General features: G+C 35.0%; 1 protein-coding gene across 1 annotated transcript; it reads left to right on the forward strand.

Annotated features, from left to right (window-relative positions):
• Window positions 1-24,660: 24,660 nt before the first annotated feature.
• LOC139075080 (ovomucoid-like) lies at window positions 24,661-47,038 on the forward strand. The gene is made up of 5 exons (XM_070569273.1): window positions 24,661-24,874; window positions 43,468-43,562; window positions 44,156-44,196; window positions 44,976-45,091; window positions 46,882-47,038. The coding sequence occupies exons 2-5, from the start codon at window positions 43,499-43,501 to the stop codon at window positions 46,925-46,927; spliced, it is 267 nt and encodes an 88-aa protein (XP_070425374.1). The 5' UTR covers window positions 24,661-24,874; window positions 43,468-43,498; the 3' UTR covers window positions 46,928-47,038.
• Window positions 47,039-52,413: the final 5,375 nt, after the last annotated feature.

A 52,413-nucleotide genomic window follows, 5' to 3' on the forward strand; every position in this document is an offset into this window, starting at 1 on the left:
CCTTCACTTTATGTTACTGATGTCACAAACTATATCTTTTTATATTGTCTACTAATTAACATATATTTAAAGTTACTCTTTATGCTCTAGCCTTTTGAATCCTATAGGAGAATAAAAAATGGATTTATGAACCCAAATTACAATAATACGCGATTTTATAATTGCACACGTATTTACATTTACTGGAGAAATTTTTTGGTGGGAGGATAACACTGATTTATGACATTATATAAATTTCAGGTGTACATCATTGTCTTTCCATTTCTGTGTTGACTACACCTTGTTCACCACCTAAAGACTAATTACCATCCATCACAGTACACCTGTGTCCTATAACCCCTTTCACCTTCCTCCCTCCCACCTTCCCCTCTGGTAACCACCAATCTAATCTCTGTGTCTACACGTTTGTTTGTTGTTGTTGTTTTCATCTTCTACTTATGAGTGAAATCACATAGTATCTGACTTTCTCTTTCTGACTTATTTTGCTTAGCTTAATACCCTCAAGGTCCACCCATGTTGTCACAAATGACAGATCTCATCTTTTTTTTTAATAACTGAGTAGTATTCCATGTGTATATATGCTACATCTTCTTTGTCAATTCATCCATTGATGGGCGCTTAGGTTGTTTCCAAGTCTTGGAAATTGTGAATGCTGCTGCAATGAACATGGGGGTGCAAATATCCTTACACATTTGTATTTTTTGTGTTCTTTGGATGAATACCCAGAAACAAAATTGCTGGATCACATAGTAGTTCTATTCTTAATTTTTTGAGGAATCTTCATACTGTAACCACTAGTTTATGCTCCCACCAGCAGTGTATGAGAGTTCCCTTTTCTCCACATCCTCTCCAACACTTGTTACTTCTTGTCTTCCCATTCTGATGGGCATGAGGTGATATCTCGTTGTAGTTTTAACTTGCATTTCCCTAATAACTGGTGATGTTGAAATCTTTTCATGTGCCTCTTGGCCATCTGTATATCTTCTTTGGCAAAATGGCTGTTCAGATCGTTTGCCCATTTTTTAATTGAATTGTTTGTTCCTTTGTGTTGAGTTGTGAGTTTTTTATATATTTTGCATATTAACCTCTTATCAGATATATGGTTTGCAAATATCTTCTCCCAATTGTTAAGCTGCCTTTTCATTTTGTTGATGATTTCCTTTGTTGTGCAGAACCTTTTTAGTTTTATGTAGTCCCATTTGTTTATTTTTTCTTTTGTTTTCCCTGCCTGAGTAGGCATGCTATTCGAAAATATGCTAAGACCAATGTTGAAGAGCATACAGCCTATGTTTTCCTCTAGGAGTGCTTTGGTTTCAGGTCTTACATTCAAGTTTTTAATCCATTTTGCATTGATTTTTGTGCATGGTGTAAGATAATGGTCTACTTTCATTCTTTTGCATGTGGTTGTCCAGTTTTCCCAACACCATTTATCGAAGAGACTTTCCTTTCTCCATTGTATGTTCTTGGCTCCTTCATCAAAAATTAGCTGTCCATAGATGTGTGGGTTTATTTCTAGGTTCTCAATTCTATTCCATTGATCTGTGTCTGTTTTTGTGCCAGTGCCATGCTGTTTTGATTACTAAACCTTGGGAGTATATTTTGAATTCAGGTAGTGTGATACCTCCAACTTTGTTCTTTTTTTCTCAGGATTGCTTTGGCTCTTTGGGGTCTTTTGTTGTTCTATATAAATTTTAGGACTCTTTGCTATATTTTGCGAAAAATGTCATTGGGACTTTGACAGGATTGCATTGAATCTGTAGATTGCTTTAGGAAGTATGGACATTTTAACTATGTTAATTCTTCCAATCCAAGAACACGGAATATCTTTCCATTTCTTGCGTCTTCTTCAATTTCTTTCAACAATGTTTTATAGTTTTCAATGTGCAAGTCTTTCATCTCTTTGGGTAAGTTTATTCCTAGGTATTTTATTCTTTTTGTTGCTATTGTAAATGGGTTATATTCTTAATTTCTCTTTCTGCTACTTTGTTATTAGTGTATAGAAATGCAACTGATTTTTGTATGTTGATTTTGTATCCTGCAACTTTACTGTATTCATTCATTATGTCTAATAGCTTTTTGGTGGATTCTTTAGGATTTTAAATGTACAAAATCATCTCATCTGCAAATGGTAATAGTTTTACTTCTTCCTTTACAATTTGGATCCCTTTTGTTTTTTCCTTGCTTAATTGCTCTGGCTAGGACTTCCAATACTATGTTAAACAAGAGCAGCAAAAGTGGCCATCCTTGTCTGGTTCCAGTTCCTAAAAGGATAGCTTTCAGTTTTTCACTGTTGAGTATGATATTATCTGTGGGTTTGTCATATATGGCTTTTATTATGTTGAGGTAATTTCCTTCTGTATCCATTTTATTCAGAGTTTTTATCATAAATGGATGCAGTATCTTGTCAAATGCTTTCTCTGCATCTATTAAGATGATCATGTGATTTTTATTCTTCATTTTGTTAATGTTTTTTATCACATTGATTAATTTGTACATGTTGAACCATTCTTGGAATAAACCCCACTTCATCATGGTGTATGATCTTTTAAATGTATTCTTGTATTCAATTTTCCAGTATTTTGTTAAGGATTTTTGCATCTATGTTCATCAATGATATTGGCTTGTAATTTTCATTTTTTGTGTCGTCCTTGTCTGGTTTTGGTATCAGGATAATGTTGGCCTTATAGAATGAGTTAGGAAGCTTCCCCTCTTCCCCAATATTTTGGAAAAGTTTGAGAAGGATAGATATTAAAAGTCTTCTCTGAGTGTTTAGTAAAATTCACCAGGGAAGCCATCTGGTCCAGAACTTTCGTTTTTTGATTACTGTTTCAATCTCCTTACTTGTGATTGGTCTACTCAGATTCTCTGTTTCTTCTTGACTCAGTTTTGGAAGATCTTATGATTCCAAGAATTGATTCATGTCTTCTAGATTAGCCAATTTGTTAGCATACAGCTTTTTGTAGCATTCTCTTATAAATTTTTGTCTTTATTTTTTTTAGAAGGTATGCTTTTGTGGCCAGCCCATTGGCACAGCAGTTAAGTGCACACGTTCCACTTTGGGGGCCCCGGGTTTGCCAGTTTGGATCCTGGGTGCAGACATGGCACCACTTGGCAAGCCATGCTGTGGTAGGCATCCTACATATAAAGTAGAGGAAGATGGGCATGGTCGTTAGCTCAGGGCCAGGCTTCCTCAGCAAAAAGAGGAGGATTGGCAGCAGTTAGCTCAGGACTAATCTTCCTCAAAAAATAAAAAATAAAAAAATAAAAGGTATGCTTTTTTGGTGAGGAAGATTGGCTCTGAGCTCACATCTGTTGCCAATCTTCCTCTTTTTTGTTTTTCTCTCCAAAGCCCCAGTTCATAGTCGTATATCACACTTGTAAGACCTTCTACTTCTTCTATGTGGGATGCTACCACAGCCTAGCTTGATGAGCAGTGTGTAGATCTGTGCCCGGGATCCACACTGGTGAACCCCAGGCTGCTGATGCAGAGTGCACAAAGTTAGCCACTATGCCACTGGGCTGACCCTTAATTCTTTGCATTTCTGAGGTGTCAGTTGTAATTTCTCCTCTTTCACTTTTGATTTTATTTGAGCTTTCTCTCTTTTTTCCTTGGTGAATCTGGCTCAAGGTTTGTCAAATTTGTTTATTTTTTTCAAGGAACCAGCTCTCAGTTTCATTGATTTTGTCTATTGTTTTTTAAGTCTCTATTTCATTTATTTCCACTCTTATTTTTATTATTTCCTCTCTTCTATTGATTGTAGGCTTTGTTTGTTCTTTTTTTTCCCTAGTTCCTTTAGGTGCATTGTTAGATTGTTTATGCGAGATTTTTGTTGTTTGTTGAGGTAGGCCTGTATTGTCATAAACTTCCCTTTTAGTACTGCTTTTGCTGTATCCCATAAATTTTGTCATGTTGTATTTTCATTTTCATTTATCTCCAGGTATTTTTTGATTTCTCCTTTGATTTCTTTTTTGACCCAGTAGCTGCTCAGTAGCATTTTGTTTAATATCCATATATATTTGTGGCTTTTCCAGTTTTCTTCTCATAGTTAATTTCTGTTTTCATTTTGTTTTGGTCAGAAAAGATGCTTGGTATTATCTCAATATTCTTAAATTTATTGAGACTGCTGTTGTTTATCTAGGAATGTCTTAATTTCTCCCTCATTTTTGAAAGACAGTTTTTGCCAGATTTAGAAATCTCACTTGATAGTTTTTTCTTTCACACGTTAAATTTATCATTCACTGTCTTCTGTACTGGAAGATTTCTACTGAGAAGTCCATAGATTGATTTTTGTTGTTGTTGAATTGAATGAGAGGAGATGTTTTCAGGTTTTTGTCATGGAAGATAATGTTAACTGTGAGTTTGTCATATAAGTGCTTTATTTTGTTCAGGTATGTTCCTTCTATACTCAAACTTTTGAAGGCTTTTATCATGAAGTGAAGTTGTATATTGTCAAATGCTTTTCATGACTCTATTGAAAAGATCATGTAATTTTTATGCTTCATTCATTTATTGATTTGTGTATGTTGAATTTCATATTCACCATCCTTGAATTCCAGGGATAAATCCCACTTGGTCATGCTGTATAATCCTTTCAATGTGTTCTTGAATTTGATTTGCTAATATTTTGCTGAGAATTCTTGCATTTATATTCATCAGAAATATTGGTTTATAGTTTTCTTTTCTTAAAATGTCCTTATCTGGCATTGGTATCAAGGAGTTGTTGGCCTTATAGAATGTTTTGATTTTTCTTAAAAAAGTATCCCAGTCTCATGATTTCTGTGATCAAATTTAGAAGTAGATACTGTTTTCTCTGATAAATATATGAGAATATTCAAAACTATATGAATTTATTACTTTTCACAGATCCAAGATTTTGATTAACTTTCCTTCATCCTCCTTTATTGTCATCACAAATTCTTCAGAGGCCCCTTATTAGTCCTTTATCTGGTACAAGAATATGAGGGTAAAAAGAGAGTATGATCATGTGAGTTAATCTCTGTCTATTCATGTAAGTTTAATATGAGAATGGGTCACAAGATTTCTTTTTAGTGGACTTTTTATCCCTCTGACAGAGCCTTATCTGGTTTGGACTTATATCTCACTCATCAACAAGAGCTTTCCTCTTTAGTCCAGAGGTTCTTTCTCCTCAACTAACTTCTGCGCCCCTCCCAATACATCTTTCTCTGTTGAGAGATAGATAGGCATGTGTCTTTACTCCCCTCTCAAATACCTTCCCCACATGCCAGCTTGTATGGGGCACTCCAATAAGCCTCTTCTATTCAGAAATATACCAGAAACAAGTGATTATCCACCCTGTACTCATGCGTCATCTGCAATTTTATTGGTTCCGTAGTAAACACCCACCTGCCTTCCCATGAAAGTGGATTCAAGCATACACTCTAATCTCCAGACACACTGTTGTACTCAGTGTTGAACCATCCCCACCACACCAGCCTTTATGTCTCCCAGGGGTAAATGCCACCAAATCACTTTGGCCTCTTTGAGACTCAGGAAGCAGATTCAAAATGTATGCTGTCTTTTAAAGTTTAGTAAATTTGGACTTCTGTAATTCTGTTTTCAAGGATATGTGGTCTCAAAACAACAATGAAACAAAAAAAAAAAACATGAACTGTCCAGTAATTAGGGCAGGGCCTAATGTGAATGAAACTCAGTTGGTGTTGACCTGCTTATGTTAAATTCTGGTAGCTCATCCCTCTTATTGCCTAAGTGGTGAGATTGTTTGTACATTATTTATGGGGGCAGCGACATTGGGAAGACTGGAGACTGCTCTTTGTTCATAGTCTCTCTCTCTCTTTAACACTTCTTTCATCTCAAAGTCATAGTCTTCTCTTTACCTTCCCCTTGCACAAGTTGAATAATATATTTATTGCTTTCTTCATGAAGCTATATTAAGTAGTTTATGGACCTAGCATTCCCTCTACTCCTTAATTTAAAATACTTGTAGCCTGCTGTGATTCATAGGAAGTCTCTTCTGCTCTTAATCTCTGCTGACAAATACGTGTAAGAGGAGAAGTCCAGTGCAGGGAACATAAGGAGCTGCCCCACAACTTCAGCTCAAAGCTTCAGTTTACTTTTTCTTCAAATGCTCTGTACCAGAAGGACTGGTCTGCCACAAGAATCTCTGATGGAGCCTACGTAAATAATTCAAAGAGGTAGTGTGGGGATAATATTCATTTTACTATAACAAAGGAACATTTTCCACACTTGTCAGATGTGCGTTCTTCAATTAAATTGGCATGAAACACTACTAGCCTCAAAGTTTCTTTCTAAATCTTGGGCTTCTCCATTGCTAAAAAGAGCAGGTAGGATTAGGGTAAACAAATATCCAACAAACACAAAAATTAAGTGCAGATACTTTAAATATTTCACCCCTATTTATCATAAATACGTAATTAGATACCATATTTCTCATATTTAAAGTAAGAAAATGATGGATTATAAAGTCTGAATATTGAATCAAGGTTACTCAGTGATAGATGAGATTTGTATTCAGGGTTTTCAACTCTCAAAGCTCTTTCTGCTGAGTCAGACTGAAGGAGATTATTAATCAGGGAGAAATCAACAGTGAATAAAGCTCACCCTTTCTTTAAAAGCCTCCAGTTTCCCTCAAAGATCTCTAATGTAAAGAACATATCTTTACCATATAATTTAAGGTATTGTCCCATCCAGTTTCAACTTTGGTCTCCAGCTTTCACTTTCTCCTGTTCCAAAAAATAAGTTCTGGAGAGCTAATGCACAGGATAGCGATCATAGTCAATAACACCAGATTATAAACTTCAAAGTTGCTAAGAGACTAGATCTGAATTGTTCTCACTACAAAAAAGAAATGATAATTAAGTGACATGATAGAGGTGTTAGCTAACACCACAGTATTAATCATATCACAATATATAAATGCATTGGTTGTACACCTTAAACTCACACAATGTTATATGTCAATTATATCTCAATAAAAAAATTATTGTGGGGCTGGCCTGGTGACATAGTGGTTAAGTTCACATGCTCCACTTTGGCAGCCTGGGGTTTGTGGGTTTGGATCCCAGGGGGGGACCTAGCACTGCTCATCAGGCGATGCTGTGGCGGCATCCCACGTAAAGTAGAGGAAGATTGGCATGGATGTTGCTAGCTCAGTGACAATCTCCCTCAAGCAAAAAGAGGAAGATTGGCGACAGATGTTAGCTCAGGGCCAATCTTCCTCACACACACACACACACATACACACAAATATTTGCAACCTGTCCTCTAGTCAAGCTTCCCCAAATCTGGCTGCACGTGAGACTCATCTGGGAGCTTTAACACCATATCAGTGCCCAGGCCTCATCTACTAACAACGAATTCACAATTTTGATGGCAGGACAGTGTATTCATAGTCTAAAAGTTTCCTAGGTAATTCTATTATGCCTGTGGTTTTACAGAATATTAAGGGCTTAGGCCTGTAATTATCTAATCATCATTCCCAAGCTCTTCTTTTTCCTACTTGATTCTCTTGTCCTTTTTCAACTCACTTGTTTGGAAAGCTTTTACATATTTTCTCTATCTTAGGATCTATGACCCTTCCTCATACTTCTGGGTATATCAGATAAGGTCTACTAAGAAGTATTTGGGAGGCAACTCTCATGACCTACTTTATAGTCCCCAGGGAGGACCCAGAATACCTCTGTGTCTTATCTGCCCTTGGACATCAGTCTTACCCCATCAAACTCCTCACCAGCAGACCAATAAAAGAGAGTCAGCTGGAAGAGGCTGGCTGAGGAAGAATAGTAAACAAGATAGCCACAGTGTCCAAAGCTGTTGACATCACTCCCCATTGTCTCTCTGTGTGACGTAGGTATTGGGGAATCTAGGGAGGTAGCCAAGAGGACTGCTCCAGGTCAGTTTTTCCACAAATAACTATTCCTATTCCCTGAAGGACATAACTGAAATTCAAATGTGCGTTTTTAAAAAATGCAACCAGGATAAGTGGCTTGTAAATATTTTTTCCCAATTAGTGAGCTGTTTTTTTGTTTCAATCCTGTTTTCCCTTGCCTTAAAGAAGCTCTTCAGTCTGACAAAGGGTTAATCTCCATAATATACAAAGAACTCACACAGCTTAACAACAAAAAAACAAACAACCCGATCAAAAAATGGGCAGAGGACATGAACAGACATTTCTCAAAAGAAGATATGAATATGGCCAATAGACACATGAAAAGATGTTCATCATCGCTAATCATCAGGGAAATGCAAATCAAAACTACACTAAGATATCACCTTACACTCGTTAGATTGGCAAAAACATCCAAAACCAAGAGCGACAAATGTTGGAGAGGTTGTGGAGAAAAAGGAACCCTCATACACTGTTGGTTGGAATGCAAACTGGTACAGCCACTATGGAAAACAGTATGGAGATTTCTCAAAAAGTTAAAAATAGAAATACCCTATGACCCAGCCATCCCATTACTGGGTATCTATCCTAAGAACCTGAAAGCAGAAATCCCAAGAGTTCCTTGCACCCCTATGTTCATGGCAGCATTATTTACAATAGCCAAGACGTGGAACCAACCTACATGCCCAGAAACTGATGATTGGATAAAGAAGATATGGTATATATACACAATGGAATACTACTCAGCCATAAAAAAAGACAAAATTGGCCCATTCGCAGCAACGTGGATGGACCTCGAGAGTATTATGTTAAGCGAAATAAGCCAGTCAGAGAAAGACGAACTCTATATGACTCCACTCATAGGTGAAAGTTAATATATTGACAAGGAAATCTGATCGGTGGTTACCAGGGAAAAGGTGGGGTGAGGGGAGAGCACAAAGAGGGAACTGGTGTACCCACAACATGACTAACAATAATGTACAACTGAAATCTCACAAGGTTGTAAACTATCATAACATTAATAAAAAAAAAAATGCAACCAGGCTCCTTCTAGGCTGACTGAACATTGGGAGAGTAATTAATTGCTTCCATTTTGTTAACAGATTTATTTTCCTGGGCTCTCTGAGACATCTCTGGGGGGTCTTCCAATGATGACACTGTATGTTTTACTGAATTCTAGGGTTGGGTGAAGGTAAAAATGAATAGTAATCTTGGAGACTGGAATAATTCCTTTAGAAGTAAGAAACTATTAAACTGGGCTCTGGATTCGTTTTGTTTATCCACTGTTGCATGTACCATTGTTACAAACATTTCCAAAGGTTTTTCCAAAAACGATAAAATGCCCCACTTTTTATCAAGGATCAAAGATATTTTCATCATTGTCTTCACATTTCCTCTTTATTCTGGTGAATAAATTTCAATTCCTGGGCAAAACACTTCAAATATGGTGGAGAATGCAGGATGCAAGTGCTATAATTTTGGAAAAGAGGAGCTGGTTTTATAGAGTTTGTAATCCTTAAGCTGGTACAATGAAACTGGGCATGTTCTAAATGCCTTTTTAAAATTACAGCCATGGATTGCTTTTTCTCATTTCCCACATTAGAGAAGTTGAAACAGAGTGGTAGGTTAAGAATGGGTAGTAGGTTTTACATCTCTGTTTGTACTCAAGAACTTGAAATTCTTTTTCCTTTTGGGGCCAGATTCCATGATTGTTAAACCCAAACTGTGGGGAGTAACGGTGTCTTCTAGATCTGGAGTTCCTCAACAACGTCATTTGTTATTTGACAGCTCTGAGTCCACTAAAGTCAAAGCTTTGAGGAAGAAGAGAACTCTGACCCCTCTTCTGAAACTTACCTTTCTTTGAAGCTCAAGGTTGTCCACGAATTTCAGAATAAGCTAGCTGTGAGATATTAGTTGGACCCATGAAAGTAAGTCAGAGTACTGATTAATTTTTCCTATTTAAGTAAATGCATACAAGGCATTTTCTTCCCTGATTCTAGGATGGCTCATTTAAAAATTTATACAAAAATATCTTCAAGCATAGTATGAGAGGTTATTAAAAAATAGCTTATGACATTATTTTTCCACAGAACTGGATTAATTTTGAAATTAAATTTTTTAAAGATTTGGCTCATCGTAAGAGTTTTGGGTTTTTTTTACTACTGCCACAAAATTCTCACTTACTGCTTGTAGTGAGTGGGCAACTTATATCAATTTCTGCTGCAAATAGATGTGGATACTTCTTACCAGAGACTGTGTTCTTTTTATATTTTAAAACTTTTTCATCTATGCTTTGGTTGCAGAAACTTTCTTTATAAAATCAGCAATTTATAGGTGTCTGGTAAATTATTACTCATTTATTTAGAAGTAGAAAAAGGTAAAATTTTAACCTTATTTTCTTGAAAATTTTAGCACAAAATTTACCAAACAAAATGTACAACAGAATTAGTCTTCAAAAGTAAAAATCTGTATTTTTATTGTACCAGTTTCAAGAAATAGGATCTACTCGATATACCCAGCAATACAAAACCATTTGCCATTACCTATATTATCATACAAGATGGTAAAAATGCATATTCCATTCATTGGCAATCAGATGTTGTGCATAAGAATATGAGAAAGAGAAAGGGTGTCAGAGTAGAATTATTTATCCTCATAAAACAAATGGAAAAAATGAATCACCCAATAATCAATTTAATGTTAAAAAATAATGATTTCCATATATTCATATAGTGGAATATTGCACTGAGATGAAAATAAATGAAGTACAGCTCTAAAAATCAGTATATAGAGAGGTCACATAGGAGTATAAAAAGCAAATCATCTAAGAAACATAATATTGTTTTCTTTGTGTAAATTACTAAGACATCCAAAACTAAACAAATATATATATATATATGTATAACAATACATGTATAAATGTGAAACATGAATGCTTACATATGTAGTGAGCATTTGTATTGATGTGCAGCGAAATTGTAGAGGAATGTGGAAAATAACGAACAAAAAATTCAGTTTGGTGATTTCATTTGATAAGGAGGGAGATGTGATCTGGTGGAAAAGATCATGGGTGTGAGTATGAATTGGCTACATTGTAAAAATATTTCAGGCCAATTACATGGCCTTTTTCTTAGTAGAGGGCTTATATCTAAAAACATATTGATAAGCTTTTAAATTTTTTACTGTGTTGTATGTACATAGGTGTTTGACTTTGTACATTTATATATATATAGTATATTTACCCTGTTCTGGATGTATGACATTTCATATAAGAATGAACATTTTATTCAAACGTTTATTATCTGGTAAACTTATGTTGTCTTTCTATGCTTACAGAGCCTCTGTAATCTGTACACTCATCCTCTAAAAGTTTGCACCAAAGAGTATGTTTCAGTCTGTGCAACCAAAGTCCGTACTTACTGCAACAAATGTATTTTCTGCCTCACCATGAAGTAAGACCAAGTGGTAAATATATGCTCTTTCTAAGTAATGAACAACTAATTACAAAATCTTAGTAAATCTATGTTGCTCAAACTCAAAGAACAGAATACACAGAAAATAACAATATTAATATAAAAGACAAAGGAACACATTTGTCCTTTTCCTTGAGATTCTCATTTCTGAAAGTCATTTTGTATTTGAGCTCTCAGAACATAACTATGCTGGGTATTCTGCAAACATATAAATCAATTAATTTAATTGCTTGTGAATTAGTAATGACAGACTAACAACCAACGTGATCTAGTTCCCAAGCCCTGGTGCTGAACAGTAGATCTCTGCTACCCTCTGAACTCTATCAAACAAGCCCACTCATGCCAGAAAGGAACTCCTCTGATTGTCAACTTTTCCCCCAAACTTCCTGACAACCTTCCAGACGTTCCTCAGATTGCAAGGCATTCTAGAATGCTTCCACCCCAACTCTCCTCCCTCTCTCCTTCACCCCGAAGGAAATTGTGTTCTAGTGGCTTTGCTGGGCTTTCCTGCCTTGTCCACATTTTTTTCTTAAAGATATTTCTTCCTGTAAAATCTTTGCACATATAATCTCAGGTTGCCATCTCTTTCTCAAGGACCACTCTCAAAATCCCTAATTCTCTTCTTTTTTCAGGCCTGGGCAGGTCCCAAGCCTGAGGCAGGGTTAAGCATGTGGCAAGGGTCAAGTATCTCTTCCAGGTATCCCTCTGTGGGAGACTGCCGGGCCTGGGCGCAGGCAGAGCCCGGCTCCCTAAAGAAGTGGAGCACAGCCTTTCCATTGTGTCCCAAGTTCTATTCTTCTTCACTAAGAAGCATTTTGTGCATTTCTAGTGAGTTTAGTGTGTTCTTTTAATAATTTCTTTGTCTTTCTCTATCTCTTTCTTTCTTTACAGAGAAAGTGCTGACAAATTTAATTTGGCTCATTATGACTTTTTGATGGGGTTATTACTGGGGATTTTATTGTAATTACATGTTCTCAGTGGATTCCACAGCCAATTAGAGTTTTTGCAATCAGGGTCTTCCATTCCCAGAAAACTAGGAGGAGCTTCCTATTGGACATAAGTTGAAATATTAGACATTTAAGATTTTTTCCATCCTAAAATCCTGAGATTTCAGGGCTTTTATTCTCTATGTTCAATTATTCAATGACAGTTTGAAAAACTAATGTCTTAATTGTATGGTTGATAATATATAAGCTAATGCAATTAAAATCCTAAACATTTTGCTTAATAAAATGTTAAATGGTATGTTATCTTTATTAAAATGCCCTTTATTTCTTTGGTTGAGTAGTAGCTTAACACAAATGCATACTTTTGGTAACTATAAGTAAAAAATTTTGGAAGTAAAGAATTAATGTCCAAATATTATATTTCTTGGATGTTTATAAAACAGTACAGATATTTAGGATCTTCTCTTTCTAAAGAATCAGAAACTCTGCTTGTTGAGTTTGAGGACTTGAATTTCTAACAAGCACCTCAGGTTAATGTTATGATCATGAATCTAGGCAACACTGACTTAGACTCTAAGATTTAAAGTATGTCTAAAATTGATGCATTGCACACCTATACAAAGATAAAGTAAGATTTATGAGGCTTCAGAGAAATCTATCATCTATTTTTTTCTCATTTACAAGTCAGTTGAGACGTAGAGGGGTGGTCCTGGAATGGCAGGCAACAATGCCTTCCTTGACTTAGGACTTCTTTTATTTTGTTCAAGGCAGATGCTTCTCCATTTATTGCTATTTTTCAGGCCAAGAAATAGGCTTTACCTGTCTGTCCAAAAGCTCATATAAAGCTTGAATTTAATTACAGAAATGTTGATTCAAAGATAACTAGAAATCTATGGTATATGCTATTCCAAGCAGGCTGTCCTTCTCAATAAATATTTTTACATTTAAAAGGTGAAGAATGTGGTGGCTATTTATTCATGTAGCATCTTCAATGTGACTTTTTAAGGGCTATGTCCATTAAAACATTAATTTGTAGAGCCACATTGTAAAAGCTATTCAACTAGTTGCATGGTCTTTTTCTTTATAGAAGACTTGTGTAAAAAATTGCTTCAGTGAACACTGGTATGTCCACTGATGTAACCTTCTATTCTACATATTAAATAAGGGTCTACTACACGTCAGGCACTATGGTAAACAAAAGCAGATGTAGTCATTGTCCTCTAGGAACTGTCAATGTACTGATTAAAGTTATCGTCAGAGAATGAGAATTCTTCACTGAGTGACTATTCTCCGCAAAAGCTCTGTCCAGCAGTTTTACATGTTACCTAACTTAGTTCTTATAAGAATATTTTTAGGTGTATATTGGCTCCATATTTTAGCCATCATGAAAGTGAGACACAGTGAATTTAACAATATTTAAAATGTGCCATTCAGTAATGAAAAAGCAATTTTAATAAAAAGGTTATTTTATTCTTTAATTTTAAATAGCTTTATTATGGTGTTTATATACCATGAAATTTAACATTGATAGGGTATAACTTGATGATTTTTTAGTAAATATACAAAGATATGCAACAATTACTGTAATCAATTATAGGACATTTACATCAATCCACAAAGCTTCCTTGTGCCTGTTGGCAGTCATCCCCCTGTCCACTCCAAGCCCTAGGCAATCATTAATCTACATTTTACCCCTATTTGTTTTCCTTTTCTGGACATTTCGAATAGATAGAATGAAACAATATATAATCTTTTGCATCTGTTTCTTTCACTTAGTGTAATGCTTTTGTGATTCATCCACATTGTAGATTTTATCAGTAGTTCATTATTTTTATTGACGAATGGTATTCCATTTTGTGTTGATACACCACATTTTAAAATCTGTTCCACAGTTGATGGACATTTGTATTGTTTCCACAATTTGACTATTATAACTAATGCTGCTGCGAACATTATTAAACAAGTCTCTTTATGGACTCGTGTTTTCATTTCTTCTGGGTAAATTCCCAGGAATGAGCAAATCATATGGCAGCTGTATGCTGAACTTGGTAAGAAAATTCAAACTATTTTCCAAAGTGTTGTACTTTTTTATATTTCTGCCAGTAATGTGTGAGTACACTGGTTTCTCCACATCCTCATCAATATTTGTTATTACCTGTCTTCACAGCCATTAGAGTGGTTGCACTTATTCTTTTTTGTAATAATTAAGATGTACTTTATTCAGAATATTGATTCTGTATATATATACTATGGTTTTAATTAAGAAAATAAAAACAAAAATTAACAGAAGACAATACATCAAACATTAAAGTGGTTGCCTCTTGGTGATGGAATTATGTTTGTTTTCCCCAACTTTCTTAATCTTTCATTTTAATAAGTAACATGTATTTACTATCATAAAGGTAGAAAAAACCCTCAATAAAGTAACAAGCTATCTCAAGGTTCTTAGTGCTAAATTATCTAATTTTACCCACCTTAACATTCCCAAACAGTGATAGACACCAAAATGTTCCCTCCATTTCTCAGATTGACGTTCTGAGTCATGCTTGGCTTTATTAAGATCCAGAGAAGAACAGACAGCTTTCTTGATGGTCTCTCAATCAGACAGGATGTTTGCATGCACAGCCATTACTGCTATCCATCTCACAATGCTTTCTGAACTACTGTATGGGCACACAGAACTTGGTTACTCTGAACCTACTTTCTCCTTTACAAACATCCTAATGTTACTTAGTTCCTCTGACACCTGTGCATAGGAGCTATTACAATGAACCCTACAGGGCATACATTACAAAGTAATTTTGTGTTTCAGTAATGATTATAAAAGCTTCCTCATCATTCAAAATTGTAAATGCCACTTGGTTAGCACATAACTGGAAATCTTGTCCAAATGTATATTTTCCATTCATCCAAGTACTAATGAATTAACTGTGCATATAGCACCATTCTGGGTACCCCCAAAGAGCTTACAATCTTAAAATGAACTATGTACCAAAAAACATAGGCAGCTAAGTGTCTTAATGGAGACATTCATGAAAGAGTCTAAAGGAGTTTGGAAAATGAACACTTCTTTTTCATCTGTGTGATAAAAGTTGTTTCATGGAGATGACTTTTATTGACTAGGAGGTGTTAGTTGATTATGGAACCCAGGTTCATGGAGGCACAGGATGTCTTAAGATAATTATCTAGAGGCCAACACCAAGGAAACAGTCTTCCCACCTTTCCCATACCTAGCTTCTATCTGGCCCTTTACTTTGTTTAACACCCAACTTCCTCTTGCCTTTAGTTACTTTCAGGATGCCTACACAAAGACCATATATCAGACTTTAAAAGACATCTCAGGCAACCATCAATACAAATGTATCCAGGCAAGGGCACTTTAACTCAATTTGTCCAAGTTGAGAAAAATCTAAATGTCACAATAGTGTTGTTTGTTCTACACCATAACATTGCACTTGTAAGCCTACAAGAAAATTTAAATACTAAATAGAGGGACATATAGCGTTCATGGCTGACAGAGTCAAAAAGTAAGATGTCATTTTTTCCTGAAGTGATCCACAGAGGCAATAAATTTCTGTTAAAATCCCAACAAGATTTTTTGTAAATAAAACCAAGTTTATCTTAAAATGTATACGGAATGCTAAAGAACTAGAATTGCTAAAAGAATCTGAAGAAATAATTTGGAAAAGTCAAATTACCATTACCTGATTTTGAGTCTTTGTATATACACCACTACATAGCTATAATAATCAAGACAGTGAGGTATTGGTGTTCAATATGTATATTCTGTACCATTAATATATTTATTTACGTACATTTTATATATATATATATATATACACACGCGCACACACACACACATACACACATTTTCCATTGGCTACTGATTCTGAACATCTTTCATGTACTTATTAGCCATTTACATATCTTCTTTGAATTAATTGCAATAATCTTACCACCCATCTCTGCATGGGAGATTTGGCTACTCTCCTTCATTTAAGAATTTTTAAATCATTTCATCTCACTAATTTGGGTTATAAGCCAATACTAATTTATTTATTTCGTTGTTCTTTATTTTGTTGTTGAACCTGTTCCACCTTTGGCCTTTGGGAGCTCTTTCAATTGGTTTATGTGTCCATTTGACACACAAACATCATTGAATTGCTTTGTTTCTAACACTTTCTTACTTTCTGGCACTACAAGATATTCAGGCTCATCATGTTTATTTTCTACCCTACAGAATCAGCCAGTTCTACAAGGAAATCTTCCACAAGGTTTCTTTTATTGGAGAACAATATGAGAAACCAAGCACTGGATGCTAGACATGTTTGTTGCTACTAAGGTGATGTTGACTCTAGACCAACTCAGTTGACAGAGCAAAGAAATATACATGTGCATACTAACCCATATGTATATACATATCTATAAATATTTCTCTATATAACCATCTTTATATTAAGGTGAACAAGAATTCTGAGTGACACCTTTAAGTCTGATCCACTACGACGTGGAACATTCTAGCTTCCTCTTCTTGTTTATCTATAATTTCCCATTTTAACACTGAGAAACCTGGCTTCCACCATTTATTTATTTATTGTCAAATTTCATTATACACCTATACTAGTATTAGAATTGTTAATCTGTACACTTTTGGGAAAAATTACTTTATCAACTGTAGTTCAGTGCTTATATGCAGTTCCTTCTGTCTTTAGTTTTACAGACTCCTTACTACCAAAGTTACTTAGGTTTGTGCCTCATTTCCTTGCCTCCTTCATTTAGATTGTTTCGTATTTCTGTGATACAGTTGCATTATTTTGTCACATCTGTATTCTGTCTAGGTAGCCTCCAACCTCTTATATAATTTTTAAAGTTTACATACATCAGGGTTGACTCTTTGTGCTGCAAAGGTCTGTGGTGTTGACAAATGCATATTTCATGAGTGCACCCTTACAGTACATTACATATAATATAGAACAGTTTTATAGCCTCAAAAATCCTCTGTGCTTCATCTATCCAATCCTTGTACCCTGAGCCTCTCACAACTGCTGATCTGTTTACCATCTTTATTGATGACTGAGATTAGTACCCTTATAAAAGAGACCCCAGACAGCTGTCTTGCCCGTTCTGCTATATGAAGTTACAGTGAAAAGGCAACCATCTATCAAGTGGTTTCTCAACAGACTCTGAATCTGCCAGCACCATGATCTTGGACTTCCCAGCCCTCAGAACTGTGTGAAATAAATGTTTGTTGTTTGTATACCACCCACTTTATAGTATTTTTGTTATAGCAGCCCAAACAAACTAATTGAACTTTCTGAACCAGTAAGTGGACACACAGAAATTAGCTTTTCTGAACCATCTTGTTCTTTTACAAGAATCCTCTTAACGTTGTGGCCCTCCAACTCCAATATGTTAGGGCTATTTCACCCAACTGTATAAAGCACACAGTGTCAAGTAGTTTTGTGCTTTGATGATCACTGCAAAAGTCACTTAATTGCACATAACTGTAAATGATAGTTAGTACAGAAACTGGGAAGCTTGTCTAAAATAATATTTCCCATTCATACAGCTATTAATTGTGTAACCTGAGATTATGGAGTAACAGTTGGATACGGAACCCAGAAGTCCAGGGAGAACAGAATGGCTTAAGAAAAGTATTTTGTGGCCGAGGCCAAGGACAGACCCTTGTGCTTCCCTGCACCTAGCATCCAACTCAAATGCATCTGCCTTGCTCTTTGCTCTGAGTTACCACCAAAAGTTCTCTTGCCTCCAGTTACCATCCAGACACATATACAACAAGCAGATACTCTGCATCAAATAAATGCTTCAAGACAACCATCAATCCACATGCTGTTAGAGAAGTGTACTTTGTCCAGTATGAAAAATCCAAAGATTAACCAGAGTTTTATTTATTCTATATCATGATATAGCACTTGAAATCCATACATCCTTTAAGGTAATAAAATTTAATAAAATATTCATTTGACTGCATGCAGAAGGCCATCATTTAATGTTACAGATTATAAGAATTGAATTATTTGAAATGGCTTTAGCATCAAGAGCCATGGCAAAACTTTCAAACACAGGTGTCAGTGGTATTTGTTTGATAAGTAATTTGCACTGTAATATAAGTCACTCAATCTACCAGGGGTGAATTAATCTTTATCAAGAAACAAAAACAATAAAGAAATCTCCATTTTTTAAAATGGGACATAATCTCACTCTAAGGAATCAGAAATGCTTGGGATACTGTAAAATTAGGAAGGACAATAACTCTGGGCCACCACATCCACATAATGTTATTCAATAAAATCCAGCGGGCCTAGAGTTTACTCATACCACGGTGCTAAGATTTTTTTCAAAAAACTCGTCTTCTAATACTAGTAAATGTAGGTAATCCTGCCAGAATTAGGTATAGAAGATACACCTATCAAAAAGTTCGACTGATTTTATTTAATTGTTCTAGGTTTATCGAAGTAAATTCACACTTAGTCAAATGCAACTCTTATAGGTATAAATTTGATAAATTTATACAATTACATAAGCAACTACACAAGCAAGTTATAGAATTTTTCTATCATCTCAAAAAATTATCTTGCGCCATTTTGTTGTCAGTTCCTTCTACCAACTTCAGTCCCTGAAAACCACTAATTTCTGTGTTTGTTAAATATATTTATGTTGACTTGAATTTAGATTCACAGAAGTTGCATAAGTAATAGTGAGTTCCTTTAACTAGCTTCATCCAGTGATAGCCCTTTACATAACCATAGTACACTGTCAAAACCAGAAAGTTGATGTGGTGTGTTACTATTAACTAAACTATTGACTGCTCTTGGTTCCCATTTTCTCCCTCTATTTTAATATCTCTATTTCAAAGTCATGGTATTCTTCTACCTCTTCCACGAGTTGAGTGATAAGTGCATTTCTTTCTCCATGAAACTATATTAAATAATTCATGTATCTAACATTAACTTTACTGGTTAATTTCAAAATCTTTTAGCCTTCTGTGCATAATAGGTAGTCTTTCCTGCTCTTCGTCTTTGCTGATAAATACATATAAAAGAAGTCCAGTGGATGGGACATAAGGGCTTCCCAATAACTTCAACTCTAGACTTCAGTTTACTTTTTCCAGAAATGTCTTATATCAGAAGAAGAATTAGTCTGCTGCAGAGTTCTCTGATGGTGTCCATGTAAGAAATTTAAAAACCTATCATAAGCTTGATTTTACTTCAGAATACTAAAGGAACATTTTATAGACATGAAAGAATCTGTGTTCTTCCATTAAATTGGCTTTGAATATCATGAGTCTCAAGCTTTCTTTCTAAATCCTAGATTTCTTCAGAGGTTAAAAATTATTGGTAGGTTTATAGGAACAAAATGAAAAGACAGCCCACCAACTGGGAGAAAATATTTGCAAATCACATATCCTATAAGGAATTAATCTCCAAAATATATAAAGAATTCACACACCCCTACAACAAAAAACCCAACAACCCGATCAAAAAATGGGCAGGGGATATGAATAGACATCTTTCTAAAGAAGATATACAGATGGTCAATAGGCACATGAAAAGATGTTCAACATTATTAATCAGCAGGGAAATGCAAATCAAAACTACACTAAGATATCACCTTATACCTCTTAGAATGCCTATAATCACCAAGACAAAAAATAACGAATGTTGGAGGGGATGTGTACAAAAGGGAACCCTCATACACTACTGGTGGGAATGCAAACTGGTACAGCCACTATGGAACAGTATGGAGATTTCTCAGAAAATTAAAAATAGAAATACCATGTGATCCAGCTATCCCACTACTTGGTTTAGGTCCAAAGAACTTAAAATCAACAATTCAAAGAGACTTATGTACCCCTATGTTCATTGCAGCATTATTCACAACAGCCAAGATGGGGAAGGAACCCAAGTGCCCATCGACTGATGATTGGATAAAGAAGATGTGGTGTATATATATACAATGGAATACTACTCACCCATAAAGAAAGACAATATTGTTCCATTCACAACGTGGGTGGACATTAAGGGTATTATGTCAAGCAAAATAAGATAGACAGAGAAAGGCAAACACTCAATAAAACAAAATTTTAAAAAAATCATTGGTAGGTCTAGAGTGATAAATATGGTCCTCACACACAGTGTAAGTGCTGACAGTTTTAATATTTTATCTATAATATTTGTGACAAATATATGAGACAGAAATTATTGCTCTCACATTTAAAATACATAAAATGTGAATTAGCAAGTCTTGTCATCAAGTCCATGTTACTCATAGGTAGATGGGATCTGAGGTGAATTCCCAAAGCTGTTTCTACTGAATCAGTCTGTGGAGCTGATTGATTAGTTAGGAAGGAATAACTGACCAAATCTCTCCCTTACTTCAAAAGCCTTCAGTGTCTCCCATGAACCTCTGAGGTAAAGGTAAATTTATTTAACATATAAACATACAGCAATGTCCCGTCTGGTCTCAACTTCAATCCCCAGCCTTTTTTCTCTGCTATCCCAGAAATCTATATCCTGTATTTTATCCCGGGGTTTCTCAAACTTAGCTCATGTTAGTCAAGAAGAAGTAATATCTTTCCAATTGTCCAAGTACACTTTTGCATTTTTCAGGGGTGTTTCATTGTTCTTCATATAAGATTTGCACATTGCTTCTTGTTTATTCCTGGGTCTTTTATTTTCTTTGTTGTTATTTTAATAGAGTTTTCCATAAGATTATATCTTCCATTCATTATTTTGTGTGTATATAAAGGTGAATCATTTCTGTATGTTAATAATTTCTATATGATTCTGTATGAATCATTTATTTCATGTTACAATACTGAATTCTTTTATTGTTTAAGGTAATTTGTGAAAGATTTCCTATGTCCTCTTGGTGTAGTGTCATATCATATGAAAAGAGCTGTAATTTTATTTTTTCTTTCCTATTTTCATGTATCTAATTAATATTTCTTGTTAATACCATTGCCTAATATCTCCAAAATAATGTTAAATAGATTTGAAAATAATGAACATCCTTGTATTTTTCTTGATCTTAATGAAAATGCTGTCAGTAAGCATAATGCTTTTTTTAGGACTGAGGTATACATATTTTATTGTGTAAAAAATATCCACCAAGTGATATTATCTTGAATAGTTTTTATTAAGAATGTATGTTGAATTTGTCAAATGCTTTCTCAGCATCTATAGAAATAATTATCCTAAAATTATGCATATCCTAACTTGTACCTATTAATATAGAGGTGTTATATGACTTTCCTAATATTTAATTGCCCTTGCATTCCAGGAATAAATCTCGCAGTCATTTTTTTAAATTACATGTGATTCTGTCCACTAATATTTTTTAATATGTTATCATTAGGCGTGTCATTAACTTTGTAATATTCTTATTATCATATACTATCTTTATCACTTTTAGGCATAAATGTTATAGCTGTTTCACAAAAACAGGACATTTCCTTTCATATTTTTCTGTCCTGGAACTATTTATATGCCATTTGACCCTGCTGATTTTGTAAGTATAGTAGAATTCTCTTTTGAAACAATTTGGGTGGAGTAACTTTTTCATTAATAAATGTTTACGTATTTTAACAGTCTCTTTAAGTTTTTTATTACCTATGTATTTCTCTAAAAATGAATCCACTTCCTCTTGAATTCCAAATTTATTTGGAAAGTGGTGTGTAATGTAGTCTTTATAATTTACACTAATTTCCTCCCAGTGGTTCTTTATCCCTTGGATCTTGATATATTAATCACAATTACTGTGTTTCTACTCTTTTTTCTTTTTCTTATTATCTTCCTAGTTCTGTGTACTGGATTTTTTTTCTTTTTCTAGCTTTACAAATGGGAAATTTAATTCATTTTGGTTAACAGTCTTGTTCTTTGCCCACTTGTCCAGTCATGTACTGAGAGTAACGCTTTGTGTGCTTCTATTATTGTTTCTATTCTTTTTTTTTCTTTCCTCTCCATTGTTTCTCTCGTGTGTATGTACTTTCTCAGTTATTTGGCTTAAATTCTACTTTGTCATATGGAGGTAATGCAGCCAATGTTTTCTAGTTGTTTTTTTCTATTTCCTGATATACTTTTGCCTTTCCCTTTATTTTTGGACTAAGAATCACTTTGTTATGGAAGTATTTCTTGAATACAGCAGAGAGTTGCGTCTCACTTTATAAGCCATATTAATTTTTTTATTTTAGTTATTGAGTTGTCTATTCCCATATATGAATATAATTAATACTTGTCTCAAAAATATCAGAAATTTTGGGCAAAATTATTATTTTTATTATACTATATTTCCTGTGTCTCTTTTCCCACCTGATGTCTCTCTTGTTTTTATGTTCTAAAATAACTTTCATATTTAGGAAAATTTATCTTTTCTTGTAGCAATTACCACTGTATATATAAATTTGTATATATACCTTAGAAACTTTTTGTCCCTTTCTTTCTTAAATAAGAAATTGCTTAAGTAAGCAATTAGTGTCTTGTCTGCTAGATTATCATGGTGTCATTTGATTCCTACTTTATTTCTATAAGACACTCAATGAACTCACTGTACTCTCTCTCTTTCCCTTCTCCTCTATTTATAAATTTTATTATTTCTTCTTTGTCATAACATATAACATTTTTATGTAAATTTTTTACTTTATGTCAACCTGTGTTTTAGTATTAAAATGTTTTGAATGTGTTAAATGTTCATAATTAGTCTTTACTGAACTTTTCCCATTAATCACTTGGTTGAATCAAGACCATCCATTAGAAAATTGCTCAAGAAGAGCTCATAAGTACAGTATAGCTTAAATTATTTTGCACTTAAAACTGATTTTCCATTGGCTTTATACCAGAAAAACATCTAGCTAGAAATCAAATGTTGGGTTCCCTCTTTATTTCCTTGAGATTTTTCACAAAGCTTTTCTAAACTCACTTTACTTTATATGTTCCTATTGGGGTATTTGAACAAGTCAGTTCTCCTGCCTTGTTAATTATCTGGACTTTTTGCCAGAAGACCATGAGGAATTTTCTTTATGGCACTCAGCAATTTCTGTTTCATCTGATATGATGATTTGTTTTAAGGCAAATACAGCCTTGCGCCTAGTTGAAGAATAAGATAAAATATGACCCAGAATGTGAGTGAATCTGACTTACAGATAAGTATAATGTTCAACTTTAGTAATTTGAATAATGGCATATATCTTCCAACATGAGATGTTCTGGGCATGTCTGTCTTTGACTTCTTTAAGGATACGGTCCATTTGTTGGCTAGGTTCTCCCATCTATACACAGTTAGAAGATGTGATTACAAGCCTGCCTCCAGTTTTAAGGTTTATGGCTTCTTTGATTTTCTAGATAACTGAAATTGCCTGCCCACGTGGAATTCCATGGTCATTTTTTCTGTTTTTATTGTCCTCCATAAATTTGACTGTTTGTCATTCGTTTCTAAATCACCCTGCTAAGCATCATAGATTTCAGTGTATTAAAGAAGAGAGCTTAATGATCATCTAGCTCACCATTTTTAAGTCAGCATTATTTTCGAGGCTTCTAAATTGATGTGGCAGACTGAGTGTGAAGAGTTTACCCATCACCATTTAAAATAAGCTCTCATCTTTACCTATGTCTTGCGCTCTCTAAATATGTACCTCAAGAAGTCCTATACAGTATTAAATTTCAAAAGGTGGATTTTACGTTAGGACACTTTGTAAATCACCTTTGTACTCCAAAGTTGTCATTCTGCAGAAGACCAAATATCTATGAATTAATCTAATCAGACATCAATAACTTCTTCACACATAGAAGACTTGAAAAATAGGGACATATATCATGTTTTCAGATCAAAATACTTGAAAGTATGAAAGACAGAAATTGGGACTCTGTTAACTTGTTTGAACAATTTTATTTTGACTCCTAGTAGCTAAATCTTGCGATTGAACAAAATGGCTCTAAGACAACAGAAAAAATATGACAATTTCCTAGACAGTTTTGATAGTAGAAATAGCATAATTTTATATTGGTACTATAATATGTTATTATAGACCATATTTCTGTACACATTGAAATATCTAATTTAAATTTATAATTACCTGATAATAAAATTAAATAACTCAATTGAGTCTAATGTGCTTCTAGTGTAGAAAATTTCTAAGAGGCATGCCCCTGTCTAATTATAGTTCCCCAAACTCTTCTTTTTCTTGCTTTGATTCTCTGGTCCCTCTTTAGGCCATTTGCTTGGAAAACTTGCTCATCTCTTCTCTATCTTAGAATCTGTAACCACTCTTATTACCTTTTCTCCCTCCATTATTTGTGAGTTTATCAGAACACATTGTCTTCAAATTGTCTCTAGCCTGGCATGAGATACTTCAAGCCCTCTAGGCAGAGCAGAGAATATCAGTACGTCTTATTCACTTTGGGCCTTCTGCTTTACCTTCTCCGTCAAGCTCCTCACTCACCGGTAGATTGAGGAACTCCTTAGTTGGATCTATGTGAATGTGGAGAAAAGCCAAAAGAGATAACCAGTCTCCAGAGCTGTTAACCTGTCTTCATCCCCTTCTCTGTGTGAGGTAGGTTATGTGGGAATTTAGGTAGCTAACCCTGGTGTACAACATTCCTTCCAGAATTAACAGTTCCTATTTTCCTGAGGGAAATCCTGAGGTTCAGAGGTAAATATTTTCTTAAATGCAGCATACATTTTTGTAAGCTTACCAAAAGGTTGGGAGAGGAAGTAGCTCCTTATGTGTGTAAAGAGGACTTTATTCCTGCACTTTCTCTCATAAATTTAAGAGGCCTTGTGTTCACATGTTATCTTGTTGATCTTTGGACTGGGGTGAAAAAAAGGAACTAGTTGACCTAAATTAGGATTCTAGGTGTTTGGAGCAGTTCCTTTGTAAGTAGTAAACTTTAGAAAAGTGGACTTGGATTCTACTTGTTCATTGGAAATATATAGTACATGCACATATATTTCTTTGCTCTGTCAGCTGAGAAGGCCTGGAAACAATGATACCCCCATAGAAAACAGCACACCTGACACTTACATCTTGTTTTCTAATCCTACTTTCCAATAAAAGGAATATGGGTCTTTTGAGAAATGTCTGATTTTAGGACTAGGGCAGGGAATAAGCAGCTTGAGCCTGAGGCATCTTGTAGTCCCAGAGAATAAAGAAGTGTTCGAACAAAAAAACAATGGTGACATGTAAAAGAGACACAGTTCCCAACTGAAAGAGATCCCAATGGCCACAGCTGGAAAACAGTGTGCTTTGTTAAGAAGTGTGCTTATGAGGATAACCATACATATTAGGGTAGAGACAGTGTTCAAATGAACAACACGAGTTCAGATTAACTTTTTAGAATATTGTTAACTGATTAAGTGTAAGTCGCTTGAGGCAAACGACGTTATCGGTTTTGCTTACCATTTTATTCTTACTTCTGTCACCAAGATTGATATATAGCAGGAATTTAATAATATAGGTTGAATTAAAAAAAAATCTAACGTAGACATTGACAAATAGTAGTTCCTGTGTATCTACTACCTCAAGAAAAGGATACAGCATAGCTTATTGAAAGAACTTTTGTTTTTTTTAAAGATTGGCACCTGAGCTAACAACATTTGCCAATCTCTTTTTTTTTTTTACTGCTTTTTTCTCCTCGAATACCCCCAGTATATAGGTGTATATTTTAGTTGTGGGTCCCTCTAGTTGTGGCATGTGGGACGCCACCTCAACATGGCCTGATGAGCAGTGCCATGTCCGCGCCCAGGATCGGAACTGGCAAAACCCTGGGCCGCTGAAAATGAGAGCGTGAACTTAACCACTCTGGCATGGGGCCAGCCCCTTGAAAGAATATTTACAAGGGCTTGAAACAATTTGGTCACACTGTTTTTGAACTGCTTGCATTAACTTAAGGACAGAATGAATGAATGTAGGTTACTATATATTTTTTCCTTCATTTACTCATACATTCGTTGAGCAGCTTCAATTAGTCTTGCCCAGTAAATATCTCCCAAACACCATGTATCTCATAGGACTTCTATTCAGATGCAGCATTTCATTCAATAAAACACACATTCTATGGTTGGAAGTTCCCTGATGATAAAGTTTATGTGGTGAGTTCCTCAATCCACTGTAATCTAATGACCCTGTCCTGGAAATTCTAATCCATATTAATGGTGAGATCTCAGGAATCTACTATGTAAAAGCATTCAGATTACTCTTATGATTGTGTGTATTTGAAATATACTTCCAAATAGGAAATTCTATTATGTGTTAACCATTCTTCTAGGCTTCCATTAAACAGTGAAAAACAATATGGTAAATATATATCATATAACACTTTCATTCAAAAGAAAGAACTGAAGATGATAATGCCACAAATTGAGAGTAAAGGATCAATAGAACTGAAGAGATCAAAGAGTTCAGCTTTACTACATGAAACCAAATTCTGGAAAGGAACAAAGGCACATTCTCTTTGGATAAAATACTTGCATCATTTTCATGCACTCCACAGACATAGTCCCTATGGAGAGACTATTGCATTTTATTTTATTTTCGGACCAGTTTCTAGGAGGAGACTGCAATGAAACTGTCAACTTAGCTCATTTATTCTTCCATCCCTCCATCCCTACAATTGCTCAAGAAATCAAAGCACTGACTTAGAATTGATAGAAATAAATATGTCAACAAAAGTTTCTCCCGTAATTGCTAGAAGAGAAACTGGGACAAGGAATTTGTGCTCACTTTTGAAGCTATGATCTTCTTCCTCAATGCACAGAATCATTCCTGAGGGACCATGGATTGGCTTACTACCTCACAAACCATATGTCCTCTGCTCTGTCTTATCAGTAAAGCACAATGTTTTAAAGACTGGAAAGTGATAACCCATGAGGGATTACCTCAGAAGAAAGCGAATGTAGATAGATAATAGACCTCCAAGTGGAGGCACATTTCTAAGTGCCTTTTGTGAGAAGGGTTGGAGCAGTGTGATCCTGGAAAATGGATCACACAGACTCCCTCCAAGCAAATTCCTTAGCCAGAGACAGTGGCGGCAAGGGAGAGCAAGCAGGTATACTACATATCTAGCACTATTAGAACAATGATACTCTCTCACAGATGATATATATCAGTATATACAGTTGAGTAGGACTAACAGGAGAGGACGAAGATTTATAAAAGGAATAAAGGAATGAGAGTCAATCACTGCATATTTGGAGCACAAATCTCCCTCAGAATTTTCTGGGAAAAGAACCACTAGTGAAATAAAGTCTTCAAGATTCTTTAAGTCTCTATCAGTCAAGTGCCTTGGAGCACAGAAAAGGACTTAGTCTCTCACATACAATTCCCTCCATCAGGGAGAAGGAAGAGGATAGCAGGCTTAAGGATGCTATATTGCTATATAAATACATAGAAATGTATTGCTATATAAGTATACAGAAATGTGAGCTTCCATCAGAAGAGTGGTTTCATAAAGAGCTAATTTTTCAGTTGATAAATATTGTGCTTTGTTTTGTAAACCAGAGTTACCATAGAATGTGGGTCATTACAAAATCAGAGATTATATAATAAAATCAGTGGATTTATTTAGCTGCTGATATAAAAACTGTGAATCAAAGTCGAACCACTCAAACTGTTTCATTGAGCACCCCACTAATTGTCAACAGAGTAATATTATATCCTATGTTTTTTTAATTGAGATATAATTGACATATAACATTATACTGGATACATAATGATTTGATATTTGTATATATTGAAAGATGATCACTACAATAAGTCTAGTTAACATCCATCACCGTACGTAATTATGAATTTTTTTCTTGTGATGAGAACTTTTAAGATCTATTCTCCTAGTAATTTTCAAATATGCAAAACAGTATTATTAACTACAGTCCCCATGCTGTACATTACATTCCTATTACTTATTTTATAACTGGAAATTTGTACCTTTTGACCTCCTTCACACATTCACCTACTCCCCAGCTCCTGCCTATGGCCACCACGAATCCGTTCTCTGTATCTGTGAGCTGAGTTTTCTTTTTTAATTCCTCATATAAGTGAGATCACATGGTATTTGTCTTTCTGTGTCTGACCTGTTTCACTTAGCATAATCCCCTCAAGTTCTGTCCATGTTGTTGCAAATGGCAAGATTTCATTCTTTTTTGTGGTTCAATAATATTCCATTGTGTGTATATATATATTATATATATATATATATATATATATACCACATTTTTTTAATTCATTCATCCATCGATGGACACTCAGGTTGTTTCCATGTCTTGGCTATTGTAAATGATGCTGCAAAGAACATGGAGGTATATATATCTTTTCAAATTAGTGTTTTTGCTCCCTTCAGATAAATACCCAGAAGTGGAATTGCTGGTTCATCTAGTAGTTCTATTTTTAATTTTTTGAGGAATCTCCATACTGTTTTCCATAGTGGCTGTGCCAATTTACACTCAAACCAACAGTGCACAAGTGTTCCTTTTTCTCTGCATCCTCAGCAACACTTGATATGTCTCGTCCTTTTGATAACAGCCACTCTAACAAGTGTGAGGCGATATCTCATTGGGGTTTTAATTTTCATTTCTCTCATGATTAGTACTGTTGAACACATTTTCATGTACCTGTTGGCCATCTGTTTGTCTTCTTTGAAAAAGTGTCTATTCAGATTCTCTGCTCATTTTTTAATTGAAAATTGAATAGTTTTTTTGCTATTGAGTTTTATGAATTCTTTATAAACTTTGGATATTAATCCCTTATCATATATATGATTTGAAAATACTGTCTCCCGTTTCGTAGTTTGTCTTTCCTCTTGTTGATGGTTTCCTTACAAAGATATGTAGAAGGTTTTTAGTTTGATGTGGTCTGATTTGTTTATTTTTGCTTTTGCTCCTTTGCTTTTGGTATCAAGTCCAAAAATCATCACCAAGACTGATGTCAAGAAGCATACTGCCTACGTTTTCTTCTAGGAGTTTTTGGTTTTAGGTCTTACATGCAAGTCTTTAATCCATTTTGAGTTAACTGAGTTGTGTCCTATGTTTTTATTTGAGCATTTTCAAACCCATACTATATTCTCTAGTTAAGATTGTTTTAATAATTTGCAACTCCTATTGAGATAGCTTGAACAATGATTAATTTTAAATCAGTAAATATCCCTTCAGTTTCCTGAGCTGAAGTTATGGTGCCTGATTCTTCCTTTTGCAAATACTTTAAACAAATTTTCCGGGATAAAAATGTTTAGAACTCTATCTGCATTATTTTACTGTTCCTAGGAAGGCATATATCTCATCTGGGTGAGTGATTGAGTGGGAAAAATTGGAATTATTTTACCATGTTTGATAAAACACATTATAGCCCAAATAATGAGCCATTTTTATGCATAATCAATTTTTTCTCTGTATGCTTTTGTCTCTTTTTAACAAGTTTATCCAAAAGAATCTTTGTGTCAGTGTACAGTCATGTGTCGCTTAGTGATAGGGGTGCGTTCTGAGAAATGCATCGTTAGATGATTCTGTCATTGTGCAAATATCATGGAGTGTACTTATACAAACCTAGAAAATATAACCTACTACACACCTAGGCTATATAATACTAATCTTATAGGATCACCATCCTATATGTGGTTCATCATTGACCAAAATGTCATTATGTGGCATATGACTGTAATATTCTATTTGCAGGAGTCAAAGCACCCAAAAAACAGATCACTTTCATACTAAATTTAGAAGACATCCACTTGGGGGAAAAAAAGCCCTGTAAATTATTTTGCAATAATTAGAAAAAGAAAATAAAGGAATGTTTAACCTCTAGGACAAATCAATCCAGATGTATGTTGCCTCTTCCAGTTAAAAGCTAAGAAATTATTGACTATTAGGCTGCATCAATCGCTAAAAAGTACAAAACAGAGTTTCACTTTTGTGTAAGGGTACTGTCTGAAATATTTGAGGCCAGTATGGTGGCAGGATTAGAAACAAAGGAGAAGCTAGATAATACAATTTTACTAATTGCCCTTAGATTCTGTATGAATCACTTCATACATATAGGCATATGGGTGGATCCTGTAGAAGATCTGAGAAGGTATAAAAAGCCTGAACTTGGCTTACAGATGCATTGGGTTAGTATGTCAGTGCAAGCTGGAAGTGACAGACAGCTGAGCTACAGCCACATTAAGTTATAGCCTTGAAAGTCCTGATGGAAAATCTTTTCAATGGACAGAATCTACCACCAACCGTGTGTGGAAGGAGAAGTAGCTTGTGGTAAGAATATACATATATATATATATATAAATGAATGCATGGACATTGGAAAAGGATGGAAAGACTGGAGTAAAGGCATGTGGATGACATAGTAAAGTTTTTATGAGTGTGAAGATCTTTATATCACATAGTAATGCCAAACAAAAAGCATCCATCATGAAAGAGATACTGAATAGCCAAGTAGACAGAATGACTCAGCCATTTGATGTTTGCTTTGCCACCAGACACAGCAGTAAAAATACAATGTGATCATGACTAAAGTGGGCCACTGTGGCAGAGATGAAGGCTATACATGGGTCCAACATATGAATCTCATTTACCAAGGCCTATTGAGCTACTCCTAACTCTAAATATTCAACTGGCTAGCAACAAAGATCAACAATGTGTCCTGAATATTCCTATTCCTTGAGGAGACCAGGTATCAGCTTGATGACAACTTGACTACATTAAGTACCTTCCATTCTCCCATTCTTGAGAGGCTAGTAGTTCATTCTCATAGGAACAGACACTTATTTCAGGTGTGGGTTTGTAATTCCAGCTTGAAAAGCCTCAATCAACACCACTATCCAGGAGCTTACAGGGTACCTGATTCATGAGCATGAGACCCTAAACAACATATCATCTACCCACTTTCACAGCTAATATGTCACTGGAATGGGATCATGACTATTGGATACACTTGTTGTATCACACACAGTACCAACCAGAAGCTGCTGGTCTTCCAGAGCACTGGAATGACCTGATGAAGGCATAGCCTAAGCACCAGATCAGAGACAATTCTCTGCAAGGATGAAGTATGATCCTTCAGAATTCACTATATACACTGAATTAGAGACATATATATGTTCTTTGCATCCTCAACAAGAATACATCAATCTTCTGATAGAAGTGATACCACAAGTCATCTCTCCAATATTCTACTGGAGGACTTTGTACTTCCTGTCCTTGTAACTCTGGGCACTGTGCTGTCTAGAGGTACTGGTTTCCAAATAAAGCACATGTTTTGCAAGGCTACCACTGAATGACAAGCTAAAACTACCATCTGGGACTTTGGATTTCTTGTATCCAAGGAACAGTAATCAATAAAAAGAGTTATTTATCTTGGTACGAGTAACTGACTCTAATCAACAGGAAGAGGCATACATTTACACAGTGGAGGCAAAAAGAAATATATGCAAAACTCAGTTAATCCATATGGATGCCCCTTGCTGCTGCCTTTCCCAATTGTGACTATAAATGGCAAGTGCAGTAACCCCAGCCTGAGAAAGCTGTGGTTACCCAGGGCTCAAATACCTCAGAAATGAGGTTTTGACTTACATCACAACATAAAGCAATTGAGACCAGCAAAACAGACAGCTGAGGTGAGTGGAATTAATACAGATAGTAAAGCAGGGATAACAATGATTACCACTTATGGTTCTAAGAAGGTGACCAGAGTTAGTCTTATTAACCTCCTTCTTCTTAGTTTACCTTCAGGAAAACAGGCCCTCTGGACACTGGAGCAGTTGCGCCTCAAACATATATGAAGAAGTGGGTCCATGAGCAGAAATGGTGAATCATGGCAGCCAAAGTGGTACATTAATTGGATCTTCCTTTAAGAAAGAACTTGTTGATCAGCTCTGAGGAGTGCACATACTTGGTTGTCACCAGATTCGGTGACTTCCAGATCCACCACATAGCTTGGATAGAAATAATGCTCCTCCATGATTCACTGAGGCTTTCTCAGAACTGCACTGAAGTCTGAGGCTCTTTTTACCCCAGTATTCCTTCCCTTGCCATCTCCTTTCACATTTGTCAGATGTGCATTGTAGTCTAATGGCTTTCCCTAAGTACTTGTACTCCATTGACACTTTGTCTTTCAAGGCCGTCCGCCATTAAATCTCACACATGAACTTATTGAGTCAATGGATGCAAGGTTAATATGTACAGAAAATTCAATTTTAAATCTATAAAAAAACTAACAAATAATTAATATAAAAATTAATATGAAACTATATCCAACAACACAATAAACAAAAAAGATTTAGAAATAGTTCTTTAAAATATAGGAAATACTTCTATAGTAAAAACCACAAAATAGTTTTAAACAAAATTAAAGATCTAAATAAGTTGAAGGATATTCCAAATTCATGATTGGAAAACCAATATTGTGAAGACATCAGTTCTCTCCAAATGGATCTACAGACTGAACGAAATCCCAATCAAAATCTTAGCAATTTCTTTTGTTGGGTGTTTACAATGGACTCTAAAACTTATATAGAAACTCAAAGGACTTATGTATAAAGTGAAAACCTCACAACGGTGTATTTTTATCCCCCTATCCTTGCCATTCTTTGTGCTCTTGTCATAAATTTTACTTGTACCGGTTATAAGAGCCACGATACATTATTAATTTTGATTTAAACAATTCTAAAACCACTGCGTATAAATACAGGGATTTAACAAATAAAGAAATGGATAATAGATGGTGACAGCCAGGTTTCTCACTACTAAAGTGGGAAGCTGTGGATATGCAAGGTAAGAAAGTGAGAAAAAATCCAGTGTCATGCAGTACTGGATGAGAGTTGGAGATATCAGTAGAAATTCAAGGTTGTATACATTGAAAGAGAAAGAAAGAGAGAAAGGGAGAGAAAGACATATTACAGATAATCCTATACACACAGGTTAATATAGACAAACAGGGGCTGGCCCAGTGGTGCAGCAGTTAAGTGCACACATTCCACTTTGGTGGCCCGGGGTTCATCGGTTTGGATCCCGGGTGCAGACATGGCACCGCTTGGCAAGCCATGCTGTGGTAGGTGTCCCACATATAAAGTAGAGGAAGATGGACACGGATGTTAGCTCAGGGCCAGTCTTCCTCAACAAAAAGAAGAGGACTAGAGGCAGATGTTAGTTCAGGGCTAATCTTCCTCAAAAGGAAAAAAAAAATATGTATATATATGTATATATATAGACAAATATGTTTCCAAGCTCTGCCTACTGAGAAGGTCTTGGAGAAAAGGCAAATTCTAAGGCTGGAGCAAAGAATATACAAAATGAACGCAGAGCATCTTATAGTGCAAGAAAGTGCTCAAAAAACAAAAGATGGGAATATATCAAAAAGACACAGGACACAAATGAAAGAATTCCCAATGGCCAAGGCTAGAACAATTTGAACAACAAAATAAAGTGGTGTTGGCTTATAACTCAAAGTATAAAATAAATATCCATGGGTCAATAGCGATTTAAATAAATAGTTGAATAAATACACAAATGGGAGATATTAGCTAATTCTCACATAAAGAAAACTTTCAAATAATTTATCTTGATACTCACACTTCAAGGAGTTCATAGTGATAAATGCCTACATTAAGAAACAAGAAAGACTTCTAATAAATAGCCTAAACTTACACCTCTAGGCACCAGAAAAAGACGAACAAACTAAGCTCAAAGTTGGTAGAAGGAAGGAAACTGCAAAAATAAGTGAAATAGAGACTAAAAAGAATAGAAAAGATCAAAGATACAAACTTAGAAATGAAAGAGGAAACATTACAACTGCTACCACACAAATACAAAGGATCATAAAAGACTACTATTTACAATTACATACCAAAAAGTTAGAAAACCAAGAAAAAATAGATAAATTCCTAGAAACAGACAGCCTACCAAGACTGAATCATAAAGAAGTAGAACATCCGAACAGACAAATTACTACCAAAGAGATTGAATCAGTAATCAAAACTTCCCAACAAAGGAAAGTCCAGGATCAGACGGCTACACTAGTGAATCCTACTAAACATTTAAAGAAGAATACCAATCCTTCTCAAACTCTTCCAAAAAAAAGAAGAGGAAGGAACACTTCCAAACTTATTGATACCAAAACCAGACAAGGACACTGTGAGAAGAAAAAATTACAAACCAATATCCTTGATGAACACAGTTGCAAAAATCCTCAACAAAATATTAGCAAACCAAATTCAATAACGCATTAAAAGGATCATACAAAATGATCAAATGGAATTTATTCCAGGGATGCAAGGATAGCTCAACACTCACAAATCAATCAATGTGAAACATCACATTAAGAAGTGAAGAATAAAAATCAGATGATCATCTCAATAGATGCAAAGAAATCACATGATGAAATTCAACATCCATTCTTGATGAAAACTCTCAACAAACTGGATACTGCAGTACCTTATTACTTACCTCAACATAATAAAGGCCGTATATGACAAGGCCAAAGCTAACATCATACTCAATGGTGAAAGCTGAAAGCTTTTTCTCTATGATCAGTAGAAAGACAAGGATGCCAACTCTCACCCCTTTTCCTCAACATAGTACTGGAAGTCCTAGCCAGAGCAATGAGGCAAGAAAAAGAAATAAAAAGCATCCAAATCAGAGAGGAAGAAGTAAAACTATCTCTATTTGCAGAAGGCATGTTTTGATATACGGAAAACTTTAAAGACCCCACCAAAAAAATATTAGAACTAATAAATGAATTCAATAAAGTTGCAGGATACACTATCAATATACAAAAATCAGTTCCATATCTATACACTCAAAACAAACTATCAGAAAGTGAAATTAAGAAACAATCTAACTTACAATTGCATCAAAGAGAATAAAATACCTAGGAATACATTTAACCAAAGAGGCAAAAGATCTCTACTCTGAAAACAATAAGACATTGATGAAAAAAACTGAAAACATTAGTAAATGGAAAGATATCTTGTGCTCATGGATTGGAAGAATTAATATTGTTAAAATGTCTATACTACCCAAACCAGTTTACACATTCAATGCAATCCCTATCAAACTTCCAATGGCATTTTTCACATAAATAGAAAAAAAACATCTTAAAATTCATATGCAACTACAAAAGTCAAAACAATCCTAAGAAAGAACAAGGCTGGCAGCATCACACTTCCTGATTTCAAACTATATTGCAAAGCTATAGTAATCAAGATAGCATAGTATGGGGATAAAACAGACACATGGACTAATGGAACAGGATAGAGAGCCCAGAAATAAACCCATGCATATATGGTGAGTTAATTTATGACAAAGGAGCTGAGAATACACAATGAGGAAAAGACAGTCTCTTCAATAAATGTTATTGGGAAAACTGGACAGCTACATGCAAAAGACTGAAACTGGACCCCCATATTATACTATACACAAAAATTAACTCAACATGGATTAATGAGTTGAATGTAAGAGCTGAAACCATAAAACTTCTAGAAGAAAACATACAGGTAAACTCCTTGACACTGGTCTTGCAATGATTGTTTTGGATTTGACATCAAAAGCAAAGGCAGCAAAAGCAGAAATAAACAAGTGAGATTACATCAAACTAAAAAGCTTCTGCACAGCAAAGGAAACCATAAACAAATGAAAAGGTAACCTACAGAATGGGAAAAAGCATATGCAAATCATGTATCTGATAACGGGTTAATACATAAAATATATATAAGGACTCATACAACTCAATAGCAAAAAAACAAAATAATCCAATTAAAAGATGGGCAGACGATCTGAATAGACATTTTTCCAAAGAAGACATAAAAATTGCCAACAGGTATATGAAAAGATACTCAACATCACTAACTATCATGGATATTCAAATTAAAACCACAATGAGATATCACCTCACACCTGTTAGAATGGCTATTATCAAAAGACAAGAGATAACAAGTGTCAGCGAGGATGTAGAGAAAAGGGAATCCTTCTACACTGTTGGTGGGAATATAAATTGGCACAGTCACTATGGAAAACAATACGGAGGCTCCCCCCAAAATTAAAAATAGAACTACCATATGATCCAGCAATCCCACTTCTGGGTATATATTGAAAAGAAATGAAAGCAGTATATCCAAGAGCTATCTGCACTCCCACATTTATTGCAGCATTATTCACAATAGACAAAATTTGGAAACAACCTAAGTGTCCATCAACGGATGAATGGATAAAGATGTAGTATATATGTGTATATATATATATACAATGGAGTATTATTCAGCCGTGAGAAAGAAGGAATCCTGCTGTTTGCAACAACATGGATGGACCTCAGGGGCGTTTTACTAAGTGAAATAAGCCAAATAGAAAATGAGAAATACAACATAATATCACTTACATGTGGATTTTTAAAAAAGGCAAACTCATAGAAACCAAGAGTAGAAAAGTGGTTTCCAGGAACTAGGGGGTGGAGGAAATAGAGAGAAGTTGGTAAAAGGGTACAAACTTTAAGCTATAAGATGCATAAGGTCTGAGGAACTAACGTAAAACATGGTGACTATAGCTGATAACAGTCTATTGTGTAATAGAAATTTACTAAGAGAGTAGAATTTAAATGTTTACACATATACATACACACAGTGATAAATATGTGAGGTGATGAAAGTCTTAATTAGATGGGGAGAATCTTTTCGCAACGTATATCAAATCACCATGAAATACACTTTAAACAGCTTATAATTTTATATGTCAATTATACTTCAGTAAAGCTGAAATTATAAAAAGGCAAAAAAATATTGGGCTATTAATTGTGACAATTGTACCATACTAATGTAAGATGTTAATAATTAGGAGACACTGGATGTGAGGTATACAGGAACTCTGATCTATTCTTGCAAAATTTCTGTAAATTTAAAACATTTTGATAATAAAAAATTTACTAAAGGTTAAAAAATATTTGTCTTCTTTATAGAGTTTTTTAGCAACTTCCTAATTTTTGTACCCATGCTCAGTATCTCAATCACTTCATTCTTGTCCCACCCCTGCTAGCCATAATCCTCTGTGTTCAACAGCATTCTCCTAAAGTCAAGAAAACGTTCAAGTTAGATCCTGATTAATAACTCTATTATTTCAACTTTTGTATAGATTTATATAATGTAGTAAACCAATGTTACCTCAATAAAAAAATTAAATAAATAAAGAAGTAAAAACAGCTTAAAAAAGAATTCTATTATTTCAAAATTCTTATCAGGATTTGGATTGCTGCCAATAATTTCCAATATTTTCATACCTAATTCTGCTAAAACACTGACAGATATGGTGTGGGAATTGCAGCTTAGTTTTGGTGAATTATTAGTCCGTTGGCAATCAAACATTACAGGCTTGCTACTCAAATTTTGCCCCATACAGCAATCACATAAGCATCACCTGGGAACTTACAGAAGTGTCGAATTTCATACTCCATTATGGACTCAATGAATCTGAATCTGCTTTTTAACAAAATCTCCAAGTGATTTGAATGGACATGAAAATCTGAAGATCAGCTCTCTGCAGGACAAAAACTGAGTATTCATTCTAGGTTTAACGCTCTTCCTGTCTCCTTCTGGGTCTTCCTCCTAGTGACAACCATCATATCTGTGGGTTTTCCCATGGTCATATCTGACACCAGAGCATCATTTAATTTCCTCCTGATATTGGATGATACAGAGCTTACAGCCCACATATCAAGTCATCAGGGTTTAATTGAGCTCAGAAAGATCATTCAGTCTGGTTATTCTGGTTTACAAATAAGAAAATCAAAGTCAGGAAATGAAAGAGGAGTCAGTCAAATTGCTTAATTAGAGAAATTGAAAGAGTATCCAGATCTCTAGCCTCCAAATATAGTGGTCTTTTCAACTCAAAGAAATGTCACACTCTAGTAATGAGGAAGATAGAAATATTCTGGGATGAAAACAGGTTGAGTCAGAAATTACAAGAAATTCAAATTAAGGGATCACAAAGTTGGTAAAACAATCCATTCAGTTAATTTCACTCTTTTATACATCCCCTGGTAATTCAAAGGATTACCACATGGCCCAATAAAATTGTTCTCCAGAGAAACTGGAAAATGACAAGAAAAAAGAAAAAAAAAAGGAAATTTGTTCATTAATGATAAGGATGCCATTTCATGTCCAATAGACTGCTAATTAGAATGAGGCAATAAATAGAAATATTGAGGAGGTCCAACTCTATCACTAATAAACCAGCCATTCCCCGGTGGACAAATAACTAGAGATTCAAGTGTCGTATTCTTTGAAGAGTCCCATCTTCAGCAGATTAACTTCCATCCCCAGGTTTTGCATCCTTATTTGACACATTTGGAAGACCTATTCTTCTTGTCCTCATTAATCTCTCAAGAACAGCAAGAAATGATGGAAATAAAGAATTTAACAGAGTTAATACCCACTAATTGTGAGGCATGGCCCTGGTAAAGGACTCAATGCACAGAGTGAGGTCAGCTAATAGCAGCATAGGAACTTCTATTGCTCCTCTCCCCTGCAAGAAACATCAGTTTGAATAAGTATCTGTGAACGAAAAATACCTTCATAAGAGCCTAGGATTTCGGGTGAGGAATTACAGCACCTCAGTGAAGCCCCAAAATAAGAAGACCATTGAGGAGGGTGGGAAATATAGATTCACACCACCCCCATCACTCCTCTCACAAGCCCAGGCAGCCCAGCGCAGAGAGAGACATCTTGCCTGTGGGAAAGGCAAGATCCTCACTGTGGGCCCCTGAGCCAGCGTGCCCCAGCACCTGGCTGCCTCCCACAGCCCTGGGTGGCTCCCTGTGGGCCCCTGAGAACCTATGCCGCCCCTACTCCTCACCATGTCTCCAGGGGCCCCAGGAGGCCTCCTTGGCACCAAGTTCCCAGCTGGCTTCTGTGAATCAAGAAACCTTCTCACCCTAACACTTGCCTACTCCAGTGGCTCCAGGCAGCTTCCATGGCAGAGCTCCCTAGAGGCTCCTGGGAACCCAGGCACCTCTTGCATCCAGGCATCAGGCAGCTCCAGCGGTCTCAGGCAGTTCCCATAGCACCAGGCTCCTGCCTGGCTCCAGGAATCCAGGCCCCGGACTCACCCAGGTGCCTGCTGACTCCAGTGGCCCCAGGCAGTGCCCAGGGCTCCAGCAGCTTCATCCAATCCAGGCTCAGAGGGCTTCTGGGAACTCAGGCTACTGGCCCACTCAGGCGCCCATAAGCTCTAGTAACTCCAGGCCTCTCAGTGGCCACAGTGTGGCTCCAGGCAGCTTTTGCAACTTCAGGTTCCTAGTGAGCTCCCATGAACCCAGGGCCCCAATCCACTACAATAGCTGCCAGCTCCCAAAGCACCAGGCACCTCCACTGGCTCCAGGCTTCTGGCCCACGCCATCTGTCTCTGTGGTACCAGACTCCTAGAGGACTCCTGTGAACCTACATTCCCAGCTCACCTCATCACTGCCTGGCTCCTGTGGCATCCGGCTGCTCCCAGTGGGCTCCAGTAAACCCAGGTTCCTGGCACATCCTATCACTGGCTTGTCCCCATGGCCCTGGATGACCCCTGTGAACTCAGGCTGCCAAACAACACCCATGAACTCTGGCTTCAGGGAGGGACCTATGAACACAAAATGAAAATGTAACCTCTGGAGTGAAAGAAAATAATTGCAAACCATATATCTGATGAGGGGTTAATATCCAAAATATATAAGTATCATACAACTCAATAACAAAAAAACCCCAAACGACCCAACTGAAAAATGGGCAGAGGAACTAAATAGACATCTTTCCAAAGAAGACATACAAGGGACCAACAGGTATATGAAAAGATGCTCAACATCACTAATCATTTGGGAAATGCAAATTAAAACCACAATGAGATATCACCTCATACCTGTTAGAATGGCTGTCAGCAAAAAGACAAGAGACGAGTGTTGCGAAGGTGTGGAAAAAAGGAAACACTTGTGCACTGTTGGTGGGAATGTAAACTGGCACGGCTACTATGGAAAACAATATGGAAGTTCCTCAAAAAATTGAAAATAGAACTACCATATGATCCAGCAATCCCACTTCTGGGTATATATCTAAAGGAAATGAAAACAGGATATCGAAGAGCTATCTGCACTCCTGTGTTCACTGCAGCATTATTCACAGTAAGCAAGATTTGGAGACAACTCAAGCACTCATCAAAGAATGAATGGATAAAGAAAATGTGGTATATATGTGTAATGGAATATTATTCAGCCATAAAAAAGAAGAAAATCCTGTAAATTGATACAGCATGGATGGACCTTAAGAGTATTATTCTAAGTAAAACAAGTCAGACACAAAAAGACAAATACTATTTGATATCACTTGTATGTGGATTCTAAAAGAAGCTAAATTTACAGAAATAAAGAGTAGAATGGTGGTTGCCAGGGCTAGGGTTTGGGGAAATGGGGAGATGTTGGTCAAAGTGTACAAACTTCCAGTTATAAGATGCATAAGCTCTCAAGATCTAATATACAGCATGGCGAGTTATAGTTAATAATACTGTGTTATATACTTGAAAGTTGCTAAGCAAGTAGATCTTAAATGTTCTCACTACAAAAAAGAAATGGTAATTATATGAGGGTGACAGAGATGTTAAATAATCAGACTGTGATCATCTTTTTACAATATATGAATGTATTGAGTCATCGTGCTGTGCATCTTAAACTTACATAATGTTATATGTCAGTTATATCTCAATACAGCTTGGAAAAGTAAAAAAAAATTAAAAAGAAATGGACAATTCCTTGAACAACATGCAATACCAAATGTCTCTCACTAGAAACAGACAACCTGAAGAGTCCTATTTCTATTAAATAAATTGTTTTCAGTGAGGAAAGCTTTAAGAAAAATAACTTACAGTTTCCCAGAAAACTTTATTAAAAAATTTTACCTAACTTAGAGTAGAGAAATAATATCAATTCTCAACAAAATCTTGCAGAATATTGAAGGGGAAGATATGCTTTCCATGTCTTTCCACGAAGCCAGTTAAACTGACGTCTAACCATACAAACATCACAAGAAAAAAGAAATGCCTACCAATATCATTCATGATCATTGATTATAGAAATTCAAACAATAATTTTTTTAAAAAATTGAATCTAAAAATATGTAAAGTGACATAGTGAAGTTTATCTCCAAATGCAAATGGTATATAACATTTGAAAATCAATCAATATAATTCACCATAGTAACAAGCATCAGACAAAACGAAAAAAGTATGATCATCTATTAGGTCAAGAAAATAATTTGACAAAACCCAAAGTCTATTCTTGATTTTAATAATAATAATTTTAAAAACCTTAGCAAACTGAGAATGAAAGAGAATTTCCTCTACCTGGTAAACAGCATCTACAAAAAAACACAGATTTATATTTAATAGTAAAATTCAAAATACTTCCCTTAAGATATAAAAAAAGGGAAAAAAGAAAAAAGATGTTCTGCCTTACCACTTCTATTCAACATTGTTATGAAAGATCTAGCCAGTAATCCAGCAAGAAAAAAAATTACAATTCATGTAGATTGAAAGGAAAGAGCAATTCTTCCCTTATTCAAAGATAACATCACTGTCTGTAGAAAATCCAATGAAATCTGCAAAAATATATTAGAATTTATAAGGTGAGTGTTGCAACGTTGAAGAACATAAGATCAATATACTAATATAAAATACTTTTGTACATACTAGCTACCAACAATAGAAAATTAAAATTTAGAATACTATTTATAATAATATAAAAAATGAGATAATTAATGATGAAACCGACAAAAGATGTGAAAGTTTTACTGTACACTAAAACCTATAAGCATTTGATAAGGGAAATTCAAGAAGACCTAAATAAATTTAGAGCTATGACTTGAATTTGGTCAGAAGACCCAATATTACTAAATTGCTTATTCTCCTCCATATTAATCCATGTTTGCAATATAACCCCTATCAATATTAAGCTAATTTTAAAATTCATGTGGAAATATAAAGAATAAAATATCCACAAAAAATTTGAAAAACAAAAAGAAATTTAGAGGGCTAAGACCATCTGTTCTCAAGATTTATTATAAAGATACAATAATCAAGATTCTTATTTGGCCACAAGACAAACATTTAGATTGATGACACTTAATATAGAGTAAGAAAACAGACTCACACAAGTATGAACTGATTTTGACAAAGGTGCAAAGTCAGTGCATTGGAGAATGGATAGCCTTTTCACCAAATGATGCTCAAATTTGGATATTCATATGCAAAAAATAAACTTCAGTTCATACCATATAAAAAATTAGCACAAAAATGATCCTAGACTTAAATGTAAACCTGAAAACTAACTTTTAATAAGAGGAAATCTTTATGACCTTCAGTTGGGCAAATATGTCTTAGATGTGACACCAAAAGTATGATTCAGAAAAGAACAAATTGATATATTGGACTTCATTTTTAAAAAATTCCATTAAGCAATTTAACAGTTTCTCAAATCCCATCATATAACTCAACTATCTAATTCCTAGTTAATTACTCAAGAGGAAAAACCTGTGTATATCATACATAGCTGTGTACAAGAATGTTATAGAAGCTTGGTTTGTAATTAGCCACAAACTGGAAACAACCCAAACATCCACACACAGGTGAATGAATAAGCACACCATGGTATATTCATAAAAATGGGATAGTATTCTGTGATTAAAAAAAATTCACGTCTCCATACAAACAGAAACATAGATGAATCTCAAAAATAATTATTGTGAATGAATTAAGTCAGGCAAAAAAGAACACGTTCTAATCTATAGTGACAGACAGCAGATCAGTGATTGGTTGGGATAATCTTTCTATCCTTTTATAGCATTCCATTGTTGTTGTTTTTAAAATATCTATATATGTATATACATACTCCTGCTTTTTTGATAAATGGTAATGTAGTATAAACAGTTTTAAGTAAAATAAATATTTGTATTCTTCCTGAAGTTCATGAAGACTGAGCCAAAGGGAACTTTCTAACTGGGAGCGTAGGAGTGGATAGTTTAGAGGGCAGAGATGTTCCTTTGAGGTGAGCATCCTTTACGGAAGTAGCCTCTGGGCTTCTCTTTCATTGTTCACCGAGTACCAACAGTAGGATTTGTGTCTTTTCAGACTGCTCTCTGAACTCATTTCTTTTCCCAGACCCTCATTGCAAGTTCACTGAAAAGACCAAATGGCTTTCTTTGAAGTGATCAAGGCTATTTCATTCTTCATTTTGGCATCTTCCGTTTTCTCTGGTGAGTAATTTTTCTCTTAGTCAATGGAAAACTTTTAATCATTCAGTAGTTGTAAAAAAGTGGGTCAACTGTGAAGAGGGCCCTCGCTGATGATCCTGATGATGATTTACTTGATGTCCATGCTCATCAGTGGATGATGCAGGGGGTGCTTTGAAAGCATTAGAGACTTAAACTAGATATAATGAATTTGATTGCAGATTCTACTTCTTGAATACTGAATGCTTTCACGTAAGTCAATGTTCTTACTATGCTTCACTGTTCTCACTGACAAAGTGGAGAAATTACCTCTTTTTAAGAGAATTTTTGATAGAGTTATATAAACCAACATGTGAAAGTGTGTGAAATGTAGCCATATTCACAGCAGACACAAATGAATGCTGAATAAATATTGATTGAGATTTAGTTTCTAGATTTTCTTTTTTGCCTACTGATATCTAGTTTGAGAGACACTACCAGAAATACATACTTCATTACTTGTTAAAGGGGATAATATTCTTTATTCTATTTTTAGATGACTACTTGTCAAAGAATGAGTCATTCATCATCATCATCATCATTATTATTATTATTATTAATTTATGCTCTGATTGCAGGTATTCTCTTTGGAATTTCAGCAAGTTTGGAAATACATCAGGTAAACTCTCATTTGGATGATTGAAAATTCAAACTTTGTATTTGTTATGGCATCGGAAGATATGAATGTGTATATTATTTTCTCCAGCAGCACAGTGTCACAATTTTGAGATGAGGCAGGAGATAACAAGATTGGGCCAGCACTGGGTTGTTTGAAGAAGTATGTGATGGGAGGTGATGTGTCGTAGATGCATTAGGAAAATAAAGAGCAAGTGAACTATGAATAACAATGAAAGAGTAGTATATTGACCAAAATGGAAAGATCTCTTAGACTAGAGCACAAAGAGAGAGATCAAGGCATAAGACAACCTGAAGTGACAGATGGAACACAGGGGTATTTAGTCTCATGGGCTGTTAAGGATTGTGATGTTGGTCATAAGGAAAAATGAGCAGTGCTTTTAGCAAAGATGCAGGGATTCAGTAGAAACTTTTGTGAGCCACGAAAAGTGGCTATAATCAGACCACTTAGACAGATACTACAGTTGTCCTGCAAGAGGTGATGCTAGCTCAGAATAGGATAGTGAAAAAGGAAATAAAAAGATATGACTAGGATTTGTGGTTTAGTTACTTTCATTTATTCATTCAAAATATTTACAGAGCCCTTTCTATGTGCCAAGAAATATTCTAATATTCAAATTAGAATAGTCAAATGTTCAAATCAGAAAAGGACTAAATTTTGTACATCAGAATGCTCAAAGATTGTGGAGGATAGTATTCATGTTTTTATTGTTATTATTATTATTATTATTACTTATCTTAAAATGTCTCTGACTTTTACAGCCTGACTGTGACAAGTATGCAGACGCAAAGATGGGTTGCACCACTGAGTACTTTCCTGTCTGTGGATCAGATGGCAACACATATAGTAATGTGTGTATTTTTTGCAGGGAAGTTGGGTAAGAAACAAAATTTGCATATCTGTTTATCTTAAATATTAATGCCTCATTTAAGAGTTCTAAGATAATAGGTACTGGCATTAACTGAAACACATTTATGGAACTTAGGCACAAACACAACATCAATGTAAAGAAATCACCATTTCTGAAGAGTTTTGTTGTGGGGTTATCTTTATAATTATTCTCATCTTTTAGCACATGACATCCGAATTAATTAAATGAATAAAATTTAATTAAATTGTTAACAACAGTAGCCGTAGATTAATTTAGATTAATTTCTCACCTCAAGACAATTTTTGGCTTCTATTTTAAGTACACTAAGGTAATATATTGATTACAAAACACTTTTTCATTTCTATCTGCATGGCATATTTCTTTTAGCTTTTTTCCACACTCTTTATTCATTCATAATCACAAACCACCCAGGAAAACCAAAGTGACTGGAGGTAGAATGAAACAGTATAAAGCAGGAAGGTATCTTAAATACTGTGCTTTGAACTGACTTTCAGAAATTCTGTTATTCTCTTAACTTTTAATTAGTCTTGATTTTAATGCACTCACTTGATCTCAAAGTAAGTATTCAATTATGTCTTGTTTAAAGATTGAATCTACTAAATATTTCTGTGTGAATCAAGCAATAGAATAAAACACAAAGTTTCTCTTTCTGTGGAGATGGTTCAAAATATCCTGGCTTTCCAGGATTGGATCAATATGCTGTCAGTGCTTAGGAACAGCGAGAGGGATAGGAAGGAAGACCATACTAGAGGAAGAAACCTCAGGGAAATTCAGTTCAACAGGATTGTCATAGCTGGAGAAACATCAGTAGAGAAACTGTAGGCCCAGCAAGCAGTGACAGCAGAGTGTCTGTCCTCCTGCTCCTCAGATGGGGTAAGAGGCAAGAGGGATGCCTTCAAATGAAATTGAGGGCCAGAAAATATTCAAAATATTCATCTAAGGATGATCAGACAGCCTCTGAGACACATCTCAATATGATCTGCCCCAAAGTGTAGCTCCTCAGTGCAAAGTGGGATTAATAAAGCCGTAGGAATCTGCATGGAGAGCAAGGTCCGAATCAAGACAGTGGGGTACAAGACATAAGATTATTATATTCTGGACTACTACTCAGCCATAAAAAATGACGAAATCCGGCCATTTGTGACAACATGGATGGACCTTGAGGGTATTATGCTGAGTGAAATAAGTCAGAGGGAGAAAGTCAAATACCATATGATCTCACTCATAAGTAGAAGATAAAAACGACAAAAAAAAAAAAACGCACATAGCATTGGAGATTGGACTGGTGGTTACCATTGCGGAAGAGGGGAAGGGGGAGGGCAAAAGGGGTGATTAGGGTCACATGTGAGGGGATGCACTATAATTAGTGTTCGGGTGGTGAACATGATGTAATGTATACAGAATTCGAAATATGATGTACATCCGATAAAAATAAAAATTAAAAAAAAAAAGGTTATCATATTCTATAAAAATTAAATAAGCAACAGTGTTATTTTGAGGCAGAGAAGGCTGGGCTTGTTCTTACACTCTTTTCAGGTCAAAATGTGTGCTTTTATAGAAGCACATTGAACAAGCAAGAGTGGTTTCATTAGCCTAGAGAAGAGAAAGGATAGCTACAGAGCCTGGGCAGCAGGCTAGTCCTCGCCCTTCAGAAAATAGATTCTACATGTTGATTCCTATAGTCAAACAGCCTAATTTGGGGGAAACATGGCGGGCCTCACACAGGATTTCTAATGTAATAATCTACATATTTTCTTTTTCTTTTCTCTTGTTAGAAAACGTGGTGACCAACTTAAATTTAATCATTATTTTCCATGCTGATTCCTTGATGTGGCTTTATATAAGAAATGACTCCTGTTACTCTTCTTTCATTGAAGGGTATTTCCACGCTTCTTGCATAACATGAAGAAACTTAGCACACACAATATATGATCTATACATTCTTTTTAATATTAAAGTTCAGGAATTCTTCAATTCAGTATTTCTGACTCTACATTATTTTAATGAATTTCTTGCCTTAGAAAACATAGGGCATATATATTTTCCTATGAAAGCAATGATCTGTTGAATAAAAATGTTTAACCACGCAAAAATGTCATGTCTCTTATGGGTTCTTGTTTTCTGTCACTCTCAGATCCTTAAGTTGCTGAAGGAACACAATGGATACTTAAAATATTTATTTACAGTTACATGAGAAACAATCCTTGTACAAAACTCTCAGGAGAAAATTAATAGTAGAAAATTACTTATATTTCCAGGAATGTTATAGTTATTCAAGGAGTGATATGAATGAGTTTTGTGGTAACTATCTACTCTTGTAGATTATTGAAATTCCATCTTATTTCAAGTCATTAAAGTAAAGCCCATGAGCCACCTTATCTTAGTCTTTTGAAGTTGTGCCTTTCCTGTGATGTGTCGTGTGTTTTGCCTTTACGAAAGATATTGATACAAAAAAGAATGGTTTGAAATGTTTTCAGTTTTTGTTTTTTGTTCTTTTCTTTAAACAGAAAAGAGAATTTCTTACTAATAAAGTATGTTCTATTATGAAAACTGTGATAAGGCTTTACAGATTTGTTATTTTCTTTAGTCCTCATACATACGTGAGTTAGGTGTAACTAAGTAATAACTATATAAAATTGTAGATTATCGAAGTCCCATCTTAAGTTAAATCATTAAAGTAAAGCCCGTGAACCACTTTATCTCTGTCTATTTAAACACTGACTTTGCTACCTCGTGTTACTGTCTTTGCTTTTAAGAAGGGGTGGTACAAAAAAGGGTTTTTTGACATTTTCTTCAAGTTGTATTTTTAAAGTGGAGAATGGAAATTCTTATTTATTCCGTGTTGCATAAAGTATATTAAGGCTCCACACGTTTGTCAGTCTTTGCAGAAACGTGAGTTAGGCACAATTAAGTCCATTCCTTGATAGTAAGGAACTAGGACTTCGGATTTTAAACACACTAAAATGTGCTATTATGGTAATAAAGGTAAAGTTTACCAAATAGCATTGCTCTTTATGAGGTTAAGAAGCAGAGAGGCTTCCCCAAGTGATTTTTTATGGTGATAAGCTGAATGCCTTTGCATAAATGGGAAATAAATGGTGTACCTACAAACTTATTGTCTCTTTGGATAGAAGAATAAGAAAGAGCCCTATAGAGCTTCTGTAATAAGCATTTCAGTAGAAAACATTTTGAATTTTAATTATTCAGATAAATAGATCAATGATCTCTTTCTCTTTATACCTATACTATGGCATGGTTCATTTGTTTTTGTCCCGACCTTAACCTGAAACAAGATTTATCTTAAGTACTCTGACAATTTTGTACATACCAGAAGATGTAATCACCAAACCTGACTTTAGACGTCACACATACTGACTCTTACTTCTCAGGAGCTGTTCTCCACTTGGCTGGGCCTACAATGGACGTTCCCTAATGACCTAGCTAGATTCCTGAGTTTGACCCTCCATCTACCTTTCCTGTCTAATAGGATCTTTTAGGAATCAACATAGTGAAAAATTTACTGTTTTAAAGAGTTCCTGAGAGAAGAGAAGTTTGAGATATTTAGTCTATTGCTTTCCCAACTTTATACAGTAGAAATATTATAGAGACAAGCTGAGTGTATGTGGGTGGCAAGGGGGAGACTAAGGTTTCCTTAATCCAAGTTCATTGTGCATTTTTTAACATTGATCATGTTGTGTGGCTTCTAAAGTTGGTTGTTTGACAAGGTTCCAGTATTACCTTTTGCATCCTTTTTAACTTCTATTTTTGGTTATGTTCTCTATTGTTCAAAATACCTTACTACAGTAATGATGTATATAATTAAAATGAATATACATATATTTGAGAGGTACATTATAATACATTTTTACCTATCAGGTTATAATATCAAAAATGCTTGCAGACAATTGATCTCTTATTTAGTCCAGTGCCTTATTGTGTAGGCGAGGTAAATGAAATGTAGAGAGAGAAACTTGCATGAATGACGGATATGACAGAATAAGATCTAGAGACCAAACATCCTAATATTCAAGATTATCAGTTTTATACCTTTCCTTTGCTTCAAATCTCATGCAGTATGTCTATATCTTGTATAAGGACTGAAATTAAGATACAATATTAAATCCTACCTTGACATCCTTGAGCCTTATAGGGCTCCAAAGGTCTAACCATGAGTTCTCATGCTCTTGCCAGACATGACTCCCATCCAATGGAATGGTTCTCCACTAGGTTAGTTTTCCTATCAGTGGGACCAATTGTACTCCAGCCAGTCCTCAACCAAAGGAGTTTGAGTTTTCTGTCAGTGTGCAAATTATTCAAAGAAGCCAATTATATCATCCCACAGGAAATGGAGGTCACTTCGCCTCTTGGTGCTACAAATCCTGCCTCTCATAGCCTCTACTTGTTCAGTCTATTCCCCAGTGTAGCACCACGTGATGTGCGACGTCCTCCTCCTGCAGGCAATGAGTGTATGTGAATAATAAACTATCTTCAGTCTAGTGTTGGGTGTCATCATTTTGGCCATCCCCAGAGCCCTTGATTAGGACTCCCTTCTTTACTAACGAGGTAAAGAAAAGGTAAAGAAACTATTATCCTGTGATAATCCTATTCAAAAATGAATAGGATCTAGGACGCAATAAGTTAATGAAACGGCTTTATAGCTGTTAAATACAGTGGTATTCCCTTGGGTCTTAATTTCTTGACCTTTGTGTCATACAAATGCCTCTCTGAAGCTTTCTTTTTGGCCTCCTCTACTTTTTTTTTTTTTTTTTTGATGATTGCTCTTTCTTCTCACACTTCTTTAATGTAGGTTATTCTCAAAATTTGATTCAGATCGGATTTTCTTCTTTTTCCTGCATGAACTTCCTTGGAAAACATTTCTTTTCCTTTTACACAGCTTCAAATCATTTCAGTGTGGATGATTCCAGATCTATATCTAGGTTTTTATTTGCATTTGCAATTGTCCTGCTTTATATTTCCACCAGTGTACACTATTTGTACCTTCAAGTAATTTTAACCAAATTTGAATGCTTAATCGATTGTTATTTCTGTGAGCATGCTATAGTATACTACATTGCTGGTGGTTAAGATCCTAGTCCAGGTACAGATAAGTCTTTTCTCCACTTTTGGTTTTAATTTCTTCCTTCAGCACAGAAAGTTTCAATGAAAACTGAAGTTCAATTATATTCAATTTCATAATTGTTTATTGAGATGATGTATAGTGTGACTCTAAAGTAAGTGTTCCATTAATGTTAGCTATTGTTGTTTTCCACACTTCAACATTTGGGGAAGATTACAAATATCTCCTTTGCCACCCACCCTTTAGCTTAACATGCATGATGTAACTAGAGAACATTAAAGTATGTTTTCTATATATATGTATACATATGTGTACATATATACAAAATAGAAATGGACTATGTCCTTTTTGCCAAAGTGGGCATTTGTTGACTTCTTCTGAGATTTTCATCATTTGAAAATCTTTTAGTGGGCCAATTTGAAAATTCTAGTGATAAGTTCTGAAATATATATTTTCTCACTCCAAATTAACCTCCCCATCACCACCACCATAAAGAATTACAATGGCTTTTGCTTTAACCTTATCTTCATATTTAAGAGGAAACAAGTTACACAATCTGCTCCCACATTGATCCTCAGATTTATCATTTTAGCCATTCAGATCCAGGATCCCTGTAACTCATGTCCAAGACTTACTTCCAATCACCCTTCATAAAATTTCCACTCATAATTAGTCTCAGGAGAAATTTTAAAAAGTTATTTTGAACAAAATTAAAATAAAAACAAAACATCAAAATTTGTGGGATGCAGCAAAATAAGTTTTAGAGGAAAATTTATAGTGTTAAAACATATAAGGAAAAAAAGAAGATCTAAAATCAACAACCTAAGCATCCACCTTATAAAAGAGAAAGAAGAGTAAGTTAAGCATAAGGAAGCAAGCAGAAGAAAATAAACAATGAAAATCAGAGAGGATATCAATGAAGTTGAAAACAAGAAAAATAATTGAGAAAAATCATTGAAACCAAAGCTGTTTTATTTAAAAAAGATGAATAAAACAGAAAATCCTATAGCCAGGCTAAACAAGAAAAAAAAAGATATAAATTACCATTATTGGAAATGAAAGAGGTGTCATAACTACTGATCCTTAGGAAATTAATTAATTTTTTAAAAAATATCTAATACAAGCAATTCTATGCCCATGAATTTATTTATTTTAATGAAATAGATCTATTCCTTGAGAGATACAAATTGTTAAAACTCACGCAAGGAGAAACAGAGAACTGAAAGTGCCCTGTACCTATGAAAGTAATTGAATTCATAATTAATAATCTTCCAAAAAGAAAGCACCAGGCCCAGATGGTTTCACTGATGAATTCCACCAAATTCTAAGAAAGAAACAATACAATTTCTTCCAGAAAATAGAAACAGAAAGAACGCTTCTAAGTTATTTTATGAAGCCAGGATTACCTTAATACCAAAACTAGATAAACATGTTACAAGAAAGGAAAACAACAGAACAATACCTCTCATAACCATAGATGCAAAAATTCTCAACAATATATTAGCAAACAATTCCAATAATATATAAAAAATTTACACTGTGATCAATTTAGATTTATTCCAGGTATGAAAGTCTAGTCCAACATTCAAAACTCAATCAGTATAATCCATCCCATCTAGGGGTTAAAGGATAAAAATTATATGATTATATCAATGTTTTACACAGTGAAAGCATTTGACAAAATCCAACATCCACTTATGATAAAAACTCTTGGTAAGCTAAGAGGAGAAAATGACTTCCACAACTTGATAAAGGATATCTATAAAAGGAACTAGGACTAATGTAAAATTTAATGATGAGAGACTGGGCACACCAATAGTATCAGTAATGAGGCAACGATGGCTTTTTTCACCACTGCTATTCAACATCTTACTGAAATTTCCAGCTAGTGCAATAATAGAAGAAAAAGAAAATTTTAAAAATAAAGATTGTAAAAAAAGAAATAAAACTGTTATTATTTGAAAATGACATGATTGTCAATATTGAAAATTCCCCAAACTCTACCAAAAAAATGCCAGAAGTAATGTGTGTACAATTGCAGGAGACAAGGTCAATATACAAAAGTCAACTGCATTCTTATATAGTAGTAATCAGCAACTGGATTTAAAACTTTGAAAGAATAATACCATTTACAAATGCACAAAAATTTAGATATTACCCAACAACATATGTACAAGATCTGTTTGCAGAAATCTACAAAACAATGATGAAAGAAATCAAAGAGGATCTA

The sequence above is a fragment of the Equus przewalskii genome, chromosome 13 (genome assembly GCF_037783145.1).
Source record: "Equus przewalskii isolate Varuska chromosome 13, EquPr2, whole genome shotgun sequence".
In the NCBI taxonomy this organism is placed as follows: Eukaryota; Metazoa; Chordata; class Mammalia; order Perissodactyla; family Equidae; genus Equus; species Equus przewalskii.

Bases quoted from the DNA above. Each gene is read 5' to 3' on its own strand.
- LOC139075080 (XM_070569273.1), top strand. From the start codon at position 43,499: ATGGCTTTCTTTGAAGTGATCAAGGCTATTTCATTCTTCATTTTGGCA. The intron at 43,563-44,155 runs GTGAGTAATTTT...CTCTGATTGCAG, and splicing joins GGCATCTTCCGTTTTCTCTG to GTATTCTCTTTGGAATTTCA. The intron at 45,092-46,881 runs GTAAGAAACAAA...TTCTCTTGTTAG, and splicing joins ATTTTTTGCAGGGAAGTTGG to AAAACGTGGTGACCAACTTA.